The sequence below is a fragment of the Varanus komodoensis genome, unplaced genomic scaffold (genome assembly GCF_004798865.1).
Source record: "Varanus komodoensis strain SLA01 unplaced genomic scaffold, ASM479886v1 scaffold7_1, whole genome shotgun sequence".
Classification (NCBI taxonomy): domain Eukaryota; kingdom Metazoa; phylum Chordata; class Lepidosauria; order Squamata; family Varanidae; genus Varanus; species Varanus komodoensis.
Genome location: NW_025336479.1, coordinates 4,941,489 through 5,005,611, shown reverse-complemented (window position 1 = coordinate 5,005,611; position 64,123 = coordinate 4,941,489). Strand labels below are relative to the sequence as shown.

Below are 64,123 nucleotides of genomic sequence, written 5' to 3'. Positions count from 1 at the left end.
TAGGACAAACTCATCTTAATTGGACTTCCATTGATTTCGGTGGGAACCAGGCACAACCCTAAAAACACTAACAATGAGTTAATTCAAGAACATAAAAATACTTGACAGTAACAGTCATGAGAACTTTCATTTTCTGTTAGCTCACAGGAAATCCTCTTGAGTAACCAGCTATGCTCTTCCAATTAAGCAAGTACTTTTCCCCTAAGACATGAAAATGGCTTGACTTCATTTAAAAGGGGTGTGCAGAACAGTCCCTGTGCCTTATCTCCGGCATCTGGATCTGATCAGAAAGAGGACAGTCTCCTGGCTTCCTGTGTGTGCTGCAAACAGGCTTTTTAAAAGTCCCGTTGGTTTACATTCCGATCCCAAAGAAGGGCAATGCCAAAGAATGTTCAAACTACCGCACCATTGCACTCATTTCACATGCTAGCAAAGTTATGCTCAAAATCCTACAAGCTGGGCTCCAGCAGTATGTGGACCGGGAACTACCAGAAGTACAGGCAGGATTTCGAAGAGGGAGAGGAACTAGAGATCACATTGCCAACATACGCTGGATCACGGGGAAGGCTAGGGAGTCCCAGAAAAACATCTACTTCTGCTTCATTGACTATACTTAAGCCTTTGATTGTGTGGATCACAGCAAATTCTGGCAAGTTCTTTAAGAGATGGGAGTACCAGGCCATCTTATTTGTCTCTTGAGAAACCTATATGCAGGTCAAGAAACAACAGTGAGAACTGGACACAGAACCACCGATTGGTTCAATATTGAGAAAGGAGTTCGGCAAGGCTGTATACTGTCGCCCTGCCTATTTAACTTATATGCAGAGCACATCATGAGAAAGGCAGAGCTAGATGAATCACCAGCTGGAATTAAGATTGCTGGGAGAAATATCAACAACCTCAGATATGCAGATGATACCACTCTAATGGCAGAAAGTGAAGAGGAACTAAAGAGCCTCTTGATGCAGGTGAAGGTGGAGAGTACAAATGTTGGCTTGAAACTCAACATTAAGAAAACTAAGATCGTGGCATCTGGTCCTCTCACTTCCTGGCAAATAGATGGGGAAGAAATGGAGGTGGTGACAGATTTTATTTTCCTGGGCTCCAAGATCACCGCAGACGGGGATTGCAGCCAAGAAATTAAAAGACACTTGCTCCTGGGGACGAAAGCTATGGCAAATCTAGATAGCATACTAAAAAGCAGAGACATCACCCTGCCAACAAAAGTGTGTATAGTCAAGGCTACGGTATTCCCAGTTGCAATGTATGGCTGTGAAAGTTGGACCAAAAGGAAGGCTGAGCACTGAAGAATTGAGGCCTTTGAATTGTGGTGCTGGCGTAGACTCCTGCGAGTCCCTTGGACAGCAAGGCGATCAAACCAGTCAGTCCTAGAGGAGATCAACCCTGACTGCTCTTTAGAAGGCCAGATAGTGAAAATGAAACTCAAATACTTTGGCCACCTAATGAGAAGGAAGAGCTCCCTGGAGAAGAGTCCAATGCTGGGAACAATAGATGGCAAAAGAAGAAGGGGACGGCAGAGGATGAGGTGGCTGGATGGAGTCACTGAGGCAGTCGGCGTGAGCTTGAGTGGACTCTGGGGGATGGTGGAGGACAGGAAGGTCTGGAGGAGTGTTGTCCATGGGGTCGCGATGGGTCGGACACAACTTTGCAACTGACAACAAGGAGGAAGGATGCACTCTAGAGAAAGAACTTGATGCTTTTTCAAAAGTACAGCACAGGGAGCAGGGGAAGTTGCCTTTTTAGCACTGCTTGTAATCAAATGTATAAAAAGCCCTCCACTAATTGTTCAACATCACTCATACGGTGGGGGGGGGGGTAGCCAAAAAAACCCCAGGAATAATTTTCTGGCGGTCAGGTCCCCTGTAGTACAGGCTTCCCCTGCTTGGTGAGTGTTCTTGGAAGCCATCTGCATCAGCGCACCCAGCTGGGTGGTTGTGAGAGGCTGCATTCGGCTTTAGTGAGTTCTTGTTTTTGTTTGTGGAGACTCTTTCAATGAGTTTGTGTATTTTGTGATGACTGATTTACATGAACAGCATGCATGGGTGACATTTTGGCCATCCGAGTGTTCAACACTTTTGACCAAACACGGCGTGACCTTGTGCCCCACCCTCCCTATTCACTTGATCTCACCCTGAGCAACTATGTTTTTGTTTACATGGGTGAAAAAAGTCCCCAAAGGGAAACGTTTTGCCTATGAGGAAGAGGGGAAACAAAAAACGGCAGAAGCACTAAAAGGCATCAAAATCGGTGAGTTCAAAACCTGTTTTGAGCAGTGGAAAAAAGTCTCGATAGGTGCATTACATCAAACGGCGAGTACTTTGAAGATGACTGAAGTCTGAACATGTAAAAATAAATGCATGATTTTCTATAAATAAATTCCTGGGGGTTTTGGGTCCCCCCCTTGTATATTGGCTTAGTGAAGCTTTTGAGCAGGTCACAGCAAAGCCCCCACAGCGGTTCTTCTGCAAGAAAGGAAGCACATGGTTCTCCCCAGAAAATAACATGTTGCACCCACCTGAATGTAGGTGGGGAGGTTGTGACTTGCAAGGGAGGGAGGGACACTCACGCTCTACCTGAGCCACCTTTCAGTCTCCCGAGGAGGCGGATGCCAGAGGCGCCCCATGCTAAGTTCTCCCCTCTCCCTGTGGTGGCCTTCCACTTCCACAAAGGCCCACTTCCCCTCACTGTGATGCCATCTGCTCAAAATCAGGGGCTGCTGCAGTTAGAGAGTAGAGAAGAGACCCTTTCACAGGTGTATTGCTTATAATCGCTGGATGGCATCAAAGCATTCGGCAGGTAAGAGACCTTCTTAAGTGAAGTGGTTCTCCCCACTAATGCTGCCCTGCTCCCTGCTCCCCACCTTCTTTCAGAAGACACCAGGGCAGCACAATTGTGCAACACTGTGGCACTTCCCAGATTTCTTCTTAGATGTTAATTTTAAAAGCAAGGGATCCGTATCAGTTACTAGCAGTCCTGTAGGAAATGTGGTGAGGGTACAGGCAGGTGGGCACAAAATCAATGGGGAGGGGGCTGTTAATGATTGTGATACTGGAAGGGGTGCATTTTAAGCCAGCCACCCTAATTTGCATGATATTTTTTCCTCGACTCATCCTATTTTCCTGTCTCCAGTAACAAACTCTTGGTGCCATGTACTTCCTGTGGTTTTGCAGCTGAAGTTCCTTATGTCATACAAAGATGCAACGAAACCAGCAAAGGAGCACTTGCAAAGCAGATAAACCAGCCTCGCGAAGCGAGCCCTTCTCTCTCTCTCCAAGATGCTGCCCTGCAGATGTGGTAGGCGGAACTCCCCACCCCGCCGGTCCCGGCCGCCACGGGCTGCGATCTTGTCCTGGGTTGAAAGTGACGCTCAGTCCCGTTTCCCGAGTCCAAACCTGACATCACATCGAAAATGAAAGTGATTCCCACGGCCGATCCTGTTTGCCTGCGGCATGCACGACGGTTGCTTTTCTCCCGAGAGTTGCTAGAGACAACCGGTCCTCCCCAGAGCGAGTCCTCAGTGACTGCAAGCACGGGCCGGGCGCTCCCACCTCGCCGCGGCGCCCCGCGTGGCCCGAGCGCAGGTGAGTGTGCACGGGCGCGTCGCGGGCGGGCGGGCGCGGGCGGCTGCCGGCGCTGCATCGCCGCGCGTGCAAGGGAGTCGCTGAGCTGCAGGAGGATGAGCGGCGAGCCCCGGAGCCGGGTCTCTTGAACGGATCGCGCGCCCAGGTAAAGGAGGGCAGCGCTAGAGGCACGGGGCGATCAGGCGCACCCAGCTCGGGCTGCCTTGGATGGGAAGCTGCTTCTGGATGGCGGGCGGCTGACGCGCTCGCGGAGGCGCCCACCTTTTCCCCGCCGGCTGAGGCGCCGCTCAGATCACACGCCCGGAGTTCGGTTGCTCCTTCTTGGGAAAGGCACACGTGCACATGGGGAGAAGCAGTTGGGTGGAGGGCGAGGGCGCAAGTTGGGAAAGATCCGTTCGGGACGATGTGGAAGGTGTCCTACTCGTTCCCAGGTGTCAGGTCTTTACTGAAGTAAAGTCAGACTTGGAGCTCAGCTGGCAAATTGAGGCCCTTGAGCCCCCAAATGCGCTTAGGACTATCCACAAGTCTCCACAATATGGAGACAGTCTCCTGCGTGAAGGTCATAAGAGCGACTTTTGGACTTTGAGCCTTTACAACAAGGGCACGGGGAGGAGATCTCTGTTGCCGAGAGGCAGCGCAGTGACCTGGAGGCCTCCCTTCCTGCCTGCCCTACACTGGCTAAGGAGATATTCCTGCACGGGAGATTCCGCCTTATGTGACCAATCTGCTCTCCACATCCAAGGACTCAGCCATGTGCTGATGCCTTATTGTTTTTCTACTTTGGCAGTGACTGATGTGGGTGACAGTGCACCAAAGAGGGTATTGGACTGGATGTCATTTAATGCAATTGCGTCAGTGACACCCCCCTGTGTATTTGGCTGCATACACCTCTAGTTCCTAATTCTTTTCTACAGATTTTGGCTAATAGTGGCATTGGGGTGCTAAGCTTCTCTGGGTCAGGTTGAAGATCCAGGGTGATCTTGATAAGCTTGAGCACTGGTCTGAAAGCAAAAGAATGAGATTTAATGAGGACAAGTGCCACGAGAGCCAGTGTGATGCAGTGGTTAAGAGCGTGGGACTGGGACTCAGGCTATCTGGGTTCGAGTCCCCGCTCAGCCATGGAGCCAGCTGGGTGACTTTAGGCCAGTCACAGACTCTCAGCCCAGCCTACCTCACAGGGTTGTTGTTGTGGAGATAAGATGGAGGAGGAGAGATGATGTAAGCTGCCTTGCGCTCTTTGTAGGAGAAAGGCAGGATATAAATCGAAAAATAGATAAATAAATACAGCGGGGGGAAGTGCGACCCCGTCCAGGGTAGGTTGAACATTTCCCAGCTGGAGTGCAGGAGTGCCTACCAAGAGAGCTTTTGTCTTATCTAGATTGAGCTTCGATTTATTACCTCTCATCCAACCCATTTCCAAATTGAGGCATTGGTCTAGGACAGCCACTGCCTTTCCTGGATCAGATGAAAAGGCTAGGTAGAGCTGGGTAGAGTTCTGTGTCACCTGCATGCCATGTGTTTGGTGTGGAAAATATCAATGGAACATTTCAACTGGAGAATTGGTATCAGTGTGCCACTGCAACCATCTGATGTCTGTCAAGGCAAAACAACTGCAGTGGGATAGCTACATCTGGAGTAAGATAACCTGATGCCCTCCAGATGCTTTGAACTGCAAGTTTCAGAGTTCCTTAGTTTTGGCCATGGTCCCTGGTGCTAATGGTCATTGTAATTTGAACTGCAACTGGGGTGTGCCTGGTTTCCTACCCTGGTCTACATTATAATTACCCTTGCATTACTAGGAAAAATGCCCACATCTTATACTAATATAATTTATGCATAATTGCCCTTACTTCCCCTTATTTATTCCCTGTTGCAAATATTGGCTGCTTATATCATTTTGGTGGTGGCATCCAGAGGTCCTCTGCTGACGGAAGAAGAGGGAAGGGGCGATTTTCAGCCTCTTCCCCCTGCCTCCATCCTTTCACCATCTTTGGGAAGGTTGGTGACCACTGGGACAATTTGGAAAGGGCAGAAGGGGCTATTGGGAACAGGAAATAGCTGGAAAATTCTCCCCTCCTTCTTCTGCTGATGAGTGTTTTCCATCAGCAGAGGGGTACCAGCTGAATACCACTGCAAATGTTTAGGCAGCATCTGGGGTTACTGTGTGGGATGTGATGGGTCACAAAGGGTTAAATGCATATCTTTGAAAGAAGATGGAGGAGGAGGAGACAAAGATACAGAGGAAGAGGATTTCTTTTATATTTTTGGGAACTTGGTTGGTAAACTCCTGGAAATTTGGATGGTTGAGTTTAGCAGTTAGCCTGAGCAGTAGTAGGCTGGAGTTCAATGAGGAAAATTGTAAAATCAGAGGAGAAGACAAATTGCAGAAAGCCATTAGATGGCCAAGAGAGGGGGCATGTTGCCAGCCCTGTGAACAGAGAGTAGCTCTGGGTGCAGGTCTTGCATTTTCCTTCCCACATGAGGCCGTTGTTGGAAATCCACCTTGTCAGGCAGGTAATACATACATTTTGTCTCCCCTGGCTGGTTTGTTTTCTCCCCCTGTTGAACATGCAACTGTTTGGAATGTGGGGCTAGACTAAAAGGTGGTAAGAACATTTTGCTGGATGCTGTGCATGTGCCAGGTCAAGAATGAGAGTACACAGGACTTTTTTTTTGTCATAGAACGCACCGGAACAGCGTTCCGGCACCTTTTTTTGACGGATTTTTCCAAGTGATTGTGAATTGCCCTGTTGGGCGTAGCAGGTGTGTCGGCGCTGATTGTTGGCACTGATTGTGAGGATGCTGCTCGGCTTGGGATCGGTCGTGTAGTCACATGCTGAGTGCTTACTGCTGGCGGCGACCATTGTGTTTATGTGTGTGTAGAGTGACTGGCTACGTGCAAAAGGTACATGTTCTTTATGTCAAAAAAAGTTGGTGAATTGAAAATCTTTTTTAGCGTAAGAGTGTGACCCCAAAACGTGAGTTCTGGCACCTTTTTCTTTTTTACAAAAAAAGCACTGAGAGTATGTAAGGTGATGCATTTGGCAGGAATTCCTTGATTTAAGGGGTGCTAGGTGCCTTGTGTGTGAGAGAGTGTTCTAAGGGTTTTGGTAAATGGTAATTGGGTGCTTTTGTACTGAATGTGGAAATAATTTATTTATTTAAAATTTATTTATTTATTTAAAACATTTCTATGCCGCCCCATTCGCCGAAGCCTCGAGGCGGCTCACAACATAAATTAAAATATAATACATTAAAAATATAAAACAAATTAACAATATAAAATAAGTTGCCCTGGCCAGATAAAATAAGCAAATAATATTAACAATTAAAATTACATTTAAATAAAAAGGTCTTCGCCTGGCGCCGAAAAACAAATAACAATGGGGAGCGCATTCCATAGATTGGGCGCCACCGCAGAGAAAGCCCTCCTCCGAGTACCTACCCTCCTAATTTCTTTCACGGAGGGTTCCCGGAGAAGGGCCTCTCCCGCAGATCTCAAGGGGCGGGCGGGCATATATGGACGTAAGCGCTCCTTCAGGTAACCAGGACCCAAGCCGTTAAGAGCTTTATAGGTCATCACCAACACCTTGAATTGGGCCCGGACTTCAATGGAAGCCAGTGAAGCTGACAGAGGACTGGAGTCATGTGAACATAACTCCCAGTCCCCATCAGCAGCCTGGCAGCTCTATTTTGAACCAATTGAAGTATCCGGACCATCTTCAAGGGTAGCCCCACGTAGAGCGCGTTACAGAAGTCAAGGTGGGAAGTCACCAGCGCGTGTGTCACCGTCGCTAGGCAGTCGTACTCCAGGTAGGGGCGCAGCTGATGGATCAGCTGAAGCTGAAGGAAAGCACTCCTCGCCACTGCTGTCACCTGAGCTTCCAATGAAAGCTCTGGGTCGAGGAGCACTCCCAGGCTGCGGACCTTGTCCCTAAGAGGGAGTGCAACCCCATTCAGGACTAAGTTCAATTCACCCTCTCCAAAGCCCGATCCGCCAACCAACAGGACCTCCGTCTTGTCTGGATTGAGCTTCAGTTTATTGGCCCTCATCCAGCCCATTACCTCGGCCAGGCACCGGTTCAGCACAGCCACTGCGTCACCTGGATTGGTGGAGAATGAGAGGTAGAGCTGGGTATCATCAGCGTACTGATGATTCCGCAGCCCACACCTCCTGATGACCTCTCCCAGCGGTTTCATGTAGATGTTAAACAGCAAAGGAGGCAAAATGGACCCCTGCGGTACTCCATGGCATAGCTGCCATGGTGCAGAGCCATAGTCTCACAGCACTACCTTCTGGAATCGGCCATTGAGATAGGAGCGGAACCACTGCAAAGCAGTGCCTCCGACCCCCAATCCCGCTAGCCTATCCAGAAGGATACCATGGTCGATGGTATCGAAAGCCGATGAGAGGTCCAGGAGAACCAACAGGGATGCACTCCCCCGTCCTTCTCCCTGCACAGGTCATCGTACAGGGCGACCAAGGCGGATTCAGTACCGTACCCAGGTCTGAAGCCAGACTGAAATGGGTCCAGATAATCAGTTTCATCCAAGAGAGCTTGGAGTTGTCCCGCCACCACCCGCTCCAACACCTTGCCCAGAAACGGGATGTTGGCCACTGGTCTATAATTAGTGGCCATCTCTGGATCCAGTGACGCTTTCTTCAGGACCGGTCGGACAACCGCCTCCTTTAAAGGGGCAGGTACCCGACCCTCCCTCAGAGAGGCATTAACCACTTCCAAGATCCAGATCCCAATCCCGTGCTTGGAATTATTTATTAACCAAGACGGGCAAGGGTCCAATAGGCAAGTGGTGGGACGTACTCGTCCAAGCACCTTGTCCACATCATCGGGCCGCAATAACTGAAATTAATCCAATAATTCTGGACCAGACGGCAGCATTGGCATCTCCCCAGAAACCTCTGATTCATTAGTGGTGTCCTGCTCGTGACGAATCTGAGTGATTTTCTCCCTGAAATGCCTGGCAAAGTCGTCACAGCGGGCCTTTGAGGGTGGAACCCGATCTTCCTTAGAACCTGGACGAACCAGGCCTTGCACCACTCGAAAAAGCTCCGCCGGACGGCATTTTGAGGAGGCAATGGAAACGGAAAAGAAACTCTTTTTCGCCGCCCTCACCGCCACAGCATAGGCCCGATAATGGGCTCTCAAGTGTGTTCGGTCAGATTCATCCCGTGATCTCCTCCACCTACGCTCTAGCCGTCTCCCAACCTGCTTCATCGCCCGCAATTCAGGTGTATACCAAAGGGAAGAGCGGGCTCTGTCTGGTGGGAGAGGACGCTTAGGAGCGATCGTGTCCACAGCCCTGGTCATCTCCCTGTTCCACAGTTTGACCAGAGCCTCGACAGGAGCACCAGTCTTGTCAGCTGGAAACTCCCCCAGGACCTTCAGGAATCCACCTGGATCCATCTGGCTCTGGGGGCGGACCCACACAATCGGGTCCACACCCTTGCAGAAGGAGAAAGAAATGTGTAAATAATGAAGCTGCTGAAACTTTTGAGTAAAGAAAAGAAAAACAAATAAACAAGAGGGAGGGCTGGTCTACCTTGTCTGCTTAAGAGCAACTCATTATTTAGAGAGAGCAACTGCAGCCTCTTCTCTGGGGTTGGTCTGGCCAACTGAATTCAGGGAAATGTGTGATGTAAACTATGGATTTCTTCACTCTATGGGCTTGGCCATTCCATAGAGCCAAGAAAAGGGGGAGATGCTCTAGAAGGAAGGTACCACCACTTTGTGAGTGCTGCAGAAGCAGCGCAGACACAAAAGCCTCTGAGCATGTGCAGAGTTCAAAGTACTTTGGGGAGTTGGGGCAGCTCTGCTTTCAGCCACAGGTTGGAGGCAGGATTGCACTAGTTCTCAAAAGAAGTCCTGGAGTATCTAGAAAACTCTCAAAAGAAATCTTGGGGTGTATACAATTTTAAAAAAAGGTTGTGCAACTGAGACAGGACAGTCTCAAAGGGAGAATCTGGGTGTTTGAAGCCTTCTGAGTGTTCAAAGCTTGTATTGCCTCATGGAAACATCTCTGAGGGGGAAAGGATTGAGTTAAAACAAAAAGACCCTTAAGCACTCTCAATTAGGGGCTAGGGGATTTTTTTAAAGGAAGGGAAACCTTCTAAAAGCAATGTTGTGAGCATGCATAAATTGTTTGTTAACCATCAGAAGGAAGGAGTAAAGACCTCTAAGTTTTCCTCTGAACAGAGACTGAAGAACTTCCTTTCTCTTATGCAACACGGATCTGGGTCTAAAAACCCAGGTTCTGAATTCTGAGTATACCATCTTGATATTGCTATGCCACAACTGAATGATTGGATGAAACCCTGGGGCTGGGGCTGTGTATGCGTGGGGGTGGATTTCTTTCTTCTAAATCCCTATAAGGCTACTTTTTTCTCTGTGGGTTCAACAAGAAGTTTGTTTCCTCTTTTCTGTTTGCAATATTGCCAAATATTTCTGATCAGGTCCCAAAATTCACAAGAAAAGGAATCTGTAGAGTGTGCATTATACCAACATTAAAGGAAAAGAAAACTTTGAATTCATAGCACTAAGAAAAAACAAGACTTTGCTGTAGCCTAATGTTTGCTGAGGGCTGAGCCCATTTGCTAGTGCAAAGATATGGGCAGATGAAATGGCAAAGGGGCAAAACTCCTCCTCCTAAAATTTTTCTTTCCATGAACATAAGCACTTGTTTTCATATAAATGCCCAAGCATTGATTGCTTGGTTGAAATATGTGCTAGTTCAGGTTTGCATGTATTCACAGTGGATTTGGAGCACTCTGTATCTATGTATTTGGGAGAGTACCATCTCTGTAAATAAGAAATTCTGTGGAACTATGTTCTCGTTGTCCAGACTCCATCAGAAAGCACATTTCTTTTTAGCCCAGACAAGCAGCTGGTTTGTGAAACACACAAGATCAACAAAGGGGTTTTATGTGTGCATTTTCTGGCATTGGCTGAATAGAATTCAACAACCCAAACATTATTTTTTTTGTTTTGGAGACTGTGGTAAAGAGACTTGTGGGAACCAGGCTTAAAAAAGACAAAGACTTTACACCTTCTTTCCCAGCCTTCTCACCAAACTAATGTGGATCTTTCTGCTCCTGCCTACAACCAGCAGAAATGTAAAAGCCTTTTTCTTCAGTTTACCTGCTTTTGAGCTGTACTTTTCCAAACACCAGGCAAACTGTGCCACCTATTACAGCGGAGTGACCAAACAGGCGCACTGACACCCCAGAGAAAAGACTCTTTCCCTCCAGCCTTGGGAGAAAAGTCCTTCAAGGTCTCAGGCTATGCCCTGGCTCCAGGAACTGCAGCAGCTGTGATGGAATCCTTTCTGTGTTCTGCCTTGCTCCTGCAAACAAAGGAGGAAACGAAGGAGTCAAACCAGGCATACTGTGAAAGGCAAGGATGTCCACAGCAGAAGAAACTGATGGAAGCATCGACAATGAAATCTCAAAAAATTGCTTCCAAGTCAAGCCAAATACCTGATGTGGACATCAAGCAATTGCCTTATCTCACACTGCTCCCCGTCATGCAAAGCAGGCTAACCCAAGTTTGCTGACCAGAAGGGATGGTGGCCTCAGACAGGATATTCATTATTGTAAGGGCCTGTAGATTGACCTATCAATACTGCATTCAGTGATGTTTTCCATGCTATTTTTACTGATTTCTGATCAGTTTAGAACATTATGTCATGCCTAAAGACATCAAGATGCTATTGTACCAACATTATCTGGAAACTTAACTCTCTGTATTGCTGTACGTGACTAGCAGGTTATAAAAGTGTCTGTACACGGGCTGTGATTTTGTAGTTGAGTTTGCCTCTGCACAGTAATGCATTATAGTGACTGCAGGTACTGGGCCACCGATCAATAAAGCCGCAGAGGTTCAAACGTTTCATCTTCCCCGCAGACCCGAGTGTTCATTTCTTTGCAAATTGAAAACCGAGATTCTGTCACTCTCAATCTTATCCCCACAACAACATATTTGAGCTAATTGGATAAAGTAACTCTTTCCTGGTTATGCAACATCCTTTACAGAAATATGTAGCAGGCCCTCTAAAGTGCTGCTGTGGAGCTTTGAAGAGGAAGCTCCTGCCTGTCCCGAAGTGGCTTTAAAGAAGCCAGCTCTTTGGACAGCTTTCCTGGTTGCTGGGGCGGGGGGGAACATTAAAGGGACAAAACAACTGTGGTGAGCCAAAAATTGTTTGGCTTTGCAGCAGGAAGGAATAGGGGATTTGTTCCTCCCATGGTGTTGCCCGAGCTACTGCCTGGACAATCGAGCAAGTGAAGGAGAGGAAGCACCCACAATACACCTGGTCGTCTGTCATTTCTTCCAGCCACTAGCGCAGCCTGACCCATCCCCACAATGGGTTCTTGTGGCATGCAAACCCTCTCATTGTGCTTTCCCTGTGTGGACAAGAAGTGCGCTACTTAACCAACCCCGATTCACAGAATTCCACATTTCCCAACATATTTTAGCCTGCTCCATCTGCAGCAAGGCCCTGACCCTGCTCAGAGCCCCTCAGCAGGAGTGTTTGCTGCATCATGGAAGATAATCTGAGGAGAAATGATCATTGATGACTATTAGTTCAGCTGACCTGAAGCAAATACAGTGGTACCTTGGCTCACAGACTTAATCTGTTCCAGGACTCTGGTCTTGACCCAAGTCAAATTTCCCCATAAGGTTCAATGTAAATAAGGTTAATCTGTTCTGTAACTATTTTTTTAATCACAAAAATTTGAGGCAAAGCGACAACAAAGATCGCGGCCATCCTTCCCACCCCTGCAAGCACAATTGCAGTCGCACCCATGCAGGGAAGACGGGCGGAATTGCCATTGTCACCCGATGCAGAATTCGCAATCTGAGGCAAAATTTTTCTGAAATTTCTGTTTGTGACCCAATTTGGTCATGAACTGAGGTGTTCGTGAGCCGAGGTACCACTGTATAATACCGTGTTTCCCCGAAAATAAGACACTGTCTTGTATGTTTTTTGGCTCACAAAAACACACTAGGTCTTTTTTTCGTGATAGATCTTATTTTTGGGGAAACACGGTAATCTGCTCACCATTTTCGGACCAGTCAGAGATCCAACTTCTCTTTGCAGTAAGCTGTACGATTCTTGCCGCACGAGTCCTCTTGTACTCGATGGAACAGCTCTTTCTTTTTGCACTCATCTTGTCTGGGGGTCAAAATAATATTCTGTTTAAATCAGCCATTAAATATGGTACCATACCATAACACCACAATACTGTACGGGTAGAAGACTTACAAGACAGGAGTGAATGGCAAAGTGAAGAATAGGGTGATCAGGGCAATCAGGGGTGCCGTTCCTTCCCAAGAGCAATTTGGTAACCAATCAGAATGAGCGAAGCGCGCTTTCACTATCGACTCCTCACAGGCGGAGTGCGTTTGGTATCACTCCGGCTGTGACAGGAGCCGGCGCTATAGAGGAAGCATCGGCTCATGCGGCTCTGCTCCCTCCGCTGCCTATGGAGGGAGCAGAGCTGCATACACGTGTTTCCTCCACACAGTGCATTAAGTTAAAGTTAAGTTAAAAAATAAAGTTTAAAATGGCTCTTCATGTTCCCCACTGGCCCTGGGAATAAACACAGCTGGGTCTTATTTTCTGGGTAGGTCTTATATTTTAGCAAGAACCAAAAATAGTACTAAGTCTTATTTTCAGGGAAACACGGGTAGTAGATCTTCTTTTCCTTCAAGGTAAAATAGAGGCAGCGCTCCCCCTGTTGGCTAAGAAGAAAATTACACAACACTTTGCCAGTTCTGTGCACAAGTTTCCTATTCGCCAGCCTAATGGTCCCATAGTGGCTTTCACAGATTTCCCCAAGGCTAGTGCTACAGGATTCAGTATTTACAAATCATGATGACCTCTTACATACAAATTGCTTTAGTTTAATTGCCTTACTTATCCTCTCAATACCCTACAAAGAGTATCACCACCAGTTATTTTCATTGTCTGATGAGGAAACCTAGTAAGTTTTTCATTGCTCTAAAGTTAGAGTCCCAGATTTCTGAGTTTTGTTGCAGATGACACCTACCCAAGAGTAGTCTGTAAAAGTGTGTCTTACCCGGATGCTGATTCCCTACCTGAATGCATATCTCGCAACTCAAAGCAGCAGGGTTCCATCTCAGGGCATTCTGCAGGATCTCCTAGTGTTGTTTTCCTCAAGATGACAAGGAGGTTCTCATGACTGCACTGAGCCCAAGCAAGGCAGAGTCTACACCTCCAGCACAACTGGGCGATAGAATGGGCCGAGCCACTTCCGACTGCAGGTGTGGTCCCCAGTGTGGAAAGGTCCTTTATGTAAAGGTCGCTTCACAGAAGGAAGGAGAGCCTCCTCTTCAGTATCCTTTAGGTGACCACTGAAGTCCATGTGGCCATAATAAGAACTGTGTCAATGCTCCTTTTTTAATTATACATCCTCCTTTTCAACAATGTTTCAGGTATTTTAAAATGTTATGTATTTCAGTCTTCAGATTGTTTTTACTGTATATCTCTCAGGTATTTGTTGAGGGCAGGGATGTGCTAAGCATATTCTAGAATGACGACCACTAAAGCCACCATCTCTTCATAAGTTGAAAACAACTATGACAAAAAAGAGATTTGATAATAGTGTGGGTCTGTTTTAATGTGAAGAGGAAAAACAATATCAAAACTGGATCCTGCCTGAAGTCTGAGATAATAGGGCTTATTTTGTCCCTTCAGGATTTTATCGCCTCATTTTGCAATATTCTTGGACAAGGCTTGCCCTGGGTTGCAAGACCAATGGGTATTTCCAATGATAAATATTCCAATATATGAGCATTGGAATATTGGGCTGCCTTTGAGGGGGATAGATGGAAAAAAAGTGCTTTGCCTTCCATCATTGGATGGCCTCCACCACCAGTAGGTTCTCTTCCAACTGAGCAATTGGAAAATCCCCTTCTGTGACACCAATTCATGCGGTCAGCACATGTGTCAGCCCTACCTGTGAGAAGGGGGAATGGAGACAAGTGTTCTCGCTCCACTCGCATCAGCCTTCTCATTCCTCTCTGCCCATGAAAGGTGACTGTCTGCAAGGGAGATCTCTCCAGCCATGGAGTTTCTCCCTGGGATTTAGAACCCACAGAGAGAGCATCTACAGACAGAGGAGGTGCTATCTTGCATACTCGCGTGTGCAGGCTTGTGTTCATGTGGAGCTGTCATGCTCATATGTAGAGCTTAAAGATATGCTGGAAGCCTGACTAGAGCAAACTGGTCATATCCGTGTCTTCCATCTTCCCATCCCCGATATTATGATGGGCATCCACTCTTCTCCATTTTGCTGTTCATGCATCACCTTTTGAATGCAAATGATACTTATCAGAGTAGTCTTTTTAAAACTGGACTGGAATTCTATTATGTGTTCACTTCTTTTCAGGTGGCTTTCCCAGGGGTGTGACTCAGCTTATAAAACCTCTTCTGGCAAAAGTCCTGACCTGGAGCAGTCGATGGTAGCAATTTCTCCACACTGTCAGATGGCACCTCTGCAGGTCTTGCCTCTGTGCTTCCTATTTCTGGCCATTTCTCCAGGTAGTATTCACAGTGGTGAGTTTTCTGTTTCCACTGAGCCGTGTTGAAGTTCATGGCATGCGGTACAATGAGCCAGGAGAGGGAATAGGGGATAGGGGATAGGGGTCAGGTGTGAAAGTTAGATCCTGGCTTCTGGAAGCCCACCTCAACCCATGTTTTGTTCACAGATCATGCAAACAGGTCCTGTTCATAAACCTGAACATGAGCATTTTTCTCTAAGAAATGTTCACAAATCCCCAAATATGTACTAATGTGCCTCTCACACTAGAAACACACAATTTTAATGCATACTTTGAAATTCATTGTTCAAAACACATAGACACTTCTGTGCTTTAGTCACTGGAGAAACATACAATTTTGACTAATATACACAGAAATGAATAAACAGCTAAGGAAAAAAAAAGGCTGCTGTCTCCAGCTGTTATTGCCTCACTTTCTGTCACCCTTTCCTGTGGCTTTCCCCCCTTAATCAGTTAAAGAAAGAAAGGACAAGGGAACGGACTTCTGTTCAAAGGTCCTCCATTTCATTTTCGTCCAATGAGAACAACAGGCCTCACTATAATATGCCCCTGGCTAGGATTCGGGTCAGGCAAAGGGAATCAGATGAGCTGGCGATCCTTGGCCTGTGCAGGTGGCCACAGGGTTGGCTAGGCAGCCCGAAGTGCTCAGTGCCGGTTCTGACTTTGTCACTTGTTTGTCTGATTTAGGGAAGATGGCGAACACTCTGTGCATGTGCAGGACAGTGCCTGTTGTGCCTGAAGTGGCCCCTCCTAAGCAGCCCAGGAGCGCTTTCTGTGTGCACAAGCAGAGCAGCGGTGAGTACAGCATCTGCACCAGGATGTGTGCCTGTGAACAGCCTGGGGACCCAATTCCACTGGCAGAGCGCTGCAGGCCAGTGGTTCCCTCATACTGAGGGGGGAACAGGGGGAATGAGGCACATTCAGATCAGAGTCTCCAATACGGAGGGGCAAGCTGAGCAAATTTATCCTGAACACAAACTAAATGTGTCAGTTCTAAGCCTCCGTAGGAGTTTGCTGCCAGATTTGCACCTCTCTTTTTTGCAGTCTAGGCAGCACGTTGGATGGCAGTGGGGGCCTCACGCAGCCCACAGACCGTGTGTGGTGTATGCAAACACAGAGAGGACAGCTGAGCTCTTGCAGTCAGGCCTTTGCTCCCCCAGCAGCTCCGGTCTGGCTACTCTGCTCCAAGTGGGCACACACGGGGGCATTAAGCCAAGAGCTGGGTGTGAGTTTACCATGGCCGTATGATCAGCAGGCGGCCACTTATGGGCAACTGTGGAACGGAGAGCCAGCGTGCAGTACTGGTTAAGAAGGGGCCTGGGACTCAGGCGGTCTGGGCTCTAGTCCCCATTCAGCCATGAAGCCTACTTGGGGACTTTGCGCTAATCACTGCCTCTCAGCCTAACCTAGGGGGTGGTGGTTGTGAGAAGAAGTGAAAAGGAGAAGCTCGTTAGCCACCTTGGGTTCATTTACAAGAGGCAGAAACGCAGGACAGAATTGTGAAATAATAATATAATACCTAGCCACTGGGTTGCCTGACACGGGATGTAATCCAGTGCCCTTTTGGGCTTTACTCTATGGCAGGCTAGCTTTGCTGTTGCTCCCTTCCACTAAAGAAAACATTAGGAAAGGGAGCAATTGGCCGCCTGCTCTCCTCACCTTAGTAAGGACCCATCCGTGGAGTACCTGGTCTCTGCCTTTTCTGGGATGGTCTGGTCCAGGTTGGCTTCAGTATGATGGGGCCTTCAAAATGCAGGCAGCGATTAACAGCACCATCCAGTGGGATGAGCAACAGCTGCAGATTGTGACACCTGCAGGCCAGTCCGTCAGGTCACTGTTGCTGGTTCCCTGCTCTGTGACTGTTGGCAGCTACTCCCATGAGGTGGGGCAGGCGGCTTGAACTGTGCTGGGAAGTCAGTCCCCGAGGGTCCTGGGAGAGCTGTCCTTGGCATTACTGGAATGCATGCAGAATATTGCGGGGGGGGGGGGTCACCTATTTAGAGGCTGCAGTAAGAGTAGAGAGTGGCCATTTAATGACCTGGAAACTCAGAGAAAGTGGATGGCCAATGACACCGCCCCCCCTCTGCCCCCCATAAAAGGGCCCAGCATCATTTAAACTGTTTCAAGTATCCCCCAACTAGGAGTGTGCAGAATAGCCGGATTCAATATCTCAGTTGAGATAACTGTAGCACGGTGGGCATCCCCTGCGCATGGCTGCTCGCTTACTCTCCATCCAGGGTAAGCAGGAGGTGGTGCATAGAAAGCTTGCCAAAGAAGTAGCCAGTGGTAGGGTGAGTGGGCATTCAAGGACCTACCTGTGCCTGTCAGTTCTGAGTCTGTGGGGTTTTCTTTTGAAGGGAAGTTTAATTACATAGGGCATTGCCTGTGTGCTGTTCAGGGTCCTGTGTGTCCTTTGAGAGGTGTCGCACTTTCCTTGCATGGACCTTGAGGCATCCTTTCAGCCACCAAACCAGCACCCATTATTTTCTTGACTTTTTAATTCGCCATGTGTTTTGGTGCAGGAGCCCATGACTGCTCAGGTTTGCCAATCTGGCAACATCTTGGTAGGTCTCAGAAGACTTATCCAAGTTGTCACCTGCACTCTTTTATGCAATTCATCTTCCAGAGTATTGAGACTGACCCTGAACAACAATTATGTAGACTTCCCTTTTCAATGGAAGATCAGTTCAGTGCTTGCCTAGTGGAATTGCCTTGGGGTTACGAATTGGCAATCTGTGACTTGCAGGAGCTGGAGGGCCAGGTTAACTTTGCCACAGCTTTTGCATAGCTTCTGGAGGCCATGTGTGGGGTCACGCATTTGCATGCCTGTATTCAGATATCAGCTCAGATGTGGCCTGATTTGCAGGCTGCTCCACTGCATGAGGTGGAGGAGCTTCTGACGTGACAGTGTGGGACTAGAAGCAAAGCTGCTGCTTCAGCCAGATGTTGTAGGGTCTACCGGGCTTGCAGTCTAGTTTTGGGGTAGGCATGATCCTCTGAATGGGATCACCAAGAATCTTAATTGTTCATGATTTTTTCCCCATGGTGTTGGCTTTTTAGTCATGGACTAAGCAGTTTGCTAGCTGCTCAGTTCATTTCTGGTATGGATGAGGTCACCACTGGTCATTGTACATGTCATCAACTCACATCCAGGTCGCCCTGGGATTGGTCAAGGCCTTTTACACTTCACTGTTTGAATGTGACGTCCATTTCCTCTCTCATCACATTCCGTATTGAGCAGTGGTGTTGCTGATGCTATCCCAAAAATAGAGCAGTTCTGCTGGCTTGCACCAGCAGCGAAGGGCACAACGAAGCACTGCCAGACAAGCTGGGGAATCTTACAAGGGTGCAGCCTAGTTGGAAGATGAAATTGTTGGCACCAGAACCAGGTGCCAGTAGAAGAAATGCTCACAGTCACGGAAGGATGCCACTTTGGGGCATGTTTGGCCTGCCCCAATTGAGCGTTTGATGCAATTCTGCATTGCTCTATGGTCAAGGAATCAGTTCATTCCATTAAGGAGAAACTGGCTATTCTGGCTTTCGTGTCAAAGATAAGGGATGGGAGGCCCATCCAGCGGATTTTAGATATGGATGATGATAGAAGGTTGAATTAGAGGGCAAGTTGCCCAGTGAGAGGAGCCCAGGCTGAGTGACCCCCCAAAACGTGAACATTTGAAGCTGCTTTACCATTGATCCGTATTGTCTACAGCTGTCCGTGCTGACTGGCAGCTGTCCTCCCAGGGCCACCGGGAGTCGTCTTTTCTAGTCTTCTTTCCCACTGCCTGGGAGCCTCAGGGCTGAACGTGAGCTTTCCGCACACACGGCCTGTGAGAACGGGCTGAACGGTGCCTGTCCCTCACTGACACAGGCAGCCGTTTGGTTCTGATGAGCGAGCGAGGCCTGGTGCTTGAACTAACCACTGCACTGGTGTGTCTCCTGTTTTCTCTCAGAGATTGTCAGTTTCACACATAAAGTGGCCATTTTTGCACAACATGGGAAGAACATCACCCTTACTTGGAAGGGTAACATCTTTATTAAAGATATGAAAGAAGAATTCTGCTTTGATATGGAAAGGCATCCTGAAGGAAGACACTTCAACACACAGGCCAGAAACAGCATGACACGTGACAACAATGACAGAATTTCACTGGCAAGGGACAACACATCTTTCACCCTGAATGTCAAAGAAGCACAATATGCTGACCAAGGAAATTATACGTGCACTCTTTATTTTGATGACGGGGAAGGAAGTCTGATAATAGAGCTAAAGGTTGTCGGTGAGTATGAGCCAATGAGTAAAGGACATCAAGGACACTCTGTATTTGACTGTGGAGGGACTGAAGTTAATGACAAAAGATGCTGCCATTTTAAAGGGTGCCCTTTAGCAATCCTTAATAAACTGACATCAGACAAGTGATCCTGAGGCCATTAAAAAATCTGCCAGCAGATAGGTTGTAAGGAGCTACATCCGACATCAAGCCAGTGGACATCCACTCATGTGACAGGACTTCCCATTCCTCTTCCCCCACCTGCACTCAGTCTGGTCTGGATGGTCCCCCAATGCCCTGGAGCAAGTTTGGGACTGGATACTGAGCTGCTGGGTGGAAAAGGAATTGGTTGTACTGGTGGTGTTTATTCAGCTGGTGGGTGGACACTGGTGAAAGCAACCTAACAAAATGCATGGGAAATGCATGGACCTTGTTGGAGTTCAACCACCATCAGTAATAGCAAATGCAGCTCATGTGAAGAATTGTGGGAGCTTCAGTCTAGAAGCACAGGGAGAGCCAGCAGTTTCCCACCCCTCTAATAAGGGAGACATGAAAGTGAGGGTGGGTGTATTGGACTGTTAGACTCTTTTCAGTTGTAAGGATGAAGACGTAGTTGGGAAAATGGACAGACATCACCTAAGATACAGCCTCTGACTCAGGCGCCGGCCTTGCTATTGGCTGAACAGAATGTGTATATCCCTGACCCTCTCGGAGGGCTGGAAGAGTAAAAATGTAGCAATCACCGCCTTGCTTCTGAGGCAGCAGCATCCCTCGGATGCACTCAGTCCTTTAGAGTCTGAGAGCCATTCCCGTCTTGTTCTGTTCTTTAGAAGCCCAGTCCTAACTAGTTCGCCAACCTCTTTTCCAGACACAAATCCTGAATGTAGCTGCAAGAGGCAGAGTGATGCTATTTATTGCACATCATCTGGAGAGCATCTGGAACAGCAACTGCATTCACCTGGGGATTGCCAGGGAACCCAAAAGACCTCCAATCTGATGTGTTTGTATGTGAGAAGTGAGAATGGCTTATATAAATGGATGGACCCTGTCAATGAAATGATGCATTGCTGTCCCAACAACAACACAGCAAGCTTTGATCCACTCCAAGGTGAGTTCTGTTTGCTTTGATGACTTTTCAGCTCAAAGCAATGCTGAATCTCCATCTCCATCACTTTTGTGCCTGTTCTACAGGCACAGCTTCCCGTGAAGGAGCACTGAGAAGTGCATTTCTCCAGTATGAAAATAAATTTTTGTTAGTTTGTTTATATTTTCATTTATATATCACCTACTAGGATCGTCTCAAGGCAGCAATGTGAATAATGTCAATGTCTCAATGTGAATAATGGTGGCTAGCCACCCTCAAACCGCAGTATCCAGAAAGCTGCAGCCATTGCACAAATTGGAACACTAGTTTTAACTTGCAGGGAAGAGTGACCCTCGATGAAGGATGCCTGCATGAATTGATTTGGTGACTCTGGGTGGGGAAATTAATTGGAATGGAATTATTTGGGGGGTCGGGTCTGGAGTTGAAATTGTTGCCTCTACTGAGTCTGTGGCCTTGAACACATAGCCCAAGGATGGGCAACTTCAGGGGGTCTGGGGGCAACCTGGTCTAGATTGTAGCCTTCTGGACACCCCTTGCCCTGCTACAGGCTGTCAGCTGAGCTGGGTTTATTTATTTATTTGGAAAAAAGGGACAATCTGGCACCCATATCCCTACAAAGCACCACAATAGTTAAATTTATCTTGTTTGCAAACTAATTTCAATCTTTCAAGGGTTCCATGGGAGTTATGGAACAAAAGGGCTACATTTGATTGTTTCAGAGCTTTGTAGTGTTATGGACACCATTTTTCTCTAAAAAAAAAGCAGAAAATTCAATTTTTTAAGGAACTGCAACTGCACTGGGTAGTGATGAGGCCACACACAGCAACCTATTACCCATCCCTGTTGTTGTCTGTTCAGCACTGTTTTGAGCTCAGTGTCTCTAGGAGACTTTCCAGCATGGCATCAAGGCAACGGCTTATCCCTGCCCTTTGTACCATTCACCTTTCATTCAGAAGTATACTGCCTCTGAACATGGAAGCTCCATTTAGCTTTCCAGACAAGAAGGGCTTAGACTTGAGATGGAAGAGGCTGGAGGAATGTGGCACAAGTCCCACTTTTGAGGGGTACTGGCTTCCTCCAATCTTGATTTATACCTTAGCCTGACACATTTGCATATCATCACATTCAGTATTGCCCAGGTAGAAATTTCAACCAAGATGGTCTCTTTTCTTCTCTACAGCTTCTACTGCACCCCTAAATTCCTCTTCTGTGACAAACCTATCAAGCAACCCCACTGTGTGGCTTCTGATGATCATTCCTCTTCTGTTGATCGTTTTTCTTCTGTTTCTCCGTTGGAAGAAAGGTGTGTATTTATAGCCAGTTAAGAATCACTGCCTCCTTCATGGATCACTGCCTTGTTGTGGTGAAGGGGCTCGCGTAGCTCAATGAAGCTATGGGCTATGTCATGCAGGGGCACCCAAGATGGACAGGTCATAGCAGAGAGCTCTGACAAAAGGTGATCCACTGGAGAAGGAAATGGCAACCCACTCCAGTATCCTTGCCATGAAAACCCCATGAACAGTACCAAAAGGCAAAAAGATATGATGCTGGAAGATGAGCCCCTCAGGTCAGAAGGTGTCCAATATGCTACTGGGGAAGAGCGGAGGGCTAATACTAGTAGCTCCAGAAAGAATGAAGTGACTGGGTCAAAGCTGAAAGGACACTCAGTTGCAGATGCATCTGGTGGTGAAAGGAAAGTCTGATGTAGCAAAGATCTTTACTCCATAGGAACCTGGAATGTAAGATCCATGAATCAAGGCAAGCTGGATGTAGTCAAACAAGAGGTGACAAGAATTAACATCGACATCTTAGGAATCAGTGAACTAAAATGGACAGGAATGGGTGCATTTAATTCAGATGACCATCAGGTATACTACCCTCAGAAGAAATGGAGTAGCCTTCATAGTCAATAAAAGAGTAGGAAAAGCAGTACTGGGATACAGTCTCCAAAATGACAGAATGATCTCAGTTCGATTACAAGGCAAATCGTTCAACATTACAGTAGTCCAAGTCTATGCCCCAACCACTGGTGCTGAAGAGGCTGAAGTTGACTGGTTCTATGAAGGCCTACAACACCTTCTAGAATTAACACCAAAAAATGATGTCCTTATCATTATGGGGGATTGGAATGCTAAAGTAGGAAGCCAAAAGATAACTGGAATAACAGGCAAGTTTGGCCTTGGAGTACAAAATGAAGTACGGCACAGGCTGGTAGAATTTTGTCAAGAGAATACGATGGTCATAGCAAACACTCTCTTCCAACAACCCAAGAGACCGACTCTACACATGGACATCACCAGACGGTCAACACAGAAATCAGATTGACTATGTGCTCTACAGCCAAAGATGGAGAAGCTCTATACAGTCAGTAAAAACTAGACCAGGAGCTGACTGTGGCTCAGATCATGAGATTCTTGTTGCAAAATTTAGGCTTAAGTTGAAGAAAGTAGGGAAAAGCACTAGGCCACTCAGGTATGACCTAAATCATATCCCTGATGAATATACAGTAGAAGTGACAAATAGATTTAAGGAATTAGATCTGATAGACAGAGTGCCTGAAGAACTATGGATGGAAGTTCGCAACATTGTACAAGAGGTAGCAACTAAAACCAACCCAAAGAAAAAGAAATGCAAGAAAGCAAAATGGCTGTCTGAGGAAGCTTTACAAATAGCTGAGGAAAGAAAGGAAGCGAAAGGCAAGGGAGAAAAGGAAAGATACACCCAATTGAATGCAGAATTCCAGAGAATAGCTAGAAGAGATAAGAATGCCTTCTTAAATGAACTGTGCAAAGAAACAGAAGAAAACAATAGAATAGGGAGGACCAGAGATCTCTTCACGAAAATTGGAGATATGAAGGGAAAGTTTCATGCAAAGATGGGCATGCTAAAGGACCAAAATGGCAGGGACCTAACAGAGGCAGAAGAGATTAAGAAGTGATTCCAAGATTACACAGAGGAACTATACAAGAAAGAGCTTAACATCCCTGATAACCACGATGGGGTGGTCACTGACCTCGAGCCAGACATCCTGGAATGTGAAATCAAATGGGCCTTAGGAAGTCTGAGCAACAACAAAGCTAGTGGAGGTGACAGTATTCCAGCTGAGCTATTCAAAATCTTAAAAGATGATGCAGTAAAAGTGCTACACTCAATATGCCAGCAAATTTGGAAAACACAACAGTGGCCACAGGATTGCACTCATTTCACATGCTGGCAAAATTATGCTCAAAGTCCTACAAGCTAGGCTCCAGCAGTATGTGGACCGAGAACTACCAGAAGTACAGGCAGGATTTCGAAGAGGGAGAGGAACTAGAGATCAAATTGCCAACAAACGCTGGATCATGGAGAAAGCTGGGGAGTTCCAGAAAAACATCTTCTCCTGCTTCATCGACTATGCTAAAGCCTTTGATTGTGTGGATCACAACAAATTGTGGCAAGTTCTTAAAGAGATGGGAGTACCAGACCATCTTATTTGTCTCTTCAGAAACCTACATGCAGGTCAAGAAGCAACAGTGAGAACTGGACAGGGAACCACTGATTGGTTCAAAATTGAGAAAGGAGTTTGGCAAGGCTGTATACTGTCGCCCTGCCTATTTAACTTATATGCAGAGCACGTCATGAGAAAGGTGGGGCTAGATGAATCATCTGTTGGAATTAAGATTGCTGGGAGAAATATCAACAACCTCAGATATGCAGATGATATCACTCTCATGGCAGAAAGTGAAGAAGAACTAAAGAGCCACTTGATGCAGGTGAAGGTGGAGAGTACAAATGTTGGCTTGAAACTCAACATTAAGAAAACTAAGATCATGGCATCCATTCCTCTCACTTCCTGGCAAATAGATGAGGAAGAAATGGAGGTAGTGACAGATTTTATTTTTCTGGGCTCCAAGATCACTGCAGATGGGGACTGCAGCCAAGAAATTAAAAGTCGCTTGCTCCTGTGGAGGAAAGCTATGGCAAATCTAGATAGCATACTTAAAAGCAGAGACATCAAGCTGCCAACAAAAGTGCGTATAGTCAAGGCTATGGTTTTCCCAGTTGCAATGTACGGCTGTGAAGGTTGGCCCATAAGGAAGGCTGAGCACCAAAGAATTGAAGTCTTTGAATTGTGGTGCTGGCGGAGACTCCTGCAAGTCCCTTGGACCACAAGGCGATCAAACCGGTCAGTCCTAGAGGAGATCAACCCTGACTGCTCTTTAGAAGGCCAGATACTGAAGATGAAACTCAAATACTTTGGCCACCTAATGAGAAGGAAGGACTCCCTGGAGAAGAGCCTAATGCTGGGAACAACAGATGGCAAAAGAAGAAGGGGACGGCAGAGAATGAGGTGGCTGGATGGAGTCACTGAAGCAGTTGGTGTGAGCTTGAGTGGACTCCGGGGGATGGTGGAGGACAGGAAGACCTGGAGGAATGTTGTCCATGGAGTCACGATGGGTCGGATGCAACTTCATGACTAGCAACAACAACAAGGATTGGCTGAAGGTTCATGGCGAGGAGCGCCTTCCTTCAGCTGATCCATCAGCCGTGTCCCTTCCTGGAGAACGACTGCCTGGCGACAGTGACACACACGTTGGTAACTTCCCGATTAGATTTCTGCAATGCGCCCTACATGGGGCTACCCTTGAAGACAGTCCGGATACTTCAATTGGTGCAGAATAGAGCTTCCAGGCTGCTGATGGGGACTGGGTGTTGTGCTCATATAACCCCAGTTCTCCGTCAGCTCCACTGGCTCCCGATTGAAATCCGGGCCCAATTCAAGGTGTTGGTTATGACCTATAAAGCCCTCAATGGCTTGGGCCCTGGGTATCTAAAGGAACACTTGCGTCCATATATGCCCTCCCGCCCCTTGAGATCAGCAACAGATGCCCTTCTCTGGGAACCCTCCGTGAATGATATTAGGAGGGTGAGTACCCGGAGGAGGGCTTTCTCTGCGGTGGCGCCCCACCTATGGAATGTGCTCCCCAGAGAGGTCTGCCTGGCACAGTCGTTATTTGTTTTTCGGCGCCAGGCTAAGTCCTTTTTATTTAAAACTTATTTTAAGTGTTAATTTATTATGTAGGATTTTAAAAAAAATTTAAGCTGAGATGCACCGGGTTTTAATATTTTTAGTGTATAATTTTTGTATGATTTTGTTTGTTTTTGTTTTTGTTGTGGCCGCCCCGAGGCTTTGTTGCAATGGGGGCGGCAAAGAAATGTTTTAAATAAATAAATAAATAAATAAATGTTTTCCTTCCCAGGCTATTATACTGGAGCTGAAAATCAATGTGTGGTATTACAGGAAAAGTCTGTATGCAGAATGCAACTTATTGTAATTTAACACCTGTAATTTAAGACTCCAAGCTCTCCACAAGAAACCTGCACAGACATACAGGGTGGTGCTTATTCTGGCATTTGAACAGGGTAACTCCCCTTCCGCCCCCGTCCACTAGAGTCAGGTGCAGCCCCGGTCCAGCCGTGCACCCGGAGCACACAATGTCCCCATATTCCACACGTGGCTGAATGGGTGTGGAGGGGCACTGCTCATCAGGCGTGGGGCGGTGATAGCAGGGCTGCCCCAGAACTGTTTGAAGTCCTCAATGGAACTGCTGCTTTCCAAAGGCTGGAGCATGCGCACAGGGCAGCGTGGGTGGGAGCCTTCTCCCAGGGCCCGGCCTCTCACAGAGGAGGCAAGCCCCCTGAACAAACCTAGCATTCTTTAAAAACACACCATGATTTTCATTGAAAGCGTTAAATATTTTTGCAAGAGTATCCCATTTACCTAAACAAAATATATATAAAAATTGTAATTATCTGGAGCTGGGAGAGGGAGGGATAAAATACATAAAATTGCAAAGCTGTATCCCTGCAGTAGCTAGAGATTTCCTGAACATATTTCCTGAGTGTGCTCTATAGCTTTAGTTGGTTTTGTCATTCCTTGTTTAGGTGCCATGAAAAGGAGGAATACGTCAAGTTGCTTGCATCCATCAAGGGCCTACAGGTTTCGTCATATTGAAAGGTAAAGCTGCCGAAGCTCATTGTTACATGTACAGTTAATAATACAGGATGATAACTACTTTTATGCCATATATACTAGAATCCCTAAGAGGTTTACATTAAAAGTTCAATATAACATCATGAAAACAAGATATGATGATAAATGATAAGAAACAAAGAAACAGAGTAAGTCAGAAGGGGTCTCCTGGGCCATCTAGTCTGACCCTGGACTCCAGCCAGCTCCACTCATGGCATGCCTACCATGTGCATGGCCAGTCTATCCTTGAACACCCTCTTTGATGGGGCTTCAACCACCTCCTGTGGAAGCCCATTCCATACCCTTGAGGTCCTAACTGTCAGGAAGTACTTCCTGGTATCCAAATTGGAGCTTGGCTCTGTGGAGCGCGTCCTGCCTTCCTCTGCAGGGGAGAACAGATCTCTCCCACCTCCATGTGACACCCCCTCACATACTTTATGGCACCAACAGATCCCCTCTGAGTCTCCTTCTCTCCAGGCTGAAGAGACCCAGTTCCCTCAGTCTCGCCTCATACGGCATTCCCTGCAAACTGGCCACCAACCTTGTGGCCCTACGCTGCACTGACTCCAACCTGGCTATATCCTTCCTGTAACAAGGGGCCCAAAACTGAGCACAATACTCCAGTTGCGGGCGCACCAGAGTCATATAGAGTGGCAGTAATACCTCTCTCGATCTAGAAGCCACACTTCTGGCTATGCAAACAAGGGTGGTGTTCGCCCCCTTGACCACCGCGTCACACTGCTGACTCATGTTTAGCCTGCAGTCAACCAGCACCCCAAGATCCCTTTCACAAGTGCTGCTCTCCAGCCACTTGTCCCCTAACCTGTACTTATGACACCCATTCCTATGCCAAGTGCAAGACCTGGCACTTATCCACATTGAACACCATCCTGTTGTCCCCTGCCCGTCAACTATGCCCTAATCCACCAGACAGTGCTTTGGTGTATCCCAAAACTCCTCAGTTTCTCCACCAGGATATCATGGTGCACTTTGTCAAAGGCCTTGCTGAAATCCAGGTAAACCACATCCTCTGTGTCTCCTCTGTCCAGCCACCTTGAATCCTTGTCATAGAATTCCACAAGGTTTCAAGAATTCCACAATATTGTAACTAGCAATATTACAAAAAAGAGCAATGAAACAGGGCAATAACATAATCCAATATGGGCCTGGAAAAGGAAATTTGTTTTTGAGAGGTATTTGAAGCATGTCACGAGTTCTGTCTCTGGCACCAAAAGTGTGTGTGTGTGTGTGTGGGGGGGGTGCTCCAAAGGACAGGTGCCACCACTGAGAAGGCCTGGTTTCAAGCCATTTCCTGACAGCATTCTGTTGGTTGCCAAATGACCAGTAAGGTTTCAGAGATGTGGGTGTATATGTGGTAATAAAACTCAGTCTTGTTCTAGCCAATAGGCTTGTGCCACAGAAATTATGTTTCCTATAATTGGAAATTGGTCTGATAATTGGACTAATTCTTAGTCCAGCTAGTTCAACTGTATTCCATGACATTCTTGCAGTCTTTCTTATTCTTTTTCCTCTCTTTTCCCTCTCTTCCAAAAACAGCCAAAGTCAAATCTCCTTTTCAACTGAGGTTCACTAAATGCAGTACTTGGATTAGGAGATGAACATGGAAAACCGCAGTTCGAAAGCTATGGAGGCAAGGAATGTTCTCTGCCTGGCCACCATCTGCAAGATCCCACCCGACCTACTGCTAATGCTTCCTCTTGTCCATTCAGGGGGATTTGCACTTCGGTGAGAAGAAGTAGCCTGCAAACCTGTTTCAGTCAAAGGCAGGCTTCTTCAGACTTTGAACTCCTGGGCTCAGTTTTAGAGCACTGGTAGAGCCAGACCTAATGTGGCCACATTGCAACCAACAGGGAGATTTGGAGCTGGACCTTCAGCAGCTCTTGGACTCATCTGATTGTGGTCTAGAACTGAAAATATGATAAAGAGCATTAAGATTTTTACTGAGTGATGAACAGGATCATTAACTATGGAAAACAAGTCTTCAAATAAAAATGCAGGGTCTGCAAAAGGATAAGACAGCAAGGTTGGGGCTGTTTTGGAAAACAGGACAGGGTTACTCATCCAGCTTCTGCAAAACATATTATCAAATCTTTTTTGCCCAGATATTCCAAACACCAACTCTATGCTTAACTTGCCTAGTTTCTAGCATTTGTTTGTTCTCTTTTTTTGTCTCAAATGGGGAAAATGTACATTTTTTAAAGTGCACTAAAATGTGTAAAGCTGTGTAAAGCATTTTTTTTTACAACATGAATGCAAGCTCAGGAATTTGCTAACATTTTAGGAGACCATTGTCCTGTCTGTGTTTGTATTAGGGTATGTAAACAGGACATTTTTGCATGATTTGCAAACAACAATGAAATGAAAGTATAAATACCCACAGTTTATAACGGTGTTATGGGTGCTATTAAATGTTGCAAAGATAATCCTCTGTGGAATGCAGAACCTGTGTTCCCAGGTGAGCCACTCCAGAAAAGTTAAGACATCGTCATGCTTCCCCAGCAGCAGCTGCAGCAAGCTGTCAGACCAGTTTTCTGGTAATATGACTATCATTGTCATTTGCCAGTTTAAACTCCAGACCTATAAAGATTCATGAACTTTACTGATTGTCATGTCAATATTCTGTAATCACCAATACTGGCTCATGCCCCTCTGCAGATCTCTCATATTGTTTTGGTGTGTGAATGCATTATGTGCCCTTTATTTTCTCATCCTCTGTTCTGTTCCTGTGTATGTCACTAGAAGCCTATAAAACACTCTCTATATGTTCAGAAACTTGTTGCTTGTGGGTGTACCTCTACGTGACAGTGCTGTTTGTGAAGGGTTATCTCTGCAGAGGGGCCTCCTGAGTGTTCTCACCAATAAAACCGCTGAGGTTCGTAACAGGCGAACTCAGGTGGATCTGAGTGTACATTCTTGTGGGCTGCTAGTCTGGGACTCCCTGAAAGCTCAAACTGGGGCAGAGCAGTCAGTTTCGCCCTCCACTTCAGCTTACTCCAGCAGGTCTCACCCTCCAAACCCCAAGCCCCCATGCAAGCCGCATAGGGAGCGTGCAGAGGAGGCTGCAGAGCTGTTGCTTTGAAGGAGGAGGTTTTCAGGACCTTTCCCAGTGGGCCAGAGGTAAGCAGGGCCCCGCTCACCCCTCTTTGTTTAGCATCATTGACAATCACTCCATTAATTCTTGTGATTAAAATATCGGTGCTTCCAAAAGATAATGAGCAAGTGATTCAGGAGATGCTTGGATTAGTTCTGTGGGAATTGCACAATATCTTATTCCCAGAAGTGAACAAAAGCTGTGTTGTGGTTATTGTTTTTGTAATGTATTCATGTATTTATGGGCTGCCCATAACTACCAAGGCCTTCCTAGGCAGTTTACTGTCATCCAGGGGGATGTTACCTAGACAACAGGGTTGATAGGAAGGCGGGGACCACTTTGTCCTGGGAAGGAAGAGGGATATTTGCAAGGAGACCACATTTGGGAGCACCAGTTCAGTCCCATATGAGTTTGGGAGGCACAGGAAGCCAGAAAGAAGTTTCAAGGTGATCTTGGTAGGTTGGAGTGCTGAGCTGCAAACAACAGAATGAAATTCAATAGAGAGAAACGCTAAGTGGGTCCTCTTTATGAGCTGTTGATGCTTAACAAGCCACAATAGCTCAGATTTCAGGAATAGCGCACACTTTAGTGAACCCAGTCACTGTTTATATCAGAATGTTATTTTGTAAATATTGCATATTACTTAGGGTTATACTGCTGTTTGGATATGTGTATTTGTATTTGAATCAGGGTATATGTATTGATTATTGCCATTTCCTAAATTTTCTTTCTGCAGATGTTGCTGAAGTTTTGTTGCTGTCTATATTAATAGTGCTGAACAACATGTATATAAACACTTCCCTAGTGGGCCTTCCATCAGAACCAAAGATGCATTCAAGACTGTGAAGCTATCTGTGAACCTACAATTTTCATTTCTTTATCACATTGTAATTTTTGCATGTGAATATTAATATCATATGACAATAGAGGAGGGTTGCAATTGAGTTAAACAAAATGATTCACACTTGCCAGGCTAACTGGAACTTAGCAATACCTCCGCTTCCATTTTCCAGATTTTATAATGCAGTTCTTGCTCAGAAAGACATATAACATGTAGCTAGTCAAAATGCACATAGAAATTTGGACTTTAAATTCATTAAATTCATTAAATAAAATGTGTACAAAATATATATTTTATGTAAAAATGTTTGTAAAATATGTATTTTATGGGAGAAATGTGTACAATTTAAATGTTATTTTTTTACTGTTGTTGCTATAGTTGTAGAAAATGAGATGGAACAAGCTAATTTTCAACTTCTCGAAAAACTGGCAGGGCCTGGAAATGGACTGATCTATGTATTGCTAGTATCATTTACTGCATGTAGTTTCTAATGCCGGTTCACCATTCCTATCTAGCACATTCTGACAGTCTGTTTCTAAGGATCGGCTTGCCTGTTTTTGCTCCGTTAATAGATCACCTCACTGTTTTCATTATTCAACCAAACCATTCAAAGAAACCTGGTCAAATTATATTTGTAAATAAAGACAAAAGCCTCCTAGTTCTTTAATTAAATAGCAGGTCATGTCAATTTAAATACATTTCAAGAGGTGATTTCCCCCAAGCAGTTTTCCAAACGTGACCTGAGTGGGGCAATGAGGGGCGGGAAGGAGTTCAGTATGGCCGCCCCTTCTCCAGTTGCCAGCACCTGTCCTGCAGCCAGTTTTCCTGTTTCCTTTGACTTTTCGCAGCTGTTAGGCTCCCATTAACATGTTGCTTGGTCCAGAAGGGAACGATCCTGTGACCAACCGTGCTGGCTGGTTGACCATAGGCAAAAGCAGAGCCTGAGGTAGAAGATCAGAAAAGCCTTCCAAGGTCGCAGCAGGGACTCTGCCTTCAGAGGCCCCACTCCATCCTCTCAGCCAGCACAATTCTTTGTATGGAAGGCCAGCTTCCAGACTGTCGTGTGCACGCCCTCGGATGAGATTCCCAGACGTGCATGAGAGACGGAGGGCTTTGGTGGGAATGACGCCTCAGGCGTGGGGGTGGGGAGGGACTGGATCACTGTGGCTCAGAGTCCTTGCTCTGATATTGGAGTTGTTGAGACTAGCAAGGTCCCAATTGCTCAAACCCTCCCGGTGAGCCTGCCCGAGCCAGCGCTGGATCAAAGCCCTTCAAGGACAACCACTGAGCCCCCTCCCACTCCTGATGGTGGTAAAGAAGCTGGTGGAGAACAGGCTGGGGAGGGGTGCTCGGGAGGAGAACTTGACACCTCAGGAGATGTAGGTGCAAGGGCCCGTTGATGTACCCGCCAGCTGGACCAGTTAGGGGCCCAATGGGAAGAACGTGGCGTGCTGCTCCCATAATGCACCCCCTCCAGAGACTGGCCCTGAGGGGTTCATAAGCAAAGCTTTGGGTGAAGGGGGCAGAGCGAGGGGTCAACATTCCACCTGGTGTGCATGTTTCGAGGCTTGTGGATATATTGATTTCTGTATGGAATAAAGACTTGCAATAATTGCTGAAATGCCTGCCTTTTGGGGAGGGGGTACCTAGCTCATAATACAGACAAAATGGGGAATGTGGGGGGGGGTTGCCTGTGAAGGTGAGGCACTGTGAGCTTCCTCTAAATCCAGGGAGTGACTCAGCCCCTCCTCCTCACAAAGGGGAGGGAACACTTAGATGGGCAAAACCAGCTGTCTATGTGATTTTGGGAATGAAGGGAGTACCAAGGCAATCCCTGCCTCACACTCCTCCCATCTTCCACTGGATGCCTGGAGTTTTCCAAGTCTGGAAGGGTACAATACAGGCAGCCATACTGAGCTGGCCCCTAGAAGCGTTTGAGCTCCCTTTACAGCTATGGCATAATAAGGGTGCTGCTGCTGAGATTGTAGAAAGCAACATCAGCTCTCATCGTCATCAGATCCCAGTGATCGGGCTAGAATGCACAGTTGGATTGCAGAAATACAGCCCTTCATGTAGGATGTCCCCCACATTCTGTCCAATACTTTAAAACAAACCAAAACACCTGCAGGGAAAAAGTGATATTTGGTGTAACTGATTTTTTTCTGAGCCTGGTGTGTACAACTGAGCCAGGCTGGAGAATCTTGCAGTTCAGATAAGAGTGGATGGACAGCCATAATGCATCAGACAGAAAATGGAGAGGAGAAGGAGTTGATCCTCGGGTTCCAGTCACTGCAGGCTTCTGAACAGTGTCATCAAGCTCTTTTCCAAATACAATTCTGTTTCTCTCCACTCTGGTTTGTGACCACTCCCTGATGATCCACTTCATATTAAATATACATTGTACTGGAGGTTTTAGCAGGTAAAGGTATTCGCTAAATCAACCAAAAATTAGAATACGCTAGATGGCTCCCCAGAAAAAATCTCAAGATCCTCAAGATCAAAGGTAGCTGTACTTTTAGTGGGAGTTTGACTGGAGTTCATGAAGAACAAGATTTGGTTTGGACTTGATATGTCACTTGGGAAAACAGTGGCGTTAAACCCTGACTTCAGCTTGACTAAGAGATGAACTTCCTCTCAGTTTGACTAAGAGAAGAACTGAAAGTGAGGCAGGGAAAGAACAGGCCTGTCTCCCACAGGCTCTCACAGAAGATCAGCAAACAACCTTGGTCTGTTTAAATTTTTGACCGAACAGGAAAGGAAAGAACCAGCCACATTTCAGGCAGGCAAGTGCAGAGCTCTCTGTGCCCAAGGGGGATAGCTACACTTTTGAAGTGGCAAAAATATCATGCCATGTTTGGTGGACAATTACTATGGGCACAGAAGATGTGGTAGGGCTATCCCTTGGTAAGAAGCCTTCCAAGTTGCAGAAGGAAAGGTGCAAAGGTTTGGTTGTGAGTCTCCTTAAAACTTTTCCTTTTTCAAGGAAAATGCCTATAACTGTTGACAAAATTATATAGCACTAGCTAGCATCATTGCCTCATCAGAAAGGTGCAGTAGATGTGAGCAAGAGAAATCTTTGTAGTGTAGGTACTGTATCACAGTTCCCTGCTATTAAAAGGCCGACCTGAAAATGCAGTCACTCGGCCCCTGCAGATTTTCTTTCATATGGGAAAGCAAAAGCAAAATAGTGGTTTAGTGAGCTGACTATAGGGGTTTCTGCAGCCCTTTGAAGCACCCAAGTCACACGAGGTATTGGGACAATCCAGCTTTTGTTCTAATCACTTTAGTAGGAGCACCATGTCACCTGGGGAGCATCAGGCTCTTTCCAGAGCATCCTGGACAGACATGGGATTCAGGATGTAGCTGGCTCTAATGCACACCCCTTTAATAAATGCATCACTCTATTAGGTGAGCTAGCAACTCCATTGCTGTCGAGTCCATCCGAGGAGTTATACTTGCCAATAATATATCAGCAGTGCAGTGCAGTCTCACACATTCCTCAGAAGTATCGGGGCTTACATCAGGTTAAGTGTACATAAGCTTGTAGCCTGCATATAGGAAGATTTTCCACTTCTTAACATAGCAGACCAAAGCTTTGCAACAGATGAAATAAAACGAGAGGAATTCCTGGACAGACATCTCTTGCAGAGAGAGTCAGCAACGATTATCCTACTTAATTGCAGATAGGGAATGCACAGGGAATGAAGTGGAAATAAGCTTTGCACGTCAGGAGGAGTCAAAAGGTGGGTTGCTGTATGCACGTATGTATGTACAAAAAGACTTACCCTCCGTTGTATCTGGATCGCAGAGCAGTGTACAACAAAACTTATCTCACAAGCTCAACATAACAAAGAGAGGCAGCAATAAAACTGTTCTAAGCAGACAAGGATCTGCAAAAAATTAAAATGCCTGGATACAGCAATCTTTTCCCCGGTGGCAGATAAGACTGCAGTGTGAGGAACAGGCAAAGCTCTCTGAGGAGGGCATTCCTTAATCCAGCCTTCCCCAGCTTGGTGCCCTCCAAGCATTTTGGGTTTCAAATCCCATCAGCTTCAGGCTGATGGTCAATGCTAAAGAATGCTGGGAATTTAGTCCAAAACTTCTAGAGGTCTTAGGTTGGCAGTGGCTGTCTGAATTGTGCTGTCTCTGGGAATACCCTCTTCTTTGAAATGACATGAAGCACCTTCGATTAAGAAAGCACCAGAAAAGAGCTTCTTTGTGACTGTTTCATAAAGATTAGCCCTGCTGGAGTTTTTAATGTCTTCCTCAACTTGTTAAATGACAAATTATCTCCCATGACTGTGACCACCACATGTGACGTGTTTGGCTGCTTGGTTTTGCATCAGTGAGGTGAATGTGTGGCTCAAAACCCTGATTTCCTCGGGTACTGAGCTAGTTAGTTTGGCAGCAGCGCATTGACTTACGGGTGGAAACACAGGCAGAGAAAGAGGTTTCTGCAGAATGTCCCCAATGCTCATGTGTTTTCTCTTCCTGCTTTCCCTTGGAACTTCAGCTTCAGAAGGTAGGTGTAAGGGAATTACCTTGCATATCCTTTCACTTAGAGGGAAAATGAACACATTTAACTCTTCAGTGGCCATGGCTCCAGAAAGGAATCATGGTTTTACTTCCAATCTAAAGAGATTGAACCTGTTCTGGCTATCTGTAGGCAGGGATGGGAAATCCTACATGAGGCGTAAGCCAGGTTTGTGTGTGTGTTCAGAATGTTTGTGAGCGTAAATGTTCATGATCCGGTCACACCTGGATTCATTCCACTGGATTCACCTGGAGAAACCCAGGTGACTCGCCTATTCCCAGTCCTCCTATGAGTGGCAAGTGAAGGCACCAAATCGAGCAACAGATACTAGACAAGTGGGGTTTACAGCCAAGAGGTACAATATGGAGTTCTCTTCCTCAGTACTCCAGACAGCCAATTCTGATATATTTTTTTTAAAGTCAAACTATCTAGAAGAGCTTTTCTGAGCCAGGTGACCTCCAGTCATGGCTGACAATCCTGAACGCCCTGCATATCAATATTGAAACTAGTTAACATTCCAAAGAAACAACATTTATTTATTTATGTATTTATTTACTCATTTAAGGTTTTTCTAGACCATAGTCTCAGTACTTGCTCTCAGAAAGGTTTATACGTGTTTACACATATTATAACAATATAACACAATTATCCATAAAATCCATATCTAAATAATCACAAAAATCCAATGACTGTATAACCCCAACATGCTTTGCCTCATTTCAACATTTGGAGTTAATACATTTAAATAGCAACAAGTCTAGTCCAGTTGCTATTTTGCACAAAATGAACAGCAACTGCAAATGTACCCACAAACCAAGAAAGACAAGCAATTTATTTTGTTTATTTATTTAATATGTTTTCTATGCCATCCATTACTAAAAAAAAGTCTCTGGATAACTTGCAAGGAACAGAAAACCAAGAACAAAATCATAATGCTTCTCTTTCACCCATCCCTGCTTTGTGTGTGTGTAATAAAAAAGACCCATAGAAGTCAATGGAGGCAAGTACAGAAACAAGTTCCATTAATTCACTATGCTGAACACAGTGCCTTGATTCAGGAGAAGTCTCTGTCTGACAATATTGCTTCTATTCCTTTCCAGGAAATGTGGCCAATGAGGAGCTAAGAATCATCACAGTTGCAGAAAAGGATTCTGTCAATATTACCTGCAAGTTTAGTCATAAGATTGATTCAATGTATTTGAAACAAATCTGCTCAGGTACCATCTGTAACACAGTTAATGTGCTGTATGTTAGACGTTATGATCAAACCAAGAAAGAAAATCTTAAATTTGCAAATCGCACGGAATACTTCCAGGAAGATACTTCCACTGCAATAATAAGGTTGCAAAACCTCACGATGAACGACACCGGTGTCTACACGTGTGAGTCAAAACTGCAAAAACTATGTTTCGTGCTGCAAGTGAAAGGTGGGTGCTTTCTCTCAAAGGGGTATTGTAACATAGTTTCAGTTGCAAATCATTTAGAAATGCCCCATTAGCAATTCCAAAGGTGAATTTGAATGAAGTGAAGTTTTTCCAAAGATGTGTATAAATGCCCAAATTGTGTTCATACTCATAAAATGAGTGCTAGCAAAATACACCAGTTTTTCAAAATGCGCAAATCTTAACTCACCCATGGGGAGAAATTTGCACCAATATAGGAATATTCTGTGCAGTGTTCACATTTGATCGTGGTTTGCTTTGTGCAATTCTCCAATTTGCACAAAATGAACCGCTACTGCAAAGGTAGCCACAAACCAAGAAAAGCAAGCATTGAGCTGGTGTTTGCAGAATCTCAGTGAGCAAAAACGTCTCTCTTTCACCCATCCCGACTTTGTATGTGTGAAATATAAAAGCAGCAGAAATGACACGAGAGCCATAATTACTTCTACAAGTAACGCGAAAGACAGAATAGCTTGCATTTTGTTTTGACAGCACATAGACAAACATGTGCCTGCAAGTATGTGCACACATGTAGCCTTGGACCATGACTGCATCCATCCTCGGGGCTGAATATGTTACCCACCCCTGCAATGTTCATTTATGTTTAATATTTCTATACTACTAAGCATTTAACATCACAGTATTAAATGGAATTTAAAGGCACTTCCAATTAAAGTATTATTCATACAGTGCAAGAGCAGCATGCTTAATTTACTTACAATCCAGGGAATGCCTGGATAAAAAGTGGGTTTTCAGAAGGCTTTTGGAAGATGCTGCATCTTCTGCCTTGCAAACTGCATGAGGGTAATTTGCACAGGGCAGGTGCCAAACCAGGAAGGTCTGCCTTGGAGGCCTCAAACAGAGACATTCTGCTGATTTTGGAAGGATCTGCAAGGTCTCCTCTGATGACTTCCAGCATCGTATATACCTACCTGATGCTGGGATGCTGCTCTGCTGTATTCCCCGGTCCTGCTATGTCCCACCGTGTCCAGCGGAACTTTGGCCCAGATCAGTGAGACCAGGAGTGCTGCTTAAGAGAAGGTTCCCAGCTTCCTGCCCACACAGCAAAGTATGCAAATATTACTACCTGATGGAAATGTGGAAAAACTTGTCCGACATGGATACACAACATTCCCTTTTCCGATCAACCAGTGTTTCAGAATTACTAGTAATGCTGATTTTGCATGCGTAAATGTGCCAGCCGTTATAAGCTTCTCTCAGTCAATTCCAGATTGTCTGTATCAATGATTAATTTTTTTTCTTAAGTAAAAACTCAGTTGCACATACACCAGGGTAACCTATTGCCTTTGAACCTCCACTCCTCATGGCAATACGGTAAGTTAAAGAAAATTAACTTGCCCGTTCCCTTTGAAGTGGCTGATTCTGTTCTTTCACACAGGGTCGTTCCCGGGGTGCTATTTCTGTTGTTTGGCCATCTCCATTTCCTTCCTCATTTCCTGCTACTAAAGAATCACAACTCAGAGCAGGCAGGGGAATCATGTGTGGGAGCCATTTTTCCCATTATGGTGGGGAAAATCACGCATGTGTCAAATCTTTCTGCTGCACAGTTCTTGAAACTGCAGTGCTCCCCTACTAGACAGTAATTTAACCTATCGAAAACACATATTCTTTCTTTGAGGAGACACTGAGTATTTTCATGACAATCATTGAGCTGCAGCTATTGAAGAATTAAATTGGGAGAAAGTGTTTCTATTGATGGTCCAGAAATTTCAACTCTTGCCTGTAGGCTCAATACAAGATTGGCCTAAAACCCATTTCTGGACATTTTCCAGTACTCAGCAGCAGTGGGCAGCAGGTAGATCCATAGACAGCTGAGCCTTCGACAACCAGATGCCCATCCCAGCATGGTCAACAGTCAGGAACTGTGGGAGCTGAGGCCCCAAGCGTCTGGAGATCCACTTTCTCTCCATAGTCCTGGACTATGGGCGCGTCACATTTCAGCTCTTTTTCTGAAGAGAAGTACGCTGACAAGTTAGGTAGCCTGATCTGTGAGCAAAGCCCAAGCATCAGATGTTAAGAAAAAGTTGGGCACTATTTACGACAAGCACACAGAATATTGACTATCTGCACAATGTTGTGGCTTTGCAACACTGCCGGGGAGACCCCAGGCTTTTTCCAAGTCCAGATATCAAGGTGCTTTGACCCTACCTTCCTGAGGCCACACCTGGGCCTCCGAGTGGGGATGGAAGCTGAGGCTGTGCACTCATGCTGATTCCAATGGCAGCCTGCCTCCTTCCTCTGCCTTCTTGGTACTAAATGTGGACAGCCAAAACTGATTATCTAGATAACCCACAGCTGCAAGGTGTGGTGATGGCAGAAATCGCCACTTCCATGCCTCGTGCCTTGTGCTGGCTACTCAGAAACCTCAAAGGCTTCCTAAGATCTGCCATGGGGCGATAGGAAACTTTGGCTGTTCTCTCCAACATGGGGATAAATGTTTATATCTTAAATATAACAGACATGATAGAAATTTCCTGGGGAGTTTAGCATAAAAGGTAATAGTGATGGTGAAACTAGGTATGACAAAGTGGAACACAACATTTCAGTCCAGCAATTGGGTTTATTCCTTCGTTGCTCTTTCAAAATAGGCTGGTATGCAAAGTAGCATGATAAAACTTTTTTCTGACTTTCTTAAGCCGAAGGAGAAATGGTGCTCGCAAAGAGGTCTTCATGTTCCCAGAGTTCTTCATCTTCCTGGATGCTGTACATCATTATCATCCTGTCCCTGCTCTTGGTTTCTACAGTGGGATTGTGTATCCTGTTTCATAAAGACGTAAGTATGATGAAAATCACTTTTTATTTTAGGTGAGTTTCCCCAGGCTTCCATACTCACAGCGTTGTACTCTGCTAGGAGAAATGCTGTAAGTGTTAATCAGTTCTGCAAAGGTGGAAACTGTTTTTCAAACTGCTGCAACAGCTGGGCTATCGAGAGGAAAACAGGCCTATTTTCTGCCATGCTGTACCCTCCCTTCAGAAGAGATACTGGATCAGATATCAGCTGGTAGAAAACAAACCACAAAGTGGTTGCATCCCAGAGCAGATAAGCTGAAGATTCTTTCCCATGAAAGTGAAAATGGGTAGTACTTTGGCAGAGATCCGCCTTCACAATGCAAGTTAATGCCTCCCTTTTTGTTGCTGTCTGTTTAGCAGATCAAGAAATACTGCAAAAAAGGAAAGAAACATGAAGCACGAATGACAGTCTATGAAGACATGACTTCCAATTGGAATCGCAGCAATGTGACTAAACCAAATCCTTACTGTAGAGTTGCGCAGAAAGAATAATGCTGTTGAAATTTCCCAGAATGAAAATGTAGTTTCAGAATTGTTTCAGGTTGTGAAATTTATGTTGATGGTCTGCCAAATACATGCTTCCTGAACTTCAGTTTCCACGGAGTGCACATGTGAAGTTCAAAATGTGAGTTCTAAACTGAAATTCTAAAATTCATATGAAGCTTTTATGCCTCAGATTTTATCTTACAATCAAGATGGTTTGAGCCCTCTATATACATGAGGGTCAGTAGTCCACTGTTACTGTACAGGAACCACTGTATAGACCATATCTGGTCCTTCTGAAACAGTTCTCCAGTCATGTTATGTTAGCTATGTGTTGATAACATAACATGATGCATTACCTACAGAAGTGAATTCCCGAGCTAAGAGGGTCAGGAAAATGTGTGAAATATTTAGATTCATTTTGCACAGAACAACAGTTCCTGGGCTGTTTAACCCAGGAATCTTAAGGGCTGCGTGGCAGCAGGTACCCAGGAATTGTTATTCCATGCAAACAAGGGCTTACAGCAGTATTAAGCTGTAGCGTTCTTCCTGACCAATTCCAATTCAGTTTATGTAGAAACTGAAACTGAAGAAGGAATGTGCTTTTTGACATCTGCATGTCTCTCTGTTTATTAGAATTTTGCATAGCTGTTTTGGCAGTTATGGCTCTGATTTTTCAGTTCAACAAAATAATTTTTCAGTGCACTGTAATAGCAGGCATTAGTGTCTCACATCTGAGGCTAAATAATGGAAATGTTGGGAAATAGTTGGAAGAAAAGTCATAATTTCTTTTTGAACATGACACTGAGAGAAACGTGTCATAGGATTATGATGATATGGTAACACAAGCTTTTGTACACAAAATCAATAATTATTATTCCATTCTTTCTTGGAAGTGTAAAGACATTTTCATAATGCTATAAATGTTCCTTAGCTCAAATTCTAGAAACAAAGCAAAATTGATTATTGGAAGTCCTATTTTGAGGCTATGAAATGCCTTTGCTCCAGGTGATGTTTCTTTTGAACTTTATTAAGGAGTAATACAGAGGGATTTGTCAATTTCAGTTTATCCCAGTTTCTCATTGTTCCTATCTCAAGACTGGTTCATCCTGAAATTTGATAATGTCTTTGTAAATGCGACTTTCGCATGACAGTTTGTAATCATTTTGTATTCATTTCTCCAAATCCATGTATTTTTATGCTTCTTTTGCCTAATATACACATTATTTGCCAGAAATGTGCCTAACGTAACACACACTTGAACATTATTTCTCCTGATACACACATTTTATATATGTTCTATAACTGTCCTTCTGTGGAAAATTGGAAATATGGAATGTGGGATGTACAATGGCATCAAGAGGGATTCTGTGGCCTCCAGCCATCACCTGGGATGCCACAGGATTATTTGGAGTCCCAGCTCTGAGGTCCTGCAGTCACAAAGAAGGGGCTCCAAAGGCCAAGCCCTGCCCTTCCCTCCTTGCAGCTAATGCCAAAGAGCATGCTGGCTGTCTCTCGCCGCCGGAGCTTATGACTGGGCCTCAGGAACACACTCAAGGATTGTGCCAGAGGGCAGAAAGGAGGAGGCTGGGGCTGAGAGTTTATGCCAGTTCCTGCTGAAGTCCCATCCCTGGCGCTTTATCTAGATGGCTGAAAATGACCATCTATAGGGAGTTTGCAGGGGAGGAAAAATGCAGGGCCACTCTTCAGTCCTACCACTGGATGCTCATAAGCCTCTGAGTTTGGGGGTTTATGTGCCTCTGCCCCAGGGCAGGCAGTTGGACTGAGCCTGACCTCACTGCATTTGGAGTAAAAGAAAGCAGAGAGGTGTGGGATGCATTTAAAGCAGGGCTGGTCCACTTGCAGGTCTCCTTATCTCAACTCCCGTCTTCTTTCACCGGTCCCTATACTGGCTCACCGCAAGAACTGGGGGGCCACAAGTTGCCTACTTCTGCTTTGAAGAAAAGGAAAAGGAGAAAGCATGTATGGATTGTTAAAAGGATTTAGTATGCTCTCATGCGAAACATTATTTTCTTTACATTTCATTTCATTTGTTTGTTGTTTGTTGGTATTGCTGTAAACTGCTCAGAAAGCTCCAGCTATTGGATGGTATAGACATAAATAAATAAATTCCAAAAGGCTATGTTTTGCAGCCTGGCATACTGTGTTTTATTTTTACATTTTGTATTGTTAAACCATCCCGAGACTTCAGTAATGGGATGGTCTAGAAATGTTATAAATAAATAAATGAATAAGATATTTCACTGAAGTTTATTCTTATATGGAAATTTATTTTGAGGATTATTAGAATAAAAAGGTTTTTCTCTGCATGCTGTACAGTATAATGAATATATTGTTATAATTAATTACGTTTCTAAGAAGTGTTGATGGCAGGTGGGGAGTCAGCCTCTCTGGGCCTTTCCATTTCTCAGTACTCAGGGCTGGTTCCCATCCCACTGCCCGCCAATCCTCATTCTTTTCTACATACATGGAGAGACAGGATATCAGCTGATGTGGACCCATTAAAGTACTTACGAGTACAATAATATATCTCTCAAAAGTTGTGCAACTGTTTACATGTGGGAGACATGACCAGCATGGCTGAGCCAACAAGAAAGGATGGACGGATGAAGCTGATGTTCACACATGACAACCACCGTAAAGTCCCAGGGCTGATGCCAAATGGTCCTGCTGCGACTATCCAAAGCACGGACAGGCGGCTGCCCAGGTCATCAGGAGCATCCTGTCTGGCAGCTCTTCCCATCACGCCAGCATTTTAGGGTGCGGTCCTATGAGCACACTCAGTGCATGCAAACCCGCGAACCCAGAATGAGGTGCAGCAGCAAGCCCCACGGCCGTCACACCTTATGCAAGGTATGTTACCCAGGTGATTATTGTCAGCCACCTGAATGGGGCTGTGGGGAAGCGATCAGTGCAGGCCCACAGCCCCAGCTTCCTGCCCTCACACATGCCCCCCTTTCCCCTTTCCAGGCTCAGATGTGACTTTGGGGAGGGGGCAGAAGGAGCTATTCTTTCCCTGTCAGTGGCCAGGAAGGTGGGACAGGGACCCTCACCACAGCCCAGGCTACAGTGGGGAAGATCTGGGGTGGGAAAACCACTTGGTATGCCCCTCCACATCTGACATGGGAGGGCAACTGGTTCACTAGGCAAAGGGAATCCCCCTGTGATCTGTACTAGGTGGATGGGGGGAAACAGGGGGACTCCCCTCATCAGCTGCTCCACCAGCCCACTGTAGCCTCCAAGAGGTGGGGCCTGGGGAAAGGGGAGTCTGGCACCCAAAGAGGGAGATGCTGTCTCTATGGACTAAGCAAAAAGGACTCCCAGAGGGTCTGGTGGTGTATCACAAACTGGCATATCTTTAATTTCTTTCAGGATTAATATCCACTCATTTCTGGTTTTCAGGCATGATATACAATGCAAAACACAGCTGCTTCTGCTGAGCCACATTTCCAAGACTTAACACCCATACCAATGTAGATTCTACTCAGCCCCAGGGGAGTCAAGAACTTACCCTGCATGCTTACAGGGGGTCCAGACATGCCCTTCCCCAGTTTTTCCATTTTTTATTCCATCTTTTTCCTTAATGCAGAAAGAAAAGCCAGAACTGCTGCACAGTGCCTTCCGGATGCTGCACTCGGAGCCCTCCATCTGGAAGCGTCCAGAATGCCTGTGACATCTACAGCAATATCCCATTACACACAGCACTCACAGACTTTATGAATGAGCCTGCCAGGGAAAGTATCACAATTTTGCAGCAGCAACTCAGCCCAGATTTCTGAGAACATGTGAATTTCTTCTAAGTGAACCCTTTTTGCAAGAAACCTGATAACTGAAAGTGACACTTAGCAGAAAAACAATGCCTTCAACTTCTGTGAAGGATTAGATAGAGGCGCTTGAGACAATCAAAGATGTAGATTAAACAACAGTATCACAACTCCTTTTCTCTGCATATTTTACACACTCAAAACAGAATCTTCTGTTGTCTTCTTCCTTGGTGAGATGAACATAATTCCAGTGTAGTGTAGGTAAAAGATTATTTGTTGTTATTAATTTTTGATTTTTTAATGTTCCCCCAACCAAACAAAACATACAATTGCTTATAGTGCTTAAATAAATCACTTACACTGGATATATTTGAAATGTGCATCCCCATAAATACATACACAGGTGTAGTAATGCAGATATCCATAGAAACAGTTATGCATAAACTACAGAAAAGGCTTATCAAATATCCATACATTTACCCATCCACTGTTGGCTTTTAGTGACATAGAAGGCCATCAATGATCTTGGCTGATTAATGGTATGGGCCTAATAATGATTCTGGGGTTATGCTTCATGAATAGTTGAGATTTGCTTGTGATTATTTGCTTGTGGGTGGGACTCCAGGGAGGTTTGAGACCCTTTGTTGGATAGAAATGCACCTGCTTTTAAGAAGCCGACAATTGTGAGATTTACACTTCAGGCGTATACGATTGGAGTGACTGATGACTGGAGTGTTCCGCATCCCAATGAAGAGGGGTACATTTTTCACTGAGCTTTATAGCTTTCACTTAGATTATGCTACGTTACATAAATATTTGCAAGTGTGGAGCAGAGATGCAAAGCTTTGTACAACTGGGCCATGTCACAATGTGTTGCAATGGAGAATGCTTTTGTTCAGGAGTCCAGACTTTCCATTCCATTTCCTTTCCCTCCAGTTTTCCATTTTTGTCTCCCAGTGTTTCATCATATTCCAGGCCGGCTGAGCATGTGCGGTCCTCACTGGGCTGTTTGTTTGCAAGGGGTTTTCCTCCTCAGCTTTTTTTTTTTTACCCCTCCCTAAGGTTGTTTTGGATAACTGTGAGTCTTGGTATCTTCTCTGCCCCTCTTGGACATGGATGGTGCCATTCTGGCTCAATACAGACTAACAAACAAACTAGTCTGGAACGCCAATGATCTAACTGAGGAAGCGTTTGGCATATATTATTTTGAGTGTACTGAAGAAGCCAGGAAACAGGAGATGCAAACCATTCTTTCAGCTCCACCCCCTGCAATTCCAAACTTCCAAGGCTATTCAAAGATCAATTAAGCGTTAGAATTTGTGTAAACTGCATGGCTCAATGTGCATCATTGTCGCCTTACATGGTTGCACAGCTTCTAAACTTCAAGTAGCCCTGCAAGATGAGCAGATGTTCTATATTCTGATGGGAGCTTTGTCCACATTTGAGTAAGTTTCACAGAAAATGCTTCTGGGTTTGGAGCCACCCCTGAGACCACAGACCCAACTTTCCTGCCTCGTAGTCAGGCTGGTAGCACAAAACGTTTGATCAGGAAATCCACAGATAGGGCCAGCTACCATGTGGTTAAAAGACATCATGGTGGTTAGGATATATTTGTAAAGATCTCTCTAGAGCTGTGCTCTAAGGTGGTTCAGACTAGAGAAACATGGCAACAGTATCTGGTTAAATGATTGTTATACTCTTTGCCAATCAATTCAGCTTTCCAGATGGGATGTTGGACATGTGAGCTTCTCAAGGGCTTTATGTTAGGTGCTAAAAAAAAAAAATGAAGCCCCAGATTCATGCTGCTTGGGCTTCTGAACACCCTGTCTCTGTTTTTAGGTCTGAATTGGCTGTGGGTATGATGTGTGAGGAATCCACTTTGGGAATGAGAATCCATTGGATTTCTTGGACTTGGCTCCCCAGGCTTCAGTCCACATTCTCACAGCCATGAGTCCAGCATCCTGCCAAATTCACCATCCATTTGCGTGGTACTGGCCAGGAATCAAGCCCTGCAGATCTGCTGCACCAGCAGCATCTCTTTTCCGTGCGCACGTGACTTGCAGCCTCTGTTTGTGCTGCACATGGAGAAGAAGAGGATTACCAGTTGCACTGTGTGAGCGCTCACGGACTTCCTTTTGGCTTGGCTCATTTCCAAGGCAGGACCAAGGAGGAGAGGAAGTCCGCAAATTGAAGGGGGGCAGATTCACAGCACCAGCTGTAGATCATTATTTCTTCCTTTGCTAGCTTCCTAGGCTGCATTCTGGATCGGTATCTCTGGAAACAAGGCAGCATCGGCAGCGTGGTCATCATAGCTTTGTATGCATATTGCTATTTCAAGCACAAGCAACTTCCAAGCCACCAAGCCAGTAGCAGCACATCTCCTGCACTGTAGGCCACCCGAGTCTCACGTTGCTTTTTTTTGCAGCCTGCCTAAAACAGTAAAAATGTGGGTGGGGAAGCCCAGCAGGCCAAAATGCATGTTTGCCTTGGTGGGCCACTGTTTAAAAAGGTCAGGTGCATTTTCAATATGCATATTTTTCCTAGAAATTATTTCTCAAGCTGAAGGACAAAGGAAGAACCCATTCTGCTAATGTAAGGTCAGTGGAATAGCATCCTTAATCATGCTTTCTAGCAATTTACCTGGAGCAGATGCTAAGCTAACCTGCCTGCAATTTCCTGGATTTAAAAAATGGTGTTACAGGCATGCTCAACATTTGTGGGGGTGCCCTCTGGAATCAAGCCTGTGCCAGTGCTGTGTAAGCAGCACCTCGCTTCCATGCGTGTGACCGGCAGGTGCTTGTGCCACGCAGGTTGTGGTTGTGCCAGAGGAGTTCTGCCAGCATTCACAGGTGTTCGTGAACTCTTGGCTCAGCTCACTTCCCAAGCCAGGGCTGAGCACTAGAGAGTAGTGCAGCCGACCAGAGCAAGCTGAGTTCCAGCTCCCAAACCTACCACTGAGTGACAGTGCTTAGGTAAAACCTTCTAAGAGGCCTCCTGCTATCCAGCCCTGTTGGTAGGTTTTGCCTAAGTATCTGGCCTGTCACTGTGGGAAACAGGATGCTGGACTCAAGAGGGACTTTTGGTAGCAATTATCAAAACAAGATAGGCTCAAAACCCCAGACACCCACATCAATTCTGCAGGGCTTAAGGGCATTGTGAGCATGAAGCATTGTGGACATTGGGCAGAGACTAAAAAGACTCACAAAACAGACAGGGATTTAAAATATGGGGTTGAAGCAAGGCTTTTAGTAATCTAAGAAATATGCTTTATATACCACTTCCAGAAGCAATTTGCAAATAATAGTAAATAGAAATGCAACAGTTCTCCAAAATATCTTGATAAATATTTTCTAAAGATTTTTTTCTGTTCCTAGGTAAAATTATCTTGTGGAATTATCAAAACAAATTAACATGAATAAAATGGTTAACAGGGGCTAGTTGTTAACCACAGTAACCAGATATATGTGCTGAGAAATAAACCAATTGTACTACAAAGTGGGGCTTAGGAAAAAAAGGAAATGTGTGTTGAAAAAAGGAAATGTGTACTGAAGAATTCTAGTATACATTATAGTAGGAAGACAAGTCAAGTTTTCACCAAAGAATGTTCTCTAATTTGTTTCCTTTCTACATGGAAACAATTGCGTAGGTATAGGAAGACATTGCTGTTTGCTCTTCTCTGGCTTTTCCGTTGACAAACCAAGGTACATGTGGTTTTTCAGGAGGTGAAGAAGGGTTAAGCTGTTTGCAAAAAAGTTCTTCAAAGCTGTTGTTAAAATGTATTTATTTATTTCCACTATACAGTAACTTGGATTACTTACATTGTTACTGGTTCATTGTTTTCCCACTGTACTTTTTCCACTAAATTAAATGTTATTATAACCAGAGGCTATTAAAAGCAATTGGAACCTCAGATAGTGCTGCCACCATTTTATTTAAAATAAAGTATGGCTATAATGTTGTGAAATCTTTTTTCCTCTTGACACTCGCAAATACTGGATATGTTTTTCTGCAAGTGCTGTTTCCCATACTATATTATACCATCTCTTTACATTAAGGTCTTTTGCATCCTTCCAACACTTCGCTAACAACACACATATTGCTGTTGAAAGAAAGGTTTGTTATTTATTTATTATATTTATGTCTTGCCTTTTTTCCTTCTTAAAAGGGTATCTTACACAATTCTCCTCCTCCTGCTCCCAATCTTATCCTCACAACAACCCTGTGAGGTAGATTGGGCAGAGAGGGTCTGCACTGACCCAAAGCCACCAAGGGAACCCATGGCTTTGTGGGGACTAGAACCCAGATTGCCTGAGTCCCAGCCTGGCACACTTAACCCCTATGCCACACTGGCTACTCTATCTAATAAGGTTTGATTTGGACAATCAAATTTATTGAGACATGCCAATTCCTGTGTTTTAAAGGATGCTTTAAAGGATGGACTGGAGGGTGGCATCAGTGGTCCCAATTTTCAAAAAGGGTAGTAGAAAGGGCATGGGGAATTACAGACCGGTTAGCCTTACGTCCATTGTAGGAAAAACAATGGAAAGGCTCATAATAGAGGGAGATCTAGAGATGCTAGATAGGGAAGGGAGGCTGGCAGCCACACAACACGGCTTCCGCAAAAACAGGTCCTACCACACAAACCTTGTGGGATTCTATGACAAGGTTTCGAGATGGCTAAACGGAGGGGATGCAGTGGATGTGGTATACCTGGATTTCAGCAAGGCCTTTGACAAAGTGCCCCATGATATCCTGGAGGAGAAACTGAGGAGTTCTGGGATACACCAAAGCACTGTCCGGTGGATTAGGGCATGGTTGACTGACCGAAAGCAGAAGGTAACCATTAGCGGGGAATCATCAGGATGGCGGCCAGTGACAAGCGGGGTCCCCCAGGGCTCTGTCCTGGGGCTGATCCTGTTTAATCTTTTCATTAACGACATGGAAGAAGGGGTGAACAGTCTGCTGATCAAATTCACAGACGACACTAAAACTGGAGCAGTGGCCACAACTGAGGAGCAGGTACTCCAGATCCAAAAGGATCTGGACAGACTATGAAAGTGGGCAGGAGACAACAGGATGGCGTTCAATGTGGATAAGTGCAAGGTCTTGCACTTGGGGCATAGGAATAGCTGTCATAAGTACAGGTTAGGTGATAAGTGTCTGGAGAGCAGCACTTGTGAAAGGGACCTCGGGGTGCTGGTTGACTGCAGGCTAAACATGAGTCAGCAGTGTGATGCGGTGGTCAAGAGGGCGAACGCCACCCTTGGTTGCATAGCCAGAAGTGTGGCTTCTAGATCAAGAGAGGTATTACTACCACTCTGTACAACTCTGGTGTGCCCGCAACTGGAGTATTGTGCTCAGTTTTGGGCCCCTCATTACAGAAAGGATATAGCCAGGTTGGAGTCAGTGCAGCATAGGGCCACAAGGTTGGTGGCCGATTTGCAGGGGATGGGGTATGAGGCGAGACTGAGGGAACTGGGTCTCTTCAGCCTGGAGAAGAGGAGACTCAGAGGGGATATGTTGGCGACATACAGGTATGTGAGGGGGTGTCACACGGAGATGGGTAGAGACCTGTTCTCCCCTGCAGAGGAAGGCAGGACGTGCTCCAACAGAGCAAAGCTCAGGGAGCCAAGGTTCCATTTGGATGCCAGGAAGCACTTCCTGACATTCAGGACCCCGAAAGCGTGCAATGGGCTTCCACGAGAGGTTGTTGAGTCCCCATTGGTGCGGGTGTTCAAGGATAGGCTGGACATCTACATGGTGGGCATGTCATGAGCAGAGCCGGCTGGTGCTGGAGGTCAGACTAGATGGCCCGGGAGACCTTCTGACTCACTCTGTTTTCTATGTTTCTATTATGTGTTTTAAAGGATGGGATAATATGAATCAGCAAGTCCTAGGGCCTAACTTGGTTTTAATGTAAGAGCAACCCTTGATTGTTTCTATGTATTGGTTAGTTGTGCTCCATGTACATTAAACACTTCTGAAACTTGTAGAATCAGTAGCTCAGCATATGCTTTATCATATTCAGCTGTAAATCTGTCAGGGCCTGGTGCTAAGCTAAACATAAATTTTTATAGCATTTTTAATTTCTTCTAATGATATAGACTGTTCACTTGCTAGACTGCTGATCTTGTATTCTTGGTGATAAACTTTTATAAATTCACTATGTATATTTCTGACTTTATATACATTTTCATATAATTTAGTGTGCTCCATTTCATTTACACTATATTTTTATCCCTTATTCCATTTTAAAGCTATTCCTTTTTTGCCCGTTTGCTAACATTTTTGTTCCCTTTCCACCAAATTCACAATAACTTTGACATAAAGCGAATTTATCATTGTGTTATTAATTTGTAACAAGTTTAGTTTTGTCCTTTTTTCTTCCCATTTTTGTCTAATAATTTGTGATCCTGTATATTTATATTGGAATGTTAAGGCTTCTAGCATTTTTTCTCTAATTCTGACTTCTGTTTTTAGTGTTATTCCGGATAATGGCCATTTCTTTAATTTCTTGCACTCTTATTACTGCTTTGATACAGTCCCACCTCACCCATTCTGATGTGTCATTCACATGGTTTTCTCTGAAAGAGTTACTATTCTGTCAGGTATTCCACTTTTAGAAATCAACCATGTGGACATGTGCAAAAATAGTGCATACAATTCTGACCACAATTCATCTGATGAATTTTTGCCCTACATTCCTCTATATCGCTATTTGTTTACAGTGCTGAAATGTCTCTCTTGTTTGTTTAATACTACTTACTATCATAGCTGCTGTTTCCTCTTGCAAATTCCATTTAATATTCCCACCTACAGTATCAATCATTCTGCATCTGTGAACTTAAGTAATAATTTAAAAATTCTGACAATTCTGACCATTTTAACTGTATTTTCAGCTGTATTTCTCTAGCAACATTCTGCCTAGTGGTAAAGCTGGCCCTGTGAGACCCTCAGCTTGCCATCCCAGTGAATACATGTTTAATGTATGTTTAATCTGAACACCTGACCATGGCTTCTTCAGGTTGTAGGTAAATACAAATATGTATTTTTAACTATTTAATAATTATTATTAAACCATTAAACAAAATTGTTAAAATTATTAACAATTTTAATAATTTAACAATTATCCTTGCTATTTTTATAGGTGTTCCAAAACAGTACAACAGAACAGTAATATTTACTTTTTTAGGGGAAGGGGCAGAATAAGAGATAAAATAGGATCATTCATTGTACAAAAGAAGAGTTCTTGCAAGTCATCCATCATATCCCTTCTCCTTTCACATACTGTTGTCTCTCCAGAAAGAAAAGTGGTAGGAAAGCACAAGAGAGTCCATACTCACAGCACAAGTGAATATGTATTAATTAATTTTGATAAACAAATCCTGTTTTGATAATCATCTAACTTGCCTAAGTTAATGTCTTCAGTTCTCTGCTGAGGTGCTTATCAGAGTCTGTACTCCCATGGCATGTCCCCATTTTTGGACAATCTGTCAAATCCAGTCTTATTTATTTTATTTAGAAATTATTTATTTAGAATTGTTGTATGCCGTCCCATCACTTATAGCCTTGGGACAGCTAACATAAAATCAGGACAGCTCTTCTGGCTACTGTGGTCCTTTTAAGTATCTGCTCGCATAGATTGGGAGAGGACAACTGGTGGCTTTCTAGATGGTTTGACCCACAGCTCCCATCCGCTCTGGTGAAGCTGGCTAATGTCAGGAGATATGAGAGCAGTAGGCCAAAAACTTCTGGAGGGCCACAAGCTGCCTACCTCCTGCTTTTGAAGAGTAACAAGGCAGGATCTAATTAGACTTGTGCAATGGCAAATAACACTTTTCAGAACTCCACAACATGAGGCCACTTCAGCCCACGTGTGAATGCAGTTTCCGTAATACAAGATGCCATGAGCATATCAGTTTTAAAGAGGACTCCCTATTCACTGTTTGCTGGTCACTTCAGGTAGATCAGATTCTATTTGCTCCAAGAGCTGGTGTCCCTGTCAGTCAGCCATGCAAAGGTGAGGTGCCTACTCAGTCCTGACCCTTCTTCTATCCTGAGAGTGCAATGGGCATCGCTCCAAGATCCAAAATATTCAGAAGAGCATCTGAACACTATGGCAAGAGGAAGGAGAGGTCATTCCTGTGGATTCCAGAATCAAGCAATGATTCGGGAGGTGCCGAGGGAAGGGAGCAAGTCTATTGCCTGTGAGCAGTTGTGAGCATCTGCTGTTTCTGTGCATCTGCAGGGGTCATTCTTCTGCTTGCCTATGTCCATCCCGAAGGACACCTAAGTCTTACTGCCCAGTGGAAGCAGGGGGCATTCCTGTGGAGCATGCCTCAGCTATGGACCCATGGAATACTGAGAGGAAACAGCAGCCTGATCAGCCAGGAGCAGGCAGCCGGCGTCTCCTCCTCCTGCGTGCTTCCTTCTCTCAGCTTAGTGCATTCCTACGGCCCCTTGAAAGGACACCTGGAAAACACGGCGAAGTTTCCTCAACCCAATTTGTATGTAAGCATTTTGATTTGAAGTAGTTTTGTGTGAAATGTAGAGGTGTAATTAATGCAGGGATTTTGATTTGAAGGTGATTCCTACCATCTTCAGGGATTCCCTCTGGCTGCTGGGAATGACACAGTGCCTTTCAATGGCAATTCCGTGTCCTTCGTATTCGTATGTCCCTTCAGAGAACTCAGTGTTGCAAAGAGGGGCTGTGTTCTCACACACCTCTAAAATGCTAGGATCCAAACAGTGAGCAACTGACTAGAGGGAGTTAGTAAGAGTAGGTTAAATGCAACATGTGAATCTTAACTTCTTCTTTTTTCTTTTTCAGCTTCTGTGCCTGTATCTAGTCTTTATTAGAATTCCCTGTTTGTATGGTGCCTTTGACTTTGTTCTTGTTGCGACTCCAGAATGAAAACAAACACTTTCAACATGACCTTAAATGAGGCTAGTTTTAGGACTGGAAAAAAGTCCAGCCATGAAACAACACGGAGCTTCATGATCTTGAAAGGGGACACGTCCCAAACCACTATCCACTCTCATAGCACATCTGCTTCCATGCACTGAAACATGTCCATCATGGATCAACCACTTATTTGCAATAAAACATGCCAGAAAACATGGGTTTGAGGCATGGATTTTCTTGGACCCTCATGATTTTACAGGGAGAATCCTCTGAATAACTATCCAATCACATTGTGCACCTGTCTTCATAAAATGAACCATGAAAAGAAATGATTCAGCACTTGTTGCTAATGTTCTCTGAATGGAGATATACAATTCAATTTATAAAATTAAAATGCCCCATTAAATAGAAAAATACAATATAAATATTCAAAAGAATGAAACATTATAAATGATAAAAAGCATGGGAATCAAATAAAACAGGCATAATAATGTAGAACTATATTTCTAACAGGCCTGGGAGAAAAGAAAGTCTGGCACCAAAAAGGCAGCAGTAGAAGTTGGGTGCCACCACTACGAAGGCCATCTCTCTTGTCGCCACCCACCTGGCTCCCTTTGGGGGCAGCACTTGGAGGAGGCCTCCTGAAGATCACTTAAGGGTCCAAGCAAGTACCTATGGGAGGAGATATGTCCTTGAATACTCTGGCAAGTATCCAATTGAAAGAAAAGGCACATTGGATTATCATATATGAAGACAGAGACCCACGGTGGCTATCACTACTGCATCTGTTTCCAGGGACTTTGAGCTAGTCATTGCTGGAAAAATTGTGCCAGACTAGATCAGCATTTGTTCTTTTATAACCCATAATGAATGTGGGGTTTTTTTCATCTGAAGGACAGAGACAGTTTTCTATTCACTTGTGATGATTTTTTCTTTTGTTTTTTGCTGAACTGCGGTTACATGACATTTTGTCAGATTTTCTGAGTGTCATACTGTCAGGAAACCCACTGCAGAGCATTTACCACAGCTAAACAACAGACAGTCATAAACATGGAGTAAGGATATCTTCAGGCTGGGCTCAGTATAGGCCCAGGTTTTTAAGAGCTTTAGAAACCTCATGAACTACAGTTCAGAAATAGAGTAATCCCAAATTTGAGAGTGCAGGTTATCCCTTAGTTTTAAAGCACGCACACTGAGGAGCTCAGCCCTTCCAAATCACATTCCTTCACAAACCACCTACCCCTTGTGTGTTTTCCCCTCCATTCCCCATGGACTATTGTGTCTCCACTGAACAGAACATCTCCACAATTAACAGCAATCCCCCTTCATGGAGACAGGGAAGGGCAGAGTTCAGCCACAGCTGCCTTTGCTTGTTCCACCAGATAGAGTGGCTGCAGCAGAAGTTGGCCTTCTATCCAACTAGGCAGAGCTGTATACCAAGGCAGGCAGGTTGGCTGATGAGACCTTGGGGGACCGACTGCAGGGCCCCAGTTCCTAGGTGATGGCTTTTCTGCTTTCATGGAAAACGGGGGTCACGGGGAAGGAGGGTGTCATTCTGAGGAAGAGGCAAATGATCCCTTAGAAGGGGAGGTGAGCAATTCGCCTCTGGCACAGAGGATGCGTATGGTTCACCTGTCTGCTGCAACGGTTGTGGATGTCACACACCGTCAGTCATTTTGGTAGTGCTGCAGTGGAGTCAGGGTCGTACTCTGTGATGGTACCAGCGGTGTGGAGAAACGTAGCCAGCAGTGTCTGTCTCACTGGCCCAGTGCGTGGATCAGGTAGCATTTCTGAGAAAAGCACCTGGTGTACTGGATTCCACCTTCTGCCTAGCAGCCCCAATTTAGCACTGTGGAATTGCCCCGTTATACTAGCAGGAAGGTTAGTTCGACACAGACCGTATGTGCATGCACACATGTTCAGGCATCTAGGAAACTTCATTGCATGAGATCCTCAGACATGAGTTGATGGTGGTTATAGAAGAAAGCACACAGGTGCATAATGTATGTACATAATTTATTTACCACTGGAAACCAGTATAACATGAGTATTTGCTGTAGTAATCATGAAGTAGAGAGCTGTCCTTATATTTAACTTGTTAAATTCAGTGTGAAAAATCCAAATGTGATAATGCTCCCAAGCTTAAGCAAACAATATTTGCAAATGCCTGCTGTTTTTTGAGGTAGCGCATGCTCACATGCAGGAACCCCACCCCCTGCATATAAGATGCATATAAGAGAGAAGTCTACACTGATGTGAAGATTTGTATTTAGTAGCAATCCAGACATTGCAAAACACAAGAAATGCAGCATACTTTTCAGCATATACAACTATTAAATCTTCAAAAATAAAAAGTAGCAGCATAAAGCAAGGCAACAACAAACTTATAAGCTCATAAATTGTTACATGAAATATGCATATAATACTTACAAACTGCTACACTTGAAGTAAACCCCAACACTTTCGACCATTTAAAAAATAACAGGAAATATAGAGGACAACCACAAAATAAACCAAAGTGCAACAATGAAAGAAAACCAGATGGGAGATTAAATTGCAAGCAATGTTGGTTGTGAACTTGGCATTTCTTGTAAACTGCCCAGAAGGTTTCAGCTATGGGGTGGTAGATAGACAGATAGATGGATAGATGGATGGATGGATAGATAGATAGATGGATAGATAGATAGATAATAGTCATGTTCTCCATATTTATAATGTGGTGTTTGGACAAGCAGGGTTTCCTTTTACTGCCCTTATTCTTGAATGGCTAATTCCCTCTGAATCTCTACAATTATGAAGACCAAAAACAATATTTTAAATCTTACACATTATCCAGAACAAGGCCTACTGAATTTAATATGCTCATGTAACCTTGCATAGGATCACCATACAAAGCCATACAAAGCACCTTTTCTAATGAAATGTATTTTACTCTAACTGCAGAAGTCTTTGAGATCAAACTTAAGACTCTGCAGTGTTCAGAAAACATGAGGTGAGAGACAAGGGGCCACAGGGAAAAGAGAAAAGGAGAGCCAGATTGAGGATTCTCTCCCCATCCCTATCGCAAAATCCAGCTTTACTTCACAATAATGTCATCAGTCAATGACTTCCTTTTACAAGCCACATTTTTAAAGGCAAAGGTTACTTGGCATTTAAACATACATTAAAATATTACCATCAGCTCTGAAGACGTCTGGAATTGATGGAGGGCTGGCAAAGCAATGAAACAGCATGAGATGGTTTAATCTTCCTTAATGCCTTTGCAACACACATTTTTGTGAGACTGGAGAGGACTTTTATTTATGTTAATGAAATAATTAAGTAAAACATTTATTAAGGCTTTAACAACTGGGCTGCAGATACTCATCAATTACAGAACTGTAGAATCTGTAATAAATAAGGTTTTTGCTCCTCTATCATCAAATATGGCATAATTAGCTAATCCTGAAATGGGGTTATAATAAATACATTGAAGATGAGTTGCCCTTACAATTAAGAGTTAATCAACCAGTTCCTCTATGTTCATTTAATAGCCAACTATTCCTACATCTATTTATTAAGGATTAAGAACTACTCACAACTACTTAAATCCCTGTATATTAAATATGTTTTTAATTTTCAAAAACCATTTAATATCCATTAATGATTCAATTTAAATAGTGCACATGCTGGAGTATTTGGGTTTCATGTGTGTACAACTTCAGTCTGTTTTATTCCTTTTGCTAGAACTCACATTAGAACTTGAAGACCCATTTCACTCATAACCAAAGCTACAGCCCTGCTCTGCGTGCTTGGACAAGACTGAGGGCAGAGCATCGATGTACGGAACAGTCTCCATAGCAACAGAATCCTCCAACATTAGTTGGCGCTCTCCTTGCACATCTGAGCCAAGGACAGCCTCATACTTTGGAGCTGCTGCTGCAAGAAGCAGCCAAGTGCTGGGGGGCTCCAGGATGGGAATTTGAGTCCCCTTGAGATGCTCCTAACAAGCCAACTACACTGTGTGTCCTGCAAGGCCTGGTCCCCATTCCTCTGCTTGGCTTACTTGCACCTCAGCCAGGGCCCTAACAGACTCCCCTTAGGAAGTTGGCTGCTGCTGCTGCTGCTGCTGCTGCTGCTGCTGCTGCTACCGAAGCTGCCTAAAGACCATCAGGATGGAGTCTCATTTAGTGCCTGCAGCCAGAGCTGTTATTTTTTGTTGCTATATAGATTTTCTTTCTAAGTGGCTCTTTCATTAGGTCTTTGAATAACTGTTTGCTTTTAGTGGATTGTTCAATCTGACTGTCTGTTAATGTGAAATGCTTAGCTATTTGTATGCCTATTTAGCATTTTGTTATGAGTGGAATTGCTAGTGGAATTTCTAAACACGGTGCTATATTTTATCATGCAACGTTTTTTCTGATGTTGCCATCAGCCACTTAGAGCATCATTTCACCTCAGAAAAGAGGCATACAAATAAACAGATGTGAGGTTGGGGGGCAGGATTCTGCAGTGGTTTCTAGCACAAATGGGGAGTCAACATCACTTGAAGTAAAACAAAACACAAAGCAAAAAGAAGGTCTCCTGAGGGCATTCAGCCTTCTAACCTCCTCCTCTGAAGCACCTCAGCCACCTGAAAAGGTGCAGAGCAGGTTGCTCCCACCGCTCCTCCAGCCCTGCAGTGGATGCTCAGAAGCCTCCCAGTTCAGGAGCTGACAAGCACAGAGTGCAGCTGATGAGAGTGAGCCATGAATTCCAAGCATGGATGATCAACGGCATATGCATCACGCAAAGCTGAGGACAACCATTCTCACGGTCGAGATGGCATCTAAAGAGCGTTCATCAGATCCAGCCACCTTTTCTTCCACAATTCTGTAGGGGAATAAAACGTAGGGACCTCTCCAAAGACAGTTCTGCAAATCAGAAGAATCAACCGTTTGGTGCTCACTCTTGTTCGATGCTTGTGAATAGACATGTAAAGGAAGAAAAATGAAGACAGATTGGGGCTATTGTGGGTTGACAGAGAAGGGAAAAGGGAACAGTCATATAATTAAGGAGTTTCCCATTGGAACCACAGGTCGGAAAACATTGCCTTCTGATCAGGATGGCTCCTGCTCTGGGAGTTTGGGGGGGGGATCCTTTGCCCCACTGTGTTTCTGACCCAGGTTAGGGGGGGGGGCACCTTAGAACACATGACCAGAAAGGATTCTAGAGTTGTCAGCTGAAACCAGTCTCTCTGTGTGTCAATTTTATCTAATAGCTCTAATACTTAGATCACTCAAGGAAATGGCCAGTAAATGCCACCCATTTAGTCCCCCCAGCTTCCCAGCCACTGCCTAACCAACCGCAGCAGCAGCAGCTTATTGCTTCATATTTTTATCTGGCTTGGGCATCATCCCTCTCATTTATTCCTTCTGTAATCGAGGCTGCCGCACTTACGGCTTTTCTGCCAAGGGAGATATAACCCCTCTGTCTACAGCAGTAATCTCCTAACGGTGTCCTGCAAGAAAACTGCTACTGTGCCATGAAAAAATAAATTTTAAAAGTTATTAAATGGTCTGGTGACTTCAAAGTGTATGCTCAAAAAGGGGGCTGTGTCCACAACTTCTCCGGATGATTTACTGCTCTGGCATTCCCTTCTCCCAGGCAACCCGTAAGTCATTCTCATGTGTTTCTGCATCTGATAGAAGTGACTGGATCATATGATTACCCTGCTCCCCCATCACCCCGTGTGGAAACGGAGCAGAATTACCTGCCCTTGAAGAAAGACCCACTCAGCACAGCGACTCATGCAGAAGCACATGGAGATGGCTGCTCTCGAGCCTCACGGTTCTGTCATGCTTGAAAAACAGCCTCCGTCAGGGCTGAGAGGAGTCAAGTGTGCCTTGGCAGCCATCGGCCAAAGTCTTACCTGCAGTGCTGATTTTCTGGCAGATTAAGCTGCTTGAGTTACTAGAAGAAGGCGGAGGGTCTTGGCCCAACCCTTTACCTATCATGCTGGCTTGTTTATCTACTGTCCTTAGGAGGCGATGAGGAACACAATTTGGGTAAAACTGGGCAAGTCAGGAGTGGATTTAACCAGGCCCCCTCCCCTTCCCCCAAATTTGAGCACTGCCTGGGAATAACATCTTTCTATGGATCCCAGAAAGGGCAGGCTGAGAGGCACAGCATGTGAGGAACCAGGAGGCCTGAGGCAAAAGTTTTATTTTTTTTTAATTTTTTAAATATTTTATTGATGTCCTGCTATTTTATTATTTTCAGTTTTGTGAACCACCCAGAAAACTTTCATTCTGAGGCAGTATGGAAATGTAATTAATATAATAAAAAAGTAAATAAATAAAAATCTGAACTATAGTAACCACGTTGACGGCACGTTGCCATTGTGCCTGGCAACCCGGCACAAATTCTGAAAGAATTCAGAGAAAAACACTGATGCCCTCCAGGCCTGTGGAAAAATACCACCTTGAGAGGTGTGGAAAGGCAGATAACACATGATATGTGTGCAGTTGTTAGTGTTGCTTGTTTTTGTGCTTATGCAGTCTTCTTTGTTCTTTTGCTTTGTAGTTTCGCTCCTGTATTTTGAAAGTTTGGCATACAAAGAAAGATCTGGACTCTTTCCCCATTGTGTATTTCGTTATTCTAGTACTTGAACATTTGGGAATTAGGCAGAAGAGGGAATGTTTCCTGACAAAGAAAGTTCAGTGTCCATTTAAAACAGTCATTTGAGACAATTCCTTGTTCCTGTCCAGAGAAGAGACAAGTCAGATGATTAATGAGTTTCATATAACATCAAGATTAACTGTGATCACCAAAGATGTAAGATTCCTTCAGCTTCTAAAACTGTAAACTCAGTGACTGACAGGGAGTCTGGAGACAGGCAATTCAGTGTCAACAAGCAGGTTTGATTCCACACACAGAATTTCCAGAATACACAAAGCTGTTAGAAAACATAAACAGATTTGGAAGTGGTTTTCAAAGGATAGTGAAAAATATTCCTGAGACAGATCACCAGAATTATCTCTTGCAATCCTGTTTTTTCCCCCACACAATTTTGGGCTGTGTCCCATTAATTTACTCAGTTCAATTCAGCTTAATTCAGACATTCAGGGAATAACTTTTATTGCCATTATATAATAATGTTTATAGTGTGGTGTAGTGGTTAATAGTGTAGGACTGAGACGATCTGGGCTCTAGTCCCTGCTCAGCCATGGAGCCAACTGGGTGACTTTGGGCCAGTCACAGACTCTCAGCCCAACCTACCTCACAGGGTTGTTGTTGTGGGGATAAGATGGAGGAGGAGATGTAAGCTGCCTTGAGCCCTTTGTAGGGAAAAGGCAGGACATAAATCGAAAAATAAATAAATAAACTGCCAGAGGCATGGCTTGCAAATCTATATATCAGTGTTGAGGATGCCCCAGAGTGGGATTGCAGAATCAATGGCAGACTTCTGACAGTCAGAAATTCAACAGATACAGCTTTTCCCTAGCATAGAGTTCATGAGATGAAAAAAGATTCACTTGTGGAATTTCTGCCAGTCTTGCAGCTATTAAAGGCAAATCAGCTCTGCTAGAAAAACAGCAAACAGCAGTACCCCTACTGCTGGTGCAGGAGAATAGCAAGTGATAACTAGAGAGAAACCATGTGACTGCACCTAATGAGGTTTTTAGATTGAAGAAAGGTTGTAAGAATTTTGCAGCTGGTTTCATTATGCCTGAGAAATATATTATTAGGTTATGTAAAATCCCACTTGCTTACTAGGGGGCAGCCATGATAATACAGAATGGTATTTGCAACTGGAAATATATTATACATCATATTCACATTGGATTTTCCTAAAACAAGTTAGCTCAGTTTTCTCCTTTGGTGGGGTGGAAATCCTCCAGCTTCTGGCACTAGCATCTGGACTTCTGTTATTCTGCACTAGAAGATGAACCATGTTGATTTTCTTTGTGGCATTTGAGAACGAGAAGCCCCATTATGACGTAGGAAAGGAATTTGCTGCACAATGTGATGCTGAACACAAGAGGGCAATCTTTCCCTAGAAATTTTCATCATAAAATAAATGTTCCTTGGCCAGGAAGTAGACAATATAGGGAATATTATCAAGGAAAAGTATTCGAAAACTGCAACTATCCTTGATAAATAGGAACTCACAGCTTGGGGTCGTATGAACAGAAAACCTTTTTCCGTCTACAGAATGGAAGCAGATGATTCTGCTAGAGGAAGAGAAGAGGGAGGATATTTTAACAGTGTCTGCCTCCCTTCAGCTGCCCCCGCATCACTATTCCAGATGGTCTCCCAGCTATCTGGAGCAGATTTGCAGGGATGCAAGGGGCTGCAGGAGGGGGAACTGGCAAAGAAGTCCTTTCCGCCAATGGAAAGTTCCCATGAGCAGAACTGTGCTGAAGGAACACACCTGCAAATGGGACATTAGCCTATAAGTTAAGATGCTCAGCAGCTTTGAAAAACTTCTGCCTTGTTTCAGGCCACCTTGCTCTGAAGGAAGACACCCTAGGGTTGCACAGGTGTGGATGTCCTGCTGCTTGGTCCAATTCCTCCAGTTTGAATGACATGCCTGTGATGCATCCAAAGAATCCCTTTGGTGTTCCCTGTATTTGCCTATGGCTACAATTAAGGACCAATCATACACAGCCTCCTGTAAGACTGTCATCTCAAGATCCTCCATGATTTGGGATCATAAGAACAGACGCATGAAAAGCCATGTTGGTTCAGACCAAAACAAGCATTTAGTTGAGTAGCTTGTTTCACACAGCAGCCAACTTGATGCCTTTGGGAAGGACACAAGCAAGTCACAAGTCACTGCTGGTTTGCAATAGCGAGCCTTCTAACATGGTACCACATTAGCCCTCCTTGTGTCACCAAGAAGGCTTCAGGAATGCAAAGGGTGGAGGCCCAGGGAAAGCACGGTCACATCCCCCCACCCCCGCCCATTAAATCTTAGTACACCTGCCTCTGCCGCTGTGATTAAAGACAGGTCAGGGCTGTCTAAACATCCCTTAAATCATATCGCTGGTGGGAGGTGATTTATGCTGAGCTGAGAGCTTTTATTAAATTCCAGTCAGCTGCACCTCCCCCCACCCTTCCCCTGTTCTTGCAGGTGAGCTGCCAGACAGAACCTCCCTGATATATCCATCAGCACGGCAAGCCTGGCAGTGCCCGCACCCTCCCAGCTAGGCAGAAATCTGTTCTTTGTACTTCATGCCTTCTTTTGATCTGTGTTATTCTGAGAATGCCAAATTCTTGCCAACAGTCCCTCACCACGCCATGGTTGGGGGGAGCTGCAAAGAGCTGGGGGGGGGGGTCGAATCAAGTGACTTGGACAACTCTTCCATCTGTTTCTTCAAATACCTTGCTGTGAGGGGCCTGGTTCTCACAACACGGCTGCTCATCAGAGGTGGTCAGCCATGGCAGGCTGCCACGTCATACAAGCCTGGCTTTTTTCCTCAGGGCTTGTATGGGTTGTCGGGACCACTCGTTCCTCTGAAGGCAACGAGTGGTCCCGACAACCCATAGCTTGTTCTAGGGGCTGTTTGCACCCTCAAGGGATTGGCGTGCCTCTGAGCCTTGGTGACCATCCCCATCATGGATGAGAGGAAGGGGGAAGCCAGCTGCTCAGCAACAGTGGCAAGACCCCCTTTCTCATGCCAGGCTGCCCCACAAGTGCTGAACTGACACTTGGAGAGGATGGTCACCGGCTTGCCCCCCTCCCTGCTGTGATCATGAGCTGTTTCTTGCTCACTCTGCCTTTTTTCCCCTCCCCCTCACTCCCCCTCCCCAAAATTACAGTCTCCGGTTTAACAGCTGGCTTTCATGATCACTTATTTGACAGTCATTGAAAGCCCCTTCAAAATGCCCAAGTGGCACCTCAGAGGGGCTGTCCATGGTTGAATATCCATCATCATCATCATCATCATCCCCTTACTGTGCCCCACATTGGCACACATTTATATATGTACTGCTTTTCATTCTTTTGCAAATGTTCACCTATGCACTTATGGAGGTTTGAAATGGGCAGCCTCGCCTGGGCAAAGTGAGGTACCAGAACTGGATATTGACTCAGAAAGGATCCAAATCGGATAGCTATAAACACATAAGTCCCTGTCAGAACTCCATGGGGAGCCCTGTTTCTTGCTTTCTTTTTCTTTTTTTTTAGCCTTTAAACGGAACTAGAGCTTTAACAGCTGTCAAAACACCAGCTCCTTTTAACAGAGGGTGGCTTCTGTGGTGAGCCGAGTGATTGTGGAGTGCACCATGGGCTGTTCACAGAACAATTGGCCACCGCCACCTATTCCCACGGTTGCATGGTGTAATGTGCAAACACACCTAGCAAGTGAGAGCTACACAGGGCCAAGGTACTACAAGGTAAATATTTTCTCCGAGTCCTCTTGCTGTTGGGCTGTGAAAACACTCACGAACAGTCATGCCATCCTCCTGGCAGAAATGAGGAGACCGTATCCACACATGAGGCAGTCGCATTTCCAGGAAGGCCAGCACCCGAGTGCTGCTGAACCAGAGCTTTGTAGCTGCCATTTGTTTGTATTTCCCTGGCAGCCACGAGCAGTGGGACGGGTGGGCCTTGCCAGGCTGCCCCCCTAAGAGGAACGTTGTCGATCCAAAGAGCTCAGTGACTTTAACAGGATAAATATGTCAGGACTTTGACATCATATTTGTATTTGCGTATTTGGCATAATTCCTTAGGGAATTCGGAAGGAAGGAAAGGCTTCAGGCTGCAGTCCTATATACGCCTACCTGGTGGGTGGAGGTGGAGGAGATGGTCCAATGAACTCAGTGGGGGTTATTGTCAGGGCGATGCATATAGGACTGCACTGCCGGTCAATTTAACCAGCAATCCTGCACCTACCGTACCTACTTTCCTGGGAGCAATCCCCATTGAACTCTATGGGGCAATTCTGGGGAGACACTTGCAGGACTATTGTAATAAAGGCAATTGCTGGTGGGGAGCACTGTTGAATCTAGGGCACGTTTCGACTTCTTTCTTGTGGTTTCTCTTTTTCTCATTCCTTTCTTAATGAAACAAACTCTGAAAAGCAGTTTCGTTCTGAGGCCAGACTACCTGTTACTGTAAAAACATGGCTGCTTTACCACAACTCCCAGTTCCATTAAGTTTAAATAGATGCGTGATGTTTGTTTATTATTTTTAGCACCAAGGAGGTGTACTTCATTCTTCCCCTAACTTTATCCCCACAGCAACCTTGTAAGGTAGTTTAGCGGCCTAAATGTGCAATCCTTTAGCCAGATCCCCGTGCCAGCCAGGAATGCTGGAGGCTGGAGGACTTTTTTCGGTCTGTGCACACACAGTGGCATCCTAGGATACAGTGATTTGTTCAAGGTCACCAGGTGAGCTTCCCGCCTGAGTAGGGACATCAAATTTCATCCGAGTCTGGCACTCTGCCACTTCAGTGCACTGCCTGTTGTGATGGGATGCCATCGTGTTCAGCTTGTCTATGCACCTGCTCCACTCCCGTGGTTGCCACTGCCACTACAGTCGCCCCAGAAACGCTGGGCGTGATTAGGCACTTCTTGGTGGTGGCTCCTCATTATGAAATGCTCTCCTCCATGACAGCAACCTGACCACTAGCCTTGCTGGCTATGCGCTAC

At 45.1% G+C, this 64,123-nt stretch overlaps 2 protein-coding genes across 3 annotated transcripts; both read left to right on the top strand.

The window, feature by feature from the left end:
* Nucleotides 1-3,492: 3,492 nt before the first annotated feature.
* Nucleotides 3,493-31,188, top strand: LOC123035633. Its single transcript, XM_044454040.1, has 8 exons — nucleotides 3,493-3,602; nucleotides 15,034-15,200; nucleotides 15,893-16,000; nucleotides 19,156-19,482; nucleotides 20,342-20,581; nucleotides 21,759-21,881; nucleotides 26,504-26,576; nucleotides 28,149-31,188. The coding sequence occupies exons 2-8, from the start codon at nucleotides 15,104-15,106 to the stop codon at nucleotides 28,183-28,185; spliced, it is 1,005 nt and encodes a 334-aa protein (XP_044309975.1). The 5' UTR covers nucleotides 3,493-3,602; nucleotides 15,034-15,103; the 3' UTR covers nucleotides 28,186-31,188.
* A 3,745-nt stretch (nucleotides 31,189-34,933) lies between these two features.
* Nucleotides 34,934-42,070, top strand: LOC123035674. Of its 2 annotated transcripts, none has more exons than XM_044454100.1 (4): nucleotides 34,934-35,066; nucleotides 36,179-36,505; nucleotides 39,178-39,314; nucleotides 39,692-42,070. In XM_044454100.1, the coding sequence occupies exons 1-4, from the start codon at nucleotides 35,006-35,008 to the stop codon at nucleotides 39,821-39,823; spliced, it is 657 nt and encodes a 218-aa protein (XP_044310035.1). In that variant the 5' UTR covers nucleotides 34,934-35,005; the 3' UTR covers nucleotides 39,824-42,070. The 2 variants fall into 2 exon arrangements, with proteins under 2 accessions (XP_044310035.1, XP_044310034.1); XM_044454099.1 differs by having other exon boundaries at nucleotides 39,689-42,070.
* The last annotated feature ends 22,053 nt before the right edge of the window (nucleotides 42,071-64,123 follow it).

Excerpts from the sequence above, each read along its gene's own strand:
- LOC123035633 (XM_044454040.1), top strand. The coding sequence starts at position 15,104 with ATGGTAGCAATTTCTCCACACTGTCAGATGGCACCTCTGCAGGTCTTG. Across the intron at positions 19,483-20,341 it reads AATAGAGCTAAAGGTTGTCG|ACACAAATCCTGAATGTAGC; the intron begins GTGAGTATGAGC and ends CCTCTTTTCCAG. Across the intron at positions 20,582-21,758 it reads AAGCTTTGATCCACTCCAAG|CTTCTACTGCACCCCTAAAT; the intron begins GTGAGTTCTGTT and ends TCTTCTCTACAG.
- LOC123035674 (XM_044454099.1), top strand. The coding sequence starts at position 35,006 with ATGTCCCCAATGCTCATGTGTTTTCTCTTCCTGCTTTCCCTTGGAACT. Across the intron at positions 35,067-36,178 it reads TGGAACTTCAGCTTCAGAAG|GAAATGTGGCCAATGAGGAG; the intron begins GTAGGTGTAAGG and ends ATTCCTTTCCAG. Across the intron at positions 36,506-39,177 it reads TTTCGTGCTGCAAGTGAAAG|CCGAAGGAGAAATGGTGCTC; the intron begins GTGGGTGCTTTC and ends GACTTTCTTAAG.